Source organism: Oxyura jamaicensis, chromosome 10 (assembly GCF_011077185.1).
Source record: "Oxyura jamaicensis isolate SHBP4307 breed ruddy duck chromosome 10, BPBGC_Ojam_1.0, whole genome shotgun sequence".
NCBI lineage: Eukaryota > Metazoa > Chordata > Aves > Anseriformes > Anatidae > Oxyura > Oxyura jamaicensis.
This window is the reverse complement of record NC_048902.1, coordinates 10,951,750-11,021,560: the sequence shown is the minus strand read 5'-3', so window position 1 is coordinate 11,021,560 and position 69,811 is coordinate 10,951,750. Positions and strand designations below refer to the sequence as shown.

The 69,811-nt window shown below is 50.4% G+C and overlaps 2 protein-coding genes across 4 annotated transcripts in view; one reads left to right on the top strand and one right to left on the bottom strand.

Moving 5' to 3' along the window:
* Window positions 1–33,494, bottom strand: part of ALPK3 (alpha kinase 3) — a 33,970-nt gene extending 476 nt beyond the window's left edge. Inside the window, 16 exon segments of the mRNA XM_035336057.1 lie at window positions 1–1,144; window positions 1,309–1,357; window positions 1,558–1,775; window positions 2,008–2,096; window positions 2,436–2,710; window positions 2,818–2,853; window positions 3,125–3,252; window positions 4,678–4,825; window positions 5,749–7,129; window positions 7,217–7,744; window positions 10,811–11,837; window positions 13,085–13,202; window positions 20,220–20,341; window positions 23,504–23,542; window positions 33,255–33,460; window positions 33,462–33,494. The exon segment at window positions 1–1,144 is cut by the window's left edge and continues 476 nt beyond it. Of these exon segments, the coding sequence (XP_035191948.1) occupies window positions 823–1,144; window positions 1,309–1,357; window positions 1,558–1,775; window positions 2,008–2,096; window positions 2,436–2,710; window positions 2,818–2,853; window positions 3,125–3,252; window positions 4,678–4,825; window positions 5,749–7,129; window positions 7,217–7,744; window positions 10,811–11,837; window positions 13,085–13,202; window positions 20,220–20,341; window positions 23,504–23,542; window positions 33,255–33,460; window positions 33,462–33,494 (4,719 nt within the window). The 3' untranslated portion in view covers window positions 1–822.
* A 6,265-nt stretch (window positions 33,495–39,759) lies between these two features.
* Window positions 39,760–67,539, top strand: LOC118172245 (mucosa-associated lymphoid tissue lymphoma translocation protein 1-like). 3 transcript variants are annotated; one of them, XM_035336020.1, is made up of 16 exons: window positions 39,760–39,895; window positions 40,645–40,733; window positions 40,896–40,999; window positions 41,484–41,602; window positions 41,947–42,100; window positions 42,752–42,930; window positions 44,396–44,492; window positions 46,744–46,770; window positions 47,586–47,789; window positions 52,637–52,814; window positions 56,373–56,447; window positions 57,052–57,179; window positions 57,451–57,582; window positions 57,710–57,861; window positions 63,589–63,714; window positions 65,264–67,539. In XM_035336020.1, the coding sequence occupies exons 3-16, from the start codon at window positions 40,990–40,992 to the stop codon at window positions 65,588–65,590; spliced, it is 1,908 nt and encodes a 635-aa protein (XP_035191911.1). In that variant the 5' UTR covers window positions 39,760–39,895; window positions 40,645–40,733; window positions 40,896–40,989; the 3' UTR covers window positions 65,591–67,539. The 3 variants fall into 3 exon arrangements, with proteins under 3 accessions (XP_035191911.1, XP_035191912.1, XP_035191909.1); XM_035336018.1 differs by lacking the exon at window positions 39,760–39,895 and adding an exon at window positions 40,455–40,513; XM_035336021.1 differs by lacking the exon at window positions 40,645–40,733 and having other exon boundaries at window positions 39,767–39,895.
* Window positions 67,540–69,811: the final 2,272 nt, after the last annotated feature.

The following is a 69,811-nucleotide window of genomic DNA, read 5'->3' as shown; positions in this document are numbered from 1 at the left end:
ATGCCCGCTCCTGGGCGCCCCATGTGAGGTAGAGCATCCTTACCTGTAGCAGCACCACCGCCCTCAGCATCCACCCGGCCAGGGAGGCCAGGAGAGGGGTGCAACTCCTGCCCCATGCAGCTGCTGGCACTGACACCAGCACCCTGCCACGGGGCTGGCCGCACCCCGGAGTCCCAAGCAATAGCAGCAGGCAAGCACAAGTGCTGCAGCTCACCGCTAAACCCCGCTGCAGCAACACAATTTAAATCAGCATGCAAAGGACGAGGTGGGCTCTGGTTTGCTTCACACCCCTGACACTGAGCACTGTCTGGGATTTACAGAGGACATGAAGAGGGACAGGGGTGGTGACACGTGCTGGGGGAGCAGAAAGGAGCTGGGAGCCAGGAGGAGAGCCCATATTCCTGGTCAGCTCAGGGGAGCGCTGGGGCACCGCCAGGAATGGGGCACAGTATAGGCAAAGCCTGAGGGAGCTGGTCTGACAGCCCATGTCCTGAATGCACCAGTTCAAGCAAGCCAAATGGAAAGAGGCAGGAGTGGAAAGCAAGTCCCGGCGCAGGAGCGTGCAGGGCCCCACGGGCCCCACGCAGCTCCTGTAGAGAGGTCTGTGAGAGGGGGCCCACGGGTGGGTGCCGCAATGCCCACAGCTGTGCCGGCCCTGCTGCGAAGCCAGTGAGTGGCTTGCGCTAGCACACACCACACAACACAAATGTGACGAGTTGGGGCAGGAGCAAAGGGATGAGAGCTGCAGCACACAGTCGCACGCTGCCCTCCGGCTGCTTGGGCTGGTGGGAGGAGCGGGGGTCCCCACGGCCGCAGCTCCGACTACTGCGGGCAACTAGACCCGCTGCCCTCTCCAGACCTGAGTTTGGAGGCTGCTTGGGCCTCCCCTGCTTCCACTGCTCTCCGAGAGCTCCTGGGGCTCACAGTAGCCTTCCGGGTGCCCTGGGGACTCGCCATCCCCTTCTTCGGAAGCTGGGGGCTGGACTGGGTTGATTTCCTGCCTGTGGAGGGGCTCTTGGGGCCCTTGGGTTTGGCCGGCTCCAGAGTCTTCAGGCCCAGGATGCTGCAGTAATGGTTGCACTGGTGTGTGGTTGCAAATTGCTCCAACAGGGAGGGGAAGCAGCTTTCCTTCAGCCCCTGGTACCTGCCAACACAGCCACATTCAGCCTCGCCTCATGCTTGGAGACATCCCACCAGATGGCGAGGATGGAGCCCAGCCGCATTTACTATCGTGCCCCATGCCACACAAGCAGTGGCGCTGGGGACAGCCTGAGGCTACCCCACGCCACCATCTGGAGGGTCACTCACCCTTTAAGGTTGGTAGCTATCCGCACGTTGGTCATCTTCCAGCCCACTCCTGCAATGAAAGGGAGGACAACCAGTCCCTGCCCAGGCAAGGATGGGCACTGGAGCCAAGGGCAGCTCATCACCCTTGAAGCAGGGCTCCAAGGCACATAGGGAAACAGTCAGGAGGGCAAGGCTGGGGCTAGCTCCCCTCCTTTTGCAAGCCCATGAGTTGTGAAGGGCCACGGAAATTGGGTGGGAATATCCCTTTACCTTCCATATCAGTCACAAGGATGTTTCCATTCGTCCACTGGTATACCCAGTGCTGGAAGGCACAGCATTTGAGCACAATCTCCGAGGTGCCTCGTGCCACCAAGCTGCCATCTCTCTCAGTGACACAGTACTGCTCACAGGGCCCACCCAGGTCCTCCTCCAGTGTGGCGTAAGGGATGTTGTTGGCCGGTCGGTAAATCAGGTACAGAGGAATTATCCTGTGTGGTAGCACACAGCTGGGGTAAGCACCAGCTTTCCCAGCTCAGCAAATGGAGATCCACACATCAGTCTCTGGCTTTTGCCTTCCCCCCACATCTCTCCTGCTTGAGAGTAGGAGAAGAAGTTGCTGCCCTCTGGTACATCCCCAGTGCCCCAGGGAGAACCCTCCCACCATCTCCCAGGAAGCTCTGCCCCACTGTCAAGCCCAAGGGGCTGCAGCACCCTACTTACTCAGGCACTGCTCCAAAATCAGGGACGGCTCGTGCCTCAGCAGCAAAGATCTTGCAGTACTCACGGCTAGAGTTCTGGATTTTACATTCCTGGAGATTCAAGCAGGAGAGTCAGGGCCCTGTCCCTCCTTGTGCCAACCAGCCTGCAACAAAGCCCTGGGACCCTCCTCCTGGGAAAGCATCCTTTGAGCCAACTCCCAGTTGTTCCCCTGTCCCAGCAGTCAAAGGACAAGTGACGGGAAAGCTCTGAGCAGCTCTGCGTTGCTCAGAGAGAAGGGCTGAAGCCCACAGGGATATGGCTTGACCCATCCAAAGCATTCAAAAACTGGAAGGAAATAAAGAAAGCAGGCATAGAGCTGGGGACCGTGGTGCCAACAGATGGGGAAAAAGTGGGGTCTCCCCATAAGAGTGTCAACCTGCAGTGCCCACCTGTATGGTGATATCATAGTTCTTCTCAATGAGGCTGTTCTCATTCTTGGTCCCAAAGACAATAAAATTGTGCACTTTGATGATGCAGGTGTGGCCGGACTCGAAGATGGGTTCTAGTCCGTAGATGGCTCTGGCACGGCAGGCTTTGCGCAGGAAGCCAGCACCCACCTCCATGTCCTCACTCACCACACGCCCGAAGAACTTATCCCCCCAGTAGCCTGCGTCTGCCAAGCCCTTCGCGAACACCATGGGCGTCATCTCGATCTCCTCTCCAACTGGTGGAGGGAAGAGCTGGTGAGAAGGGACAATGCGGGCACGTCCTGCCCACACCACAGCAAGGTGGGGTGGTGGGGGCAGCAGCTTGTCAGCACATCACCCTTACCTTCGATCTCTTCCCGCAAGATAAATCCTGACAGCACTGGAAGAGACACAAAGCATGAGAGGAGTCAGGGTTCAGCCAGGATCCCATCCTGCCTCAGGGCCCACGCACTTCCACACGGAGGGATGGCAAGAAGGAAGGCACAAATTGCTCACAAAGCAGCGCGTGGAGGCAGATGCACCTTGCCAAGGTGGCTTGCAGGGCTCCTGCTCCGCAGCCCAGCACCAAACCCTCCCTGTGGCTCACTGTGCCACCCCACCACACATCCCGGCAGCTGTAAGAGCCCTCCAGGCTGCTGAAGGCTCCTCACCTTCTGAGCTGAGCAGGAAATCAGTGGAGTCAGTGCCGTACTCATTGCTGATCACACAGCGGTAGACCCCGCAGTCCTTCTGGGATGCCTGCACGATGGCCAAGGCTGCCTGGCCCTCATCGCCAGTGCTGGAAGGAATCAGAGCACAGTGTCAGCCCCACGCAGCGCATGGGGACACTTGTAGCCCCGTCACCAGCCAGGGCGCTGCGGTGGGCACCGTGCTGACTTTGGAGGGTGGGCAGAGGGCTGGAAAGGAAGCCAGCCTGTGGACATGCAGGAAGGCAGGAGCATCCTAGCTGCTCCCCTGGCACCTCATGGCATCAGGAGGTTGGCCCTTCATACTCACGGACGTGCACATCTGCAAGCAAGCCCTGCAAACTCTGGCCAGGGTTGGGCTACTTGCTGATAAAGGTGGTTGCCTCTGAGTCTGGCTTGGTCAGCGCTGTAGCTGGCTAATAAATGCTTGTCTGGATGAGATAGCTGGAAGCCAAACACAGAGGTGTCCAGCTTCCTGCTACGTTTTCAGCCATTCAGTAGTGAGGTCAGACACTACTCCTCATCCTGCAGCCTCTCCCTTTCCAAGGAACCAATAAAACATGAACCTGCAGAACCAAGCTTTGGGCTGGCCTCCCCTTGCCAAGGTGGCAGCACGCCAGGCAGACTGGTCCCCACAAGAACCAAAAGCCCATTTCTGCCTTGCATGGCCAGCGTGAACTGGCAGGGGATGACGGGTTGTAGAGCAAGGAGGTGAGACCTTCATCCCAAGACCCATGGCTGAGGAAGGAAATGGACACTCCTAGTCCATCTGCCTCAGCTCAAGTATCTGCCGCAAGTATCAGCTCAAGCATCTCTTTCTGCCTGCCCATTTCAAAGGATCCTCTCTCACAAGACTCTTAGAAGCACCAGGCATATCTCATCCAATGTGGATGATGTTCCCACACAAGCTAGAGCTCACCTGGGCTTGAGCACAAGCTGTTCTCCGTAACACACCCAAAGGAGCATCCCAGATACAAGCCACACACAGGTTTTTTCCTGTACAAGGGCAGTGCGAAGGGGTAGAGAGAGCACAACCAGAGCTACTTTTTTCTCCTTTGGTGCTTGCCATTGTTGGTTGCATGGAAGTGCAGTGTGCAGGCCCTCTCCCAGTACAGCTACCAGACCTCCCCTGTATTACTTGGGGTCCCAGTTCTGTAGTTTGCTCCCAGCTTTCAAGCTCTGAGATGGGCACAACATTTTCCCTGCTCTCTCCAAGGTCTGGATCAGCCCCTGCCCTCCCCTGGGCTCCGTGAATCAAAGCATCAGCCCTTGAGCCAGACTCTAGATGAAGCATCAGTAGGACAAGTAGGGCAGCAATTCCCTGTCTGAGCAATCCTCCCTCCCAGGGCACTGAGCAAATAAAGTTCACAGCGTACCATGCCATGCAATGAGCTTCCCATGCAGCCTTAAGAAAAGGGGCACCTTTACCGCAGTAAACACAATGGCCAGAGCTGGATTTAACACATGAACCCAGGGCTATGCACAAGGACTACAATGAAGTGGAGCTGGCAGGTTACCTCCTTTGTGCTTCTGCTACAGGGATCTCGTCCTTGTACCACATCAGCTTAGAATCACTCAAAATATTGAAGAACTGGCACCAAAGTTTCAGGTTTCCTGATGCATCGGAAAATTGTTCAGCCCTGATCTTACGAATCACCTGTGGAGCTAAGGACAGGGTGCAAAGAGATTGATGGTGAGACACACAATGCTGCCTGCAGCTCTGGGGACAGGCCAGCCAACCCCAGTGCTGCTGCATCAACGTTGCCTTCCCAGAGAAGGTCTCAGAGCTCTAAATACGATGGGATGTAAAAAGTTCTCAACGGCACAGCACTGCAATGCCTAGTGGGGCTCGGCCAGAGGCAAAGCAGAACACTAGGCAATGCAGGAGGAAACATTTATCTGCTGAGCTAGGCATTCAGTAAGGTTACCCTTACTTTTGCAAGAGCTGGACTTTATGATTTTAGAGGTCTTTTCAACCTAAATAACTCTATGATCCTAAGAGTGCTGATTTCAGTGAGGCTACCACCTGGCTCCTGCAAGCACCTCAGCACCAGGATTAAGCCTTTCCTAAGTCATTGTCACCAGGGAACACATCAGCATTGACCACAGAGGTGGAAAAGGCATGTGCGCCCTGCTTACACCCGCTGGAGCCCTGACCAGCACGAGGCACCATGCGGAACAGGGCATGCTGGCCAGGAACACGAGAGTTTGTTCTGTCATTCCCTTGGGTTGGGAAGTCCAGGCTGTGGAGACAGCCAGTCTCAGCGCTCCTATCTCTGACCTTCCTCTGCCTCTGTGCTAACCGCGGCAGGAAACGGTGGACTCTAGCAGTTTATGTACAGCAGATGTGCTTGTGCATCTCTTGTGCTCAGGCAGATGAGCATCTGGCCCATCTTACCCAGCTACATCTGACTTTGCAAATACTTGGAGCACACTTTGGGCTTTCACGCAGACAAAAGACAATGTTGAAAATGCTGCAAAAGCACAAAACTCACATGGCCCCAGCTGGCTCTCACCAGCTTGGTTGGCCAGGCTCCCTTCGTACGCAACAGGGAAATGTGCTTCACGGGCATTACCTCTTTCCTTACCTTTAAATGGGTTATTTGCTTTCTTGGATTCTGCTGGCTGCCCTTCTAGCTTAGCATCTTCAGGGACTTCAGGATCATTGCTGCTGTCACCTGTGGGTTCATCATACAGCTTAGGAACCTCCAACGTGGCCATCTTCCTCATGAGGGTTGGTGAGCGTTGCTCTGCTGGAGGGGATGGAGCCAGGGCAGGTGTCTGCAACAGGGCTGCGCTCTTTCTGGATTGCCGTGGTGAAACATTAGGGCTTCTTGCATGCCCTTGGCTCTCCGGGGTTGCCTCCTCTTCCTCCCCAGCTTGCTTCGTTTTCGGCAGGTATATTTTACGACGGGCCCCAGAAGCAAGCTCCTCTGGGGTGGCACAAGGTAGCGCAGCCAAAGGGTCACTAGGGCTCTCTTTCTCAGGGCTCGCTGGAGGCAAATTGGGAGCATTATTAGGATGCTGTCCCACTCCTGCTGCTGGCACGCTGCCCACCACGATGGATGGCACAGAGAGCTGGGATGACCCCTCTGCTTCGGGAGCCACCTTTGTACGTCTCTTTGGTGGCACAGGCCTGCAAGCCAGCATCTCTTTGCTGGTGACAAATTCCTCATGAATCAGGCCTGTGATCCGCCTGGTTGTCCTGGGTGTCAGAGGCAAATTCTCTGCTGTCTGGAAGAGCTGGTTGTTTTGTACCTTTTCCAAAACTCTCCTTGAGGTGCGGGGGCTCAGGCCTGCAATGCCTATCTCTGGGAGTGCAGCTTCCTCTGCAGTGGGCTGCTCCTCATCCCTGGGCTCAGCATCTTCTTTTGTGTCACTGTTGCTGCTATCTGACATTTTTAAAAGCAGCAGTAGGTAGCTCTTCAAGGAGGAAACAAGGTTTTTGTGCTGCATCTTCTCCTCCAAGGTCATTTCCTGAGGTTTCTCGGGGTTTGGCAGGACCAGTGGTGCTTGTGGCTGAATCTCAGTGCCTCTTTCAAAAGTGCCCAAAGGTGCTGCTGGCTCCTGGTTTGGAGCTGCAGCTGTTTGCTCTACTCCTTCCTTCCTCTGAGGTACTACAGGCACCTGCTTGGCACTCTCCTCCCCTGAAGCACTGGCTGGAAACTCCTCCTCGGGGGCAGATCCATCTGCCTTTTTGGTTTCCGTGGCTTTGCTCGCAGGAGGCAGCAGCTGGGCTCCAGACAGGGCCTCCCCTGCAGCAGACTCCTTCCCTTGAGCTGCAGGCAGTGCCTCCTGTGCCACCAATGTCCCTGCTGCAAGAGTGGGGATTGGCTCTTCTTCGGCCACTCGTCCTGAAGTAGGAGCTGGTGTTTCAGCCTCCCGAAGCCCCAAAGGTGTCCCTCCCACCACAGGGGACGACTCTTCCTTGGCCACTCGTACTGAAGTAGGAGCTGGTGTTTCAGTCTCCTGAAGCCCCAGAGATTTCCCTCCTACCACAGGGGACAACTCTTCCTTGGCCACTTGTACTGAACTAGGAGCTGGTGTTTCAGTCACCTGAAGCCCCAGATGTGTCCCTCCCACCACAGGGGATAATGACTCTGCTACACTGCTCCCTCTTGCCTCTGCACAGGGCTCACTCCCGGATGGCTCTAAGCCTGCCTCTTTGCTCTTCCCATCCTTCACCATTGTCTGATGTGCATTTTGCTCAGGAGTATTTTCTCCAGGCTCTGGAGGACTCAGTTTCTTTGGCAATGGCTCTTTATTTCCTTGGCTCTTGACACCTTGATTTGACAGTCCTTGCTGGGTCTCTCTGCCCTCAAGAGTATGGGAATGTCCTTCTGACTGTTTCCTAGAGGGAGGATGCTCCTTGTTGGGCTGTGTGTGGTCTGGTGGTGGTGGCTTTGGTGGCTCCTGAGGCCTCAGTCTGGGGTTCATCCTTTTTCCAGACCCCCTGGGCTCCCGGCAAACCGGAGTCTCCTTCTTGGGCTCCTCTACCTTGCTGGCTTGCTGACCGGGATCTACTGTTGGGCCAGACACTGGATGTTTTAGGTCACTAGCAGACCGTCCCACTGCTCCTGCAACCTATTCAAAGAAGAAAATGGGAAACATTATTTCACTGTCTGGGTCTGCTCAGTGGTGCTTATGGTCCATCCGTACCATGCAGCACTGCCCAGCCTCTGCTTGAATCCTGAATCTTAACTGTGCAAACCTGGTATTGCTGATACACATCCATGGCCTTGCTGCTTCGCCATCATCCCAGGGTAGTGAGTCCCACAGCACCCTGCCACACTGCACGAAGTGGTTTTTCATTGTCAGCTCCAACTCTGCCGCCTTTCAATACGCAGCAGTACAACCAAGAGGCAGGAGATTTCCTTCTCTAAGACACTCAGTGGCTTTAAATACAAGCTCCTCCAACACAGCCCTTTTCCAAGGAGCAATGCTTTCCTGTTTTCAACAGCCACTGCTAAGACCTTGTATAAAATTCATGCTCTTTTTTAAGAGTCAGTACTCCCCTGACACTATGTCTGCAATCTCCACTCTGAGATGGGGCGATTGGCATGTCACACAGTATCTGGATGAGGCTGCCTACATGATTTATAGCGAAATTGTACACCCTGACGTTATCTGTGCTATTTGACCATCCTGTTTCTTTGACATTCGGGAAGCTCAAATGTTTCCGACTGCAGCTGCACACTAGCAGACATTTCAGCAAGCTGCCGACTGCGATGGCTGAGCTTTTTCCTGAGGAGATCTGGTGAAATCTTCCAGCCAAGGGACACTACCTGCTTCTGTAGGATAAGGTTCAGGGGAGGTAGCAATACCACCGATACATGCTGTGCCTGTTTGGTGCTCAGCTAGCAGCATCAGGACAACTGCATGGGAACGGGGCAGCCACACAACAGCTTCCCCTTCCCCTATACAAGAGGGGCTGCAGGCAGAACATCCCAGAGGATTTGCTGCTCAAGTTTTTCTCCTGAAGGAGTTTTAAGCCTCCAAAACGAGTTTCATGGGTAAAGAGGGTTGTGCCACGTCATACTTAGGACTGCAGTTTTTGGTACACAGTGGCACAGAAAGGGATGGGGATGGTCACTGCACAGCCCCCATCCATCTGTTCAGCTGCAAAGAGTGTGAAGGACCACGGCACACAGAGGAAGCTTGGGGAAAACAAGGTTTACAGATGGACGCTCAGAGCGAGCTCTATGCCACAGTGCTGCCAAGGGAGGCATCTCTTTGGCTGAAGAGGAGTTGGGGCTTGGGGGCACAGGAACTAAAACTCATTCAGAAGAGCTTTCTGGGGGCTTTTTAGAAAAGAACCTCTCCTAAAGTAACTGTGAAACACCTAAACTAGGGGCATGTAAAAGAAATACGATAAAAACACCGTTTTCAAAATTATACAAGAACTACTGCAAGGGTGATTTTCATTCAAACCCCATTTTAGCTCTGCCCTTGTGCGTGTGGATGTAACCAGGCGTGAGCCTGGCTAGTGGCTGGCGTTTTATAAAGTTCTGCTACAGATAAATCCAGCTTAAAGAGAAGTCCTGAGCACAAGGACCAGATAGGTCCCAAGACCAGGAAAACACTGCTAAGGCCCTGTCTGGCTTGCAGGAAAGAATCAAAAAATAAAATAAAAAGCAATCTTTGTCCTGGAGAGCATAAATATTCTCAAACACACTTGGAGTCAGCTTCAAAGGGTTTTAAAATGGCTTATTTGGTCACACAAAAGCCTCAGTACTTCCCCCAGCAACACTAACTAGCTGAAGCATTCAAATTCAAATCAAAAGCTTTTTGTCTGCTCAAAAAGCACAGGAGCTGTCAAGTTACAGGTTTCCTCTGTGAGTGGGTTTTTGAAGAGGAAAATACCTTGATGTATTGTCAGAAGCTGAGGGGTGACATCCCGGCTGCCATACACAAAGTTCCACCCTCCTTAAGAGCAAGGGGCAGAATAATGCAGGAGAGAAAAAGAATTGCTTTTCCATGGGCTTACACACAGAGCAATAATTAATGCAGCAATAGGTGATGCTGACGGGTTAAAGTGGGCTTCACTGCTTTGAGTCCAGGACCCAGACACTCAATTCACTGCATAAAGCAGCGTATTTCTGGGAATAAAGAGCGCTCCTATCTATGGTTAAAGAAATCTAGAAGAGAAAGAAAGGATTTTTTTTTACTAGAGCAGCTCGCAGTCCCACTTTCTGTATCATGGATGTCCCCACATCCAGACGTATTGCATTACCCACTGAGGGAGACGTGCTACCCCCGGAGTCATCGTCCGATAGCCTTGGCCTGTACTGAGAGTGTGCACCCACCCTTGCTCAAATGCCAGATCTTGACGGCATCTGCCAATTGGACTCAGAGAACCCTTTACCACAGAAGGCTTCATCAAATTTAAAAATGAACACAAAACAAACAAACAAAAAACTGGTAGCCTCCAGTCTAATATTTTCATGGAAAATGCTTCAGGTTAAGTGGTTAAGTGACAAAAATAGAAGTTGACTAAAAGATGTAGTGAGGGTCAGGAGCAGGTGCGGTGCTCTGGCTCTGCATGGCCACCACAATGAGCCTTGCAAGAGAGTTTTTCCAACAGGGGAGAGCCAAAAAATAGCCCAGATCTACTGTATACATGTTGCACTGTAAACAAAATTCAACGCCCTGCCCGGCACAGCTCACGTGGCATACCTGGCACGCTGCGCTCATTTGCATGGGGGGCTCATTAAACACCGGCTGAAGCTCAGGCTCAATTGCTAAACTGAACAGATGTCATCAGTCTCACGTACACACAAGGCATCCACCCCCAGCTATAAATAGCCATTCACAGCTCCCTGCTTAACTGATTTGGAAGCATTCTGCATGAGGTCAGGCTGCCGATTAAACCGGAGAGCTCGCAGCACGCCCCGGGCCGCTCGCCGACCAGCTGTCCAGCCGCAGGGCCTGACGTACATCTCTCCTCGCCACCTCGTCTGACATTTATTCGGAGATGGGGTGCTCAGCTGGAAGCTCTGCCACTTAGGCACAGAAAGCCCAGACAGTTTCCTGGGTGTTTTTGCTGGAGGAGACCTGCGAAGCTGCAGCAGCAGCTCCCTTGGGGTGCACACAGCTTCCCAGGGCTGGTGCTGCACCACAGCCACGTTGGCTGAGATCTGTTCTAGTTACCTCTGGACCGACGGCTTTATGTCCCTCTGACTTCTGTGCTGTGTGCTGGCTCTTCCTTCCCTCAGGTGGCGCAGGTCCTGCCTTTGACACCTCTAGGGATGATGAAGCACCCTCCGTCTGCCTGCTGACACCCGCGGGCTGCAGGGCAGCCTCTTTCACAGCCTCTTCCTTGGCTCCTGCCTCCTCCTTCTCTGCTGCTGCTTTCACTTGATTATCAAAATACATCTCTTTCAAAGAGAAGTGCACATCACCATTAATTTTAGCGTCCTGGTTTACAGCTTTCCCAGACTCTTTGATCTTTGGAATATTTTCCGCTTCTTGATCACTTGCCACCCTCAGATGTGCGTTCCTGCGTAAGGGAACGGGAGGGGCAAACCTTGGATTTGCTGAGGGTTTTGTCCTGTCTCTCCCACTTTCCTCTCGCTTTGAAACTTCCTGCTTTGCTGCTGGAGCATCCTCCACTTTCTTTTTCTTTTTAGCTGCAGAGTCTTTGGCCATTGGCTTAGCCACTAGGTCTTCCACTGTCTCGTAGATGTACGCGAGAAAGCCATTCCCATTCTCTTCTGCAGTTTCCAAACATGCATCTCCATTGGTGGTCACCTCTGCTTTCAAAGGTGCTACCAGTTTGTTTGGTAAGCCAGTCATCGTGTTTACTGACTGTTCCTTCAACTCAGCCTCGTGGAATCTGGACTGAGAATCACCGACATGCACTTTTGCTGCATCCTCTTTCTCCCATAGAGAGGCTCCTGACCGGAGATTCAGATCCCTGGCCAGCCTCCGCTTTCTCTGGAGCCGATCGGGGCTCATTCCCTGCACATTCTCCACCTCCACATTCTCTTTCCCTCGTTTCTTGCTCTGTTCTATCTCTCGCAGTTTTTCTTCAGCTTTTCTCTTAATTTTGGCAAACCACTTCTGATGGATTTTGAACTCCGTCATGGTTCCCACTTCCAGCACACCTGAGCAGGACACGATGCCTTTGGTATTTCTAGCTGAGGCCTGGTAAATGCCTGCATCTTCCTCTCGGCACCTGGAAACCAAAAGCTCTGCATGAGACCTGCCCGTCCTCCCCAAGCACTACAGCTGCGTACACACACGTGCCCTCTCCCACTTTTTGCCATAGAGGGGCCAGAAGATGCAGATGTTGGCCCAAGGCGCCTGCGGTAAGTCTGGAGGCTTGGGGCTGGCCTCCACCCCCAGGCCCTGCCTGCTCTCAGCACTAACAGATAAGCAACCTGGATGTAAACCAGTGCCCAGTTCCCTTTGGGCTGTGACTGATAACAGAGGGCTGAGATGAAGGAGGAACGGCCAGTCCCACGCTTTCTGACTGTTCTCAGCCACATTCTTCCACAAGATCTTCTCCTCTCAGCTTTTCACAGACTAACTTTTCTTCTTACATTCCTGCTCTTCCTCTATCCTGCTGCCTTCCCACCTGACATCGCAGGCACAAGTACACGCACACCTCTGCCTTCATCCCCTGGAACTCCTGGCCCACGGAGCTCCCCGCTCCTGCAAGAACTGAGCCACGTGGAAACCTGGAGCGGCAGAAAAGCCCACACTGGAATCACAAGGATCACAGGACTATCAGCAATACAGGTCTCTCTGTCTGACATCCCAAATCCAGGACTCAAGCTGCAACAGGTCTCTGCTTGCTGAGGACTTGATGTCCCTGGCTCTCCAGAAACACAGTCCTTGTCTAAAGTTAAAGGAAGCTGGTAGCCTGGGCTGAATAAAGGAGGCCCTTGACTCTTTCAGTACAGTGCCAAAGCAGCCCTTCCCTTCCCTGACCTCTCAGTGGAAGCTAGGAAAGGCCCTCCTGGGGCAGGGCTACAGCCCTTTTCCCTCTTTTGTCCTTGCTCAGGACACTTGTATGAACTGCTTCCATCCTTATCCTGCCTATCCCTGAACCATCATCATCATCCTGGATGTAGCCAGTGCTTTCCCTTCGCTCACCTGGGGTTAGTCCTGACACTCTACTCCCGTCTCTTGCAGCAACAGCACACACTGTTACAGCACTGGAAGGCTCCAGGGAGAGGAATTTCTCCCGACCTTCCTCTTGCTTCCAGCATGGCTGCTGACCCTGGATGCAGTAACGGATCTCATCCTGATGTGATCTGGGAGTCATCAGAGTGAAGAGCTGACTGGGAAGGGCTGGCTGGGAACACTGCAACGGGGAGCACTGGCACTGGGGGGATCACTGCTGACAGCCAGCTTCTCCAAGTCACGAAAACATGCTCCCACCAGCAAATCCAACTACTCTCCAGCTTCCTTACTCACTTGTACAGCTGCAGGGTGTGGCGATTTCCATGGCAGAAAATCTCATACTTAGGTAAGCCGCAGTAGCGGTCCATCTCTTCATCATCCTTGTACCAGGTCACCTCTGGCTGCGGGTACCCTGCGGAGGAGACAGATGGACATCAGCATGAGGAACACTGCAACCAGCTGCACAGCAAGTCTGCTCTTGCAGGGACAAGGAATCATCAGCAAAACAAAGCGCACTGGCAGAACAGGATATGTGTTATTCTGGGCTCATCGCATTCTTTAAATCACACAGCAGAAAAAGTATTGTGAGTGGAAAACAGATGGGCTTATCCAAGTCTTTTATCACTCCTAGGAATAGGTCTATTTTTGAGAAAAAAATCCCAACACTTCATTCCTGAGCAGAGGAGAGTGAATCACATGGCCATCTCCTGTAACACTGGCTGGGAGCAGAAGGTGAGCGCACTCTCACTTTCAGGGGAAGAGGCATGTTTTGATGAGATTAAGGCTAAGGTTAGAAAACAGGCATTTGTCCCTCCATGAAGCCCTCAACATTTTGCGAAGTGTCACAGCCTGTAAACTGATCCAAAAGTTTCCATTGAACAGAAGCAACCTTGATTGCATCACAGCCAGCTCGGTGTCCTACAAATGTCACTTGACAACAGATGTCACCTGCCTTTTCCGTAGAATGACATCATGACGTGTGTGACTGGCTGGCCAGCGAGCTGGGCGCTCAGCCACCTTCCCTGCCACACTCAGTGGTGGTGGATCAGCACACACAGACCAGAGCTGGCCACAGCCATCACCTCCCACCCACCGCAGCGCTAGCTCGGAATAGGAGCAGCACATTTTTCAGGGGAAAACTGCTTGAGCAAGCGGCCACCATTCATTCCTGGACACTTCCCAATGGCTAGCCACAGATTTCAGGGCTGGCCAAGACCTTTTTTATCTCCAGGGTGAGGAGCCTCCTGTTCACACCAGCCAGAAGAGCCATGAACCTGCAGCAATGGCTGAGCCCAGCTTAGGTCTGTTCCCATAAAGAAGGTCCCGTAGCAGGAGCAAAAAGCGGGAGCGAAGACTCATCAGCATGAATTGGCTCTGGTGTTGGCTGATTCAAAATGCCTTTGAACAGACAGATCTAAATCAGGACGTACCAAATCTCCTCCCCATTTATCATTTGTTTTCCCCACCATCCGCTTTGCAGCACACTCCCTGTTCCCATCCCCTCGCTCATCAGGGCTCTCCACTGTCTTCTGGCCTTTCCAAGGACTCATCTGGCTCTGACCAGAACAAGGCTGGGGAAATACTCTCAGACGAGTTTTCCTTTCCAGCTCTGCTATCGGATGAGAACAACAGCCATCCCCGTGACCCAGTCATTCCCACAGCCCAGATTTTACTCTGTTCTCTTCCCTTCCTCACTGAGATCTCTCACCCTGCACTGCCTCTGGCATCCCTTTCCACCCTTGCTGCCCTGATATCTCTCACATCCTTCACTGCCTCATCCACCGTCCATTCTGCCATCAGCAGCTCTCGTTTTCATTTGGTTAGTGCTGGTGAGTGCTCCCTCCTCTTCTGCAGGGAGCCAAGTCAGGACCCTCTCCCCAAAGCCCTTCCAAAGCTCTCCCCTAGACCCTCATGTACGTGTGGCTGAAGTGAATGAACCCTAAACTGCCAACCGCAGGAAGCCACAAGAGTATCCTAGCAAAGGAATCACCATGGATTGACCCTGCTGCTTTTATTTTCCATAAATATTAGCTACTGACTACACTTGGCAGCAGGGCCATGGACTGAATGAGCCCATGGTGGTTTCTTTCCTTTCTGTTCCAGGAACAAGGAACAAAATAGTTTTCGTACACAGCTCACACTTCATCCGAGGCAATCCTACCCTTCCCAAGGGCTGTCTTGCACAGACTTTCAGGGGGCCCCCATGGCTATTAGCACAGCTAGCTGGCAGGTAGATTTTCCTAATATTGTGTGAACAGCCACCACAGCACTTCATTCTGGGAACTGCAAGCATATCATTTCCAAGAAGTCCTGTGATGTCCCCCCGTGGCCTCTGCATCTGATTCCCATTCCCAGCTGACATCTGCCGGAAAGAACTGTAATTTCTATAGCTGCACAGTGCCGCGATGAAAGGCTTTTCCTTCTGTTAAGCCTGAACTCTCTCTGGCTCATTGCACTTGTATACACAAGGCTACCTGCTCCCCACCAGGAGCTACTGCCGTGCCAGCCCACAAAGTGAGGGACCAGCCCCCGCTGAACACCCCAGCTGGCAGCAAAATGGAGCTGCAGGCAAGCACCGGTTGGAAACCCGCCGGCTGAAAGGGTTCCCAACCCCACACGCAGCCCAGTTCCCAGCATTTGGGAACAGCAGAGCCCGGCTGCCTGCCTGCGACTGCCACCGTCCCTCCCCAGGGGCTGTAACAGGAGTCGAGCAGGGGATGGTGAGATGGGCACGCCGGGGAGCTTAATCCTGCCTGGGGAGGGGAGCTGCTGCTGGCATTGCAGGCACAGGCATCCATCTTCAGTCTGACAAGCTAATAAATTCAGGGTAGGCTTTGCCCCCAGTAGGTGCTTTGCACCACTGGTCATGCCGGCAGCTGCAGCATCCACCCACGGCGCAGCGGCGGCTGCAAACGGCCCATTTCACGACAGGGCAGCCATTCACAAACCAGGCACTCTCCCTCCCCAAGCCTGTCCCTCTCGCAGCCCCCCTGCAGCTGGTGCTCAGAGGGATTTGCCAGCAGCTGCTCTGCTGCGTTCACCAGCGAGCGCCCGCATTTACAGACAGAAAGGTGCCACACATTCCTGGGGAGGAGGGCAGGCTCCCGCTGCGTTCCCTGGGTGTCTTCAGGACCAGCAGAAGCTTTTGGGAAGTGTGTCTTCCGGTGGCATTGCTGCAGCGTGACAGCCAGGCACTGCACTGCACGGCCTGGAAGACCTTCTAAGCAGGGATTTTTCATGGAGAAATTGCCAAGTTTAGATCAAATACTCCTTTTTCCTGAAGCTGTTAAAGTCTGGGAAGCCTTCAAAGCTTTTGTGACCTTACCCAGAACAGCTCTTGGATCAGCCATCCAAAATCACTCAGAGAGTATGTTTAAAGCAATTTTTACTATTATTTTACAGGGCAGAGGAGGGGGAAGTTAAGCTTCTGAAAGCTGGGAAGGTGAAAAGAGTTTGGAAACAATTGCACATAATCTTGGTTTTCTGTTTCTGCTCCACACAAGCTATCTGGGGGCTTCAGGCAGTTTGCAGAGGAAAAGTCACAGTAAGATCTGGTCCTTCCTGGCTTCATGAATTTAAAGATCCCCATCACCTCCCAAGGCTAGGAGACTTCCAGTAATGCTGACAGGGGGACAGACGCTCACCAAGAGAAGCACCTCTCCATGCCCCTGGCCTGCGAGAGCCACTTGCTCCCCATTCTTCCCTCTTGCTGGCTATCCCACACCCAGGCTTTGCATCTCCCACCTCTGCTCATCACCTGCCCCTTCCCCAGACCCACCCATTCACCCCTCTTCACAGCCCCCATGTCTCTCCACGCATTCTTGATCCAAGCACTTTACTCTCATGAGACAGACGTTTCCCTAGGAGGGCTCCCCCAGATGCAGCAAGTTGAAATCCTTGATGCTCGTTACATCCCTCATCCACGGCACTGCCTGCTCGCCCCACCTCCAGCCCTCCTCCCCAGGCTGCAGGCAGGGCACTTTCCTCCCCATAGCTCTGGGCTGAAACCATGCTGATTCTGGGCACTTTGCTTTGTTCCCAGCCCCTCCGGGGATGGGCCACCCTGCACAAGTGCCTCAGCGCAGATGCCAGCGTTGATCTAGTGTCTGCAGAGCGTGGGAGAATTACCAGGCCAGGTACTTGTTCAGCACAGCACTGACCCACAGAACACGTCATGGGAATGAGCTCCTGAGCCATGGATTTGGGCAGCGAGGTCAGAGGGGTTGAACCTGCTAAAGGAAGGCTGAAATGGTGCTGCAAGTGAACAGCACTGCCTGTAAGCTGGCACTCCCTGGTACTGACGTAACGGCCTTGGCTGGAGGCAGTCCCTGCCTCGCTCCCTAACAAGCAGTTACAGACCCAGCCCCCCTCATCCAAGCCCCTACACTTCATCAGCACCCATCGCCCTTCCTTATACGGAGTATAACTGAAGAGTTGTAAAATCCTTGTAGCACTACCTTCAGTAAAGGGTGCTCTCTAAAGAGAAGAGCCCAATGGCTCCTGATAGGAAAGGATCTGCAGGATGAGACCCCTGAGGTCTTGAAGCCCAGCCAGACCCACCAAGGGAACCACTTGGTGCAGAGAAGCAGAGTGCGCTCTGCTCTGTAAGAAATCACACCACAAAAGGAAGCGTTGCTGTTCCCTTTATTCTCAGAGAATAAAGGCTGAACTCATTTTGTCTAAAAAAATGAGAATATGTCATAACTGATGCATGATTTGACCCAAAACAATCAAGTCAGACTTATTAGATGCTCTGGTAGCAGGCAGAACAGTGCTGGAGAACCAGACAGCAGGAGGAAAGGAGGGGTTGTGTGACCACCCAAGAGCATCAAAAAGTCTGCCTCAGACTTATTTTCTTGCTTGCAGCTCCCAGCAAATTTGGAGGTTGATTCTTCAAACACTGCCTTCCTAGGACGTGATCAGCAAGTCTCTGGTATTCGCAGATGTGGGACTGCCCTGGAACTCGTTATCAGTTGAGAAGCAGCAAAAAATATTAAGATGTTATTGTAGGTCATGTATCTGTGTATGGGGCTTGAGAGTCACAACGGGAGCAGCTGACAGTCTGCCCTTTGCTTCCTGTAAGGCTATGAACCAAAGTGTCCCTGGACTCCAGCCACAGCAGGGGGACTGAGCTGTTTCCACACTGGTCACTGGCCAGGGATGCAATCGCCACTTCCTTTCTCCCTGTAGTATCTCCCTGTTGAATGTAAACATCATGGCAGGGGAGATATCTGAACTACTCATTAGACTTTACAACGGGAGTTTGATTTCCAACGCATGCCCCTCTGTCCCAAAGAGATCCCAAGATGAACAGCCCACATGCAAGACATTCAAAGTGGAACAGGTGGCCCAAGCTGCTTAAGGGCTATTCTGTGAAAAGTCCTAACTTGGGAAGGGCGTCTCTTCATTTAAATGCATAAAGATGCTCCCCAGTCCAATTCACTAGGTGTAAAAATATTGCAATAGGTTACATGCGGAAGATGTTCGTTTGATGCTTTCCTTCACTTTATTAGGAAGTGAGACAAGTATCAGGTCAAGTTTTCAACTTGGTGTAACACGTCAGGTTGTGTTACACAGCACCAGCAGGTCAGCCAAAGCAGGAAGGCAGCCTCCTGCCCACAGAGAGCAAGGGCAGACCACAGGAAAGGCTATAGACAGGAGAAAGACCACATCTGCCTGTAGATGTACTGCCATTTGGTACAAGCAGGTGCAGTCATTCCTTGGCAGCATGTCTCCTGCACAGTGAAGGGTTTCTCCAGCTATTCCAGGAGAGATGCTGGAAAGCATATGGATGTGGCCTTTAGAAGGCTGACCAAAGTATCTCTCCCCTCTCCTCCTAAAATCACACCCAGATTGTTGGCCTCAAATGCACGGTGCACTTCCTACCCTGACAGCTGACTTCCAGTATAACTAGAACCGAATGAGAGCTCAGCTACACACATGCACCTCTCACCTTGGCAGGGCCCACATGGAGCTGAAGGTATCATCTGGACTTCAGAAGAGACAAGGCTTGTTAGAGGCAACTGTCCACCCAAAATGCAGCTGGTGGAGACTTAAGCCCGGACTAGCCTGGGCATTTTGAAAGGGACAAGAAATCCTGAAAAGTAAAGCAGTGCTATTGCATGTCCCTGCAGGAAGCAGGCATGCCCTGGGTTCGCACACCTCCCCACTTTCAGGCAAGGAGGAGGAGAGGACTGTATCTGCTATTACTCAGGATTTCATAACGCATCCAAACATCACTCAGCTTTTGACCTGTGATACTCTTGGCTTGCAAAATGGAGAGTTACATGCCACTGCACAAGATGTAAAGCTTCTCCTTTTAAATAACTTCAGTCGGAAAGCCCTTCTAATGAAGCACTGAAGGGCATGGCTTGGAGGCATCCCTAGCAGCCCGGTTTTACCACAGAAGCAGGAAGTGGTCTGCTGAAGTTAAGCATTAATTAAGTAAATATACCAGTTGTAGCCTTGCAAGTTCAGAAAGTCAGACCTGTAAAACAAGTGTATCATATGAGGAGAGCCAAGAATTCAAAGCAGGCATCTTTCAGAAAAGTGCTTCAGTATGCTCTTCTTTGTATACAGCTTATTTACAGCATCTTTATAATGGCAAACGAGATGCCCTAAATCTTAAACAAGTTGTGGTACTTGTGACTAAGAGGCTCACTGAAGATAACCTCCTTCCAGAACTTGCAAGCTTGTTCTCTCACTGAGTAACCTGTCTGAATAAGTAACATATGCAATACCAGGAAGGACCAGCGTCATGAACAGATAAATACTACAGAAAAAAAAGAGGTTTTAGCATCTCTATGTTTAAAAGACAAAAGCTCAGCAGTAAAGGAGTTGCGTGCCTTTATACCAGTGCGTTGCCATGCCCCATCACCATAATACCCTCTTTTTTCAGTCTCCCCCTTTTCCCCTCTTATTGGCCTAAACCATTCCTGCTCAGGGTTAGATTTTAGCTCACTGGGTAGAAACTGGTCTTTATTTCAGACATTGACAGATAAACATGTTTGTTGCTGATGCAAATTTACAGCCAGCAACCAGAGCCGAAGTTGGCTCCAGTATAACAGATTTAGTCTTTAGAACTGCACATTCCTAAATTATGGACTCCAGGATTAGGAAAGAAGCAGAGATTAGGGCGATAAAATGTCAGTGGCCCAAGAAGTAATCATCATATTCCATCTTCTGGTCTTTAATCTGCTCTGCTTGCGATGTCAGGGTATGCCTTTGCTTCTTTACAATCTCAAGTGTTTCCCCACCTTCCCCCCTTAAATTAAAGCTGAAGTCATCATGCAATTGCTGAATCTTTACTTGGCAGCCTGACAACATTGGGCTTGTTATGTGCTGCCTTGTTATCACTTGCTCTAGAGTTTAACTAGCACAAGTCCAGCAAGTGAGGCAGGACCAGGTTACTCACTGAAGACACTGTTACCTGTCACTATGCACGTGAATTTAGCATCAGAGTCCTCGGACACAGAACGGGATTTGATAGTGGTTTCAAATAGTGGCTGGGTTTCCTCCGTCAGCTGAGAAATGATTGCGCAGAAGGTGCTCCTGGAAGATTCAAGAAGCATTTCTTAGAGATCAAAGTACTAGAAAGAAATCAAAGGGTCCCCTTCCTATCTCATCTCAGAAATATGTCTGTGCTGTGTTCTTGCTATAAATGCCCTCCTTCCCTCCCATCATTCCTACAGTAGGCTTTTTAAAAGTCAAGTCAAGAGGCATGGTATTTGACTGTTTTTTCACTCCTAAGATGATTCTGTCAATTTAAAGTGTCATTTGGGAGACAACCCCTTTGTACATGAAGCTATCAGGGTAATGAATGTCAAGAATCATTTTAGTTCTGGATTACACTTGAGCATTTCTTTGATCAGCCAGCAGGCTCAAACTAAGACACTAACAAAGTTAGCTTCACAATCCTGATACTGCACTATCAGCGTTTCAAGCGTTGTGCTCTTTACTGGGATTTTATTTCATTTGTGAAGATTTTACATTGCAGTTTCAGGCCAAGTGTGAATTGAACGTGGCCCTGAACATGTGGCACTTGAACCTGGCTTGCATCCTTCTGAGCTCAGGAATTATATCCAAAGCTGACACCTGCTGCTGCAGGTAGGCACTCATGCTACGTACTCCGTGAGTCCATGCACTGACCCCAAAGTTCAGGCTGGGACAACCAAGTAGCCAGAACCATCCAAATAGCCGTCTGTAATAATAACCGCCTGTGAAGCTCATGAAAATGAATCATAGATTCTCTAGTCACTTAAATACTATTTGGGGGGTGGCACTAAATCAACGTATTCCTACAGCCAACCCTGTTGGAGCGTCACCAAGAGAGGCTCCAGAAGATTTGGACTTCCTTAAAAAAAGGGAAAGAATTTAATTCCAACTTGGATTTTCATTTGGATAGTAATCTGGCTCTCTTGGAAGGGAAGAACTTCTTTCCTCCTCTGCAATTAACACACTGCATGTTTACACTGGAAGAGAGGACCCCAAGTTCTCAAGCACCAGGACCTTAGGAGAAACAGCACGTATTGCAACGTAACTGGTACCCAGCAGTTCTACTTACATCATTTTCAGCAGTGGAAGACACAATCCTTAAACAAATGATCAGCTTCTAAAGACATGCAAGAGGTTGAACAAACCCCCAGATCATTCCTGACACAGCTCCACCACGAGCAGAAGGGCTCTCAGCACGTAGTGAGGGCTCCATGAGGAAGACCCCAGCCTCGCAAGCAGCCCCCAGCTCGCAGGCAGGATGCTGGCACTGTTGCTACTCATGCTCTACCTGCTGAGGAAGCAGTGTGCTTCAGGAGAAAACAAAATCCACACTTAGCATGAACCCAGCAAGGGCAGGTGCGCTGACAGGCACTGCAGCATGGAATGAGCTGCACGCATGGCTGAAGGTGCCAGGAGAGCTCCAGCCACAGCAACTGCTTGTTTCATCCATCCAGAAAACTTACCTGGAGGTTGCACTGCTGCAATTTTCACTCTGGCTTCCTACCAGCATCAGTTTCTGAGATGCAGGGAGATGAATCCCCGAGCAGCAAACAGCTGGTGTGCCACGAGAGCCTCACCCAGCTTCCAGGCGCTTTGTGTTGGGCAGGGGGAAGGGAAGGGGGCAGCAGCTAGGGCTGTTGCAAACTTGCCTCATCTATTAAGCAAGAGTTATGAGCATTGGCTATATCCAAACACACTTGTGGGACCGAGGGTAGAAAGCCAATGCCACAGCTGGGAGTCCTTTCCGCAGAAATCAATGGTCCCCAAGGACTGGTCCTGGCAAGCAATTCTACCCAACCACGTGGCAGCAAAAGGGCTGTGGATGCCAAAGCAGAGAAACCTTTCCATACCCCAAACCCAGGAGAAAAGTAATTCCCATTTCCAAAGAGCAAGGCAGAAAATCCAGTGCCAAGGCAGTTACTGTTGGGGTTTGATGGCCTTTTCATTAAGGATCCCTATCCCTAGACCAGTAAATGCCTTTTAGATCCACATAGTGAAGTTAGAATGTCCCAAGCACCAACGACCATTTCATACCCCAGCAAGAGAGCAACAGGATCAGCATCTTAAAAAATAAAAGGTGATGTGCACACACATAGTGACACGCTCAGGACCAAGTTTAATCCCAGTACCACTGCAGCACTGCGAGTAAGCCTGGTCCTTTCAGTGCAAATCCCAGAGTCAGGAGAAATACAGCAAAGGCTACTGAATGCTCTAGGAAAGCAGCATCACCAGAAGCTGGGGACTCCACAGGCACAGCAGATGAATCAGACGTGACTTGCCCAATGCTCACTTGGCAGAGAGCCCTGGAAAGTCTCTTTAATCTTTCAAAGAAACCATTGTATTAGTCACAGGCAGATTTTAGAGACTGCAGCACTGTGGGGCTCTCAGCTGACTCATTCCAGCTGCAACGAGACTTGTCCAATTCAAATTGCTTTCTAAACCAGTAATTCAGAGCATTCAAGAAATCTGATACAAGGCAGCAGCCACTCTTCCTCCGAGCCTTCCTGAAGCGGCATCTTTGCTGCAGAAAAAGCCTGTAGACTAGGAACAGGACACCAGCAATTCAGTAGCCTTTTTACATTAAAGAGGGATTTCCATACAAAAGTAGTCTGCAGGAAAACAAGATCTGAGAGGTGTTTTCTTCTTCATCACAATTTTCTTTTCCTGACCTTTTGGTTAACAATCCCACAGCTACAGGGGTGTTCTGGAGCCTTTCCACCCACAGTCAATCCTCTACCTGCTTCTGCAGCAAACCAGGAATGCCCCCTGACTTCCAGATGTGCTCTTTTGCCAAAGTCCAGCTGTACAAGTGCGTTTCATGGCAGAGTCCAAATGAAAAAGGATCCTCATGATAAGGCAGAGGGTGATGGGGGAAGAAGAAAATTCCTTCTTTGAAAGTGTCAGGGCAGGAACATCTAATTTTTAATGTCTCTGTATGGAAGTCTCACTTTAATATCAAGAAGTAGGTGAACAAACTGTACACCCATCTTTTGGCTAGGGAATGTGAATATTTCTTGCACCTTACCACAGGAATTACAGCGAACATTCACTTTGCTGTCTGCAGTTCAGGCAAGTATTAGGGATGCATTCATGCAGAATAAGACTGTTAGACCACTCCAGGGCTCTCTTTAATTAGTACTAAAGCATTACAGATTAATCGTGTGCAGCCAGATTCAGCAAAGTGTTTGGTCAGAGAAGTTTAATGCAATGTAGTTTTACCTTCCTAAACTGGAGAGAGAGAATCTGCTGCTTGATAAGCTAAGCAAAAAACAGCATAAAAACCATTAGATAAAAAAGCATGGAAAGGAGCTAAAATAAACCGTTACAGAGACGTATTAATGTGAGTTGTTTTGCACAGGTCATAGTTCCTATTAAAAGAAGGTACAGCTGCCTTACTCAGGCTGACTGCCAGGACGAGCAAGCCACATTGTAAATTGAAATCAAAGGCTGTAAAAATGAAACATTCATTAACTGCAGAGAATAAGTGTAAGGACATTTATACAAGTAGGTTTCCAAGAAGCAGCACCTGAGCCTTCCATGCACCATCTGCAGCACTGTGCTCGAAGCAGGCAACTCCACCCAGGAGATATTCAGTTAAATGGCCCTCCAGAGTCCAGCCTGCTGCAAACCCACTTGTCTGCCCGCAAGCAGGTGGCCTGAGCTGGTCACCTCTGTGCTTCCAAGGACAGAGGTACCAGAGTTTTGGAGAAGCTGAAAATGCTCCGGTCACTATACACTGCTTTCTGGTTTGTCAGCCAAATCACCAAAGGCTGGCCAAAAAAAAAACCAACAACAAACCAACAACAGCAAATAAATAAATAAAATAAAATGCAGACTTTTCAGGAATCTACAGGTTTTGTTTTCTTTGCAGGAACATTGTATAAAATCATCCGTTTCGGGGAACAAAATCCAACACCAAACCCTACACAAGAGACACCCAGGTGTGTTACTTACCAACAGCCACCAGCTCTCCCAGAGGAGTGTCTTCAGGGGCTCACATCTGCAGCCAAACACTCACACTGTCATTTGGTGGCAGCAGCAGCCCTTGTGGGCTGTAGGAAATCAACTCAGCACAGACCCGCAGCAGCCAGGAGGGGTTCATCAGACTGTGCCCTGACCTCATCTACGTAAGAATCAGAAGTCTAAAACTAGGTACCAGCCAGTCTGCAGCACGCAAGCTCACTGACTTAATCACACTGAAATATACGATCATTGTGTCTACTACAACCTTGCCACATGGCCTCAGAGGTGACTGGAGTGTGGACATGCCCTTTGGGCAGTATGGCATCACATTCCCACACTGGTACATGCAGATGCATCAGACCTTACCAGCCTGGGACACTGTGGAGCACTACTGAACACCCAGACTGCTGTGCTTTGCGATGGTGCTACAATGGACAGCATGAAGAGCTACAGAAGGTGAACACCTCCAGGTCTCCTACCCAAATTACCACATCTGGGCTCTGCACAAGTCCCAATTGCACAGAAGTCAGCAGAACTCGGAGTCCTGTCCTAAAAATGACTACAGAGGGCCTCTGAGAACTGCTACTACCAACCCTGCAGCACTTCCACCTGTGGATGAAGAACTTCCATGCAAATAACAACTAAAAAAGTAGTTCAGCTTAAAGGCCCTGCACTTTAATTGCATGTATAGAGACTTTTACTAGAAGAAAAACAGCCTTCTTAAGAGCTCACTGACTCCTTTTGCTCAGATCTGGGGAGCAAGGACAGATCAGATGGAAGAAGTTTCAGGCAGCCACTCAGGAGCGGCTCTAACCCAACAAACACGGGTGGCACTTGCCCTTTCAGCAGCAGCTTCACCCTCTCCACCCCCAGCCGCATGATCCTGATCCCTTCCCAGTGCCAATACGGCTGTTCATGCCACCAGCGGATGAGTGGATCAGGAGCTATCTGGCTGGAAAAGCACCAAACACTAACCAAAACAGGTCAACGATCAGCTGCCTGATCCATCTTGCATGCAGTGGGTCGGTCTGTGGAGGAAGTCCAAGGAACTTCATTCAGCCTTTGGCTCTTCCAGCTGAGCCCCAGCACCTGGGGCGTCCCCTTGGGCTCCAAGCCCTTTCCAGCACTGCAAGGCATGCCCTGGCATTACCTGCCTTACTGACCAGCACGTCGCTTTGCCTTCACCGCTCCTACCCAGCCCAACGCTTCAGGAGAGCTCCATTTCCTCTTTGAGCTGCTTTCCAGCAGTAAAGGAACCCAAAAACATTTTGCATACCCACTAAAAGGGGTATCTCCTTTTGGCCTCCAGAAATATGAAGGACACAGGCATTGCTTGAGGAGCTAGGAGGAAAGATCCTAAACTGCCTGCTGGAGAGTCCAACCAAAGCAGAAGCAGTGTTTCAGTCATGCTTTCTTGCACAAGACAAATGAGGAGGTGTCTTGTCTCCAGCGTAAAGCAAATCATTCAAAAGGCAAGAGTCAGAACGAAGGGTGCCTGTGACACAACCCCCTTCTGCTCACGTACGTGATCAAGCAGTGAACACCGTCAGCACTTTCAATTCCCAGCGTACAGCACACAGCCCAGGCTTTATTCACTGCATGTCCTGAAACGTTATGCTAAATATTGGACGGATGGTCTCTTGAGGAGCCCTGATACTATCAAAAAAAAGAAAGACGCCACCATTAAGAGCACAGGCATTAACTGAAGTTTAACCTCAATACGCCAAGGAACTAAGCAAATTTTTCTTTTTTTAACAGACTAGAGATTTAAGCCCAGAGAGAGTAAGATCAAATTCTAAAAGCTCCAGCTACAACAGCCCTGCCTGCAGGCAGCTGGCGTTTCACTTCATTTTAATTAAGTTTACAGCATACCCACACAGAGCCGCACCAGCATAACTACATAAGAGTCTAAACCAAACCCATTAACTTGGAAATGCGGGACTCCTGTGCAAGGCACGACAGATGCCCCAGCACGCCCAGCTTGATATGCCTTGGGATTGGGCTGTCCGTATATCCTCAGCTCTCCAGAGACTTGTTAGTGTACACAGTGCAGAATTCTGCTAATTAAATGCAGCTACAGCGGATGTGTCTCCTCTGAGCAAGCTTGAGGGATGGAGGATGAAGGCAGCAGCTTAGCTTATCCTGAGTCTAAAGCAGATGAATCAAGGTCTAAAGGCGCTGGTTTCTCTCCACTGGAGAAAGGGGGCTCTGGATGCTTAGGTTGGAGAGGTCTGCTCCATGCATGCCCAACACTGGTGGGAGGAAAGTCTCTGCAGGCATCTCATCTATGAAGTAAGGGACAGCTTGGGAAAAGCTAGCCCCGAAAGTACAGGTTTGGTTATTAACCTATTGGTTATTGCACTAGCCCATGAGAATTACACCCCGCTGCTCAGCCTCAGCTCTTCTTAAATTCCCTTTCATCAGATGCTTTCAAACTTCTTTGGACATTTGTCATCCTCATATAGGTTTTAGCCCTTCACCTGATTGTAATTTCCTTCAGAAATGAAGACAGTCTCCCCCATTTTTCATGCACTTGCCAAATTTCAGTCCTGCTGCAAGGGCAGGAGGTAGAACTGTCAACACCGCTCACTTTCTAATCACTAAAAATATTGCTCAAATTGATGGCCTAGCCTGGTACATCACCCCACTGGGAAGGATAAGTTAATTGCTTTAAAAACAGACTTTAAATCCAGTATCTTTTCTAATTCCTCTCATACAGTCACTGCACAAAATCCTCATTTCTCTATTTCTTTCTCTGGGGGTGAAGAAAGCATTCTCCTTCCAGCTCAGGTCCTCACATGGAAGTCAACAGGAGCTCATGAGACGCTGCAATATGCCTTGCAGTAGCTCCATCCTCACACGGACACGGGCTCGATCTGCAACAGTCGTTAATACATTTCAGTGCTCTTCCCCAGCACGAAGGTCGAGCTGCACTAGCTGTCCAGTGCAACACGTAAACAGAGAAATGCATCAACGACAGCAAGCCCAAGACCTCCGAGTTACGTGTTGAAGGAAATAGCATTGCAGAAATCTCTGCAGAAGAACCCGCGGAGAACGGGGCAGAACACCCCCAGGATGGAGGGACTGCCCTGACAGTCCTGTGCAGATGCTCCCTCCCACTGCCACTCTGCCCCGTGATATTATTGGGCATGTTTTGCACATGCAGTCTCCTAAGGATAAGATTTCACATGAACTTCTCTGCCTCCAAGGTTAATACTACTTGAGACAAACACAAGCCACTCTGAGCATTTTCTCAGCTGTCAGTAGCCAAGCATTTTTGATTTCTGAAAGACAACAATGAAGCTTTCATGTACATGTGGCTATGCTTAAGGCTTCTTTCCTGCCATGTGTCCCGCTTCTTATCAAGCACTTCATGCACACACGGAAAAAGTGTGTTTGTGTTTCATATACTGTGGCAGGAATTATCAGCTATCTTGTGATAAACTAGCTGTGAGAGCTGTGGAGTTGTACAAGACACGTTGTTATTTTACAGACTGGAAAATGGATGTATTGAGTCTTTACTTGTCAAGGTCACAGAACAAATCGATGTTAGAGCGGGAGAAATATGGTATTTTTCTGCAAGTAATTTACTCCGAGACAAATGAACATGGACTGGAATGTTACAATTCAGAGCTAGATTTCATTAACAGGGAAGGTGGAAAACAATAAATTGAGTTACATGTTCCTGTATCAACCGCTGTAACACTCAGGAGATGCTTCAGATCTGTGTATTTTAACTCCAAAGTATCACTGCCTTTATTATCCAAATTAACTAATAGCAAGAAGACATCAAGAAACAAGAAAGGACAAAAAGCTCTTCTATCTCCTCCTTCTCAGACCAGCTGATACTATAAGACGTGAGAGACAGACAGTGTGAAATAATAGCCTCATTCATCCGAGCCCTTCCTCCCCTAGCTGAGACATGGCAAGGATGGAGCAGATTTTAATGTCTTCTCCTGGAATCTGCCTCTGTTTTGAAGGAGGATAGGCAGCCCCTCTACGCAGTGAAAGGGGATTGCAGGTCTGGGAAATGTCTCCATTTACAAGGTTTCTGGAGAAGAGCGACGTTCATACCTGTGATATATTTTAAATTTGAGCAGTGCTCCTGACGGACACTGTTCAGCTCCACATCTTGATCCTTCAGCTTAGGTTATCGCCTTATCAGTCTCCACACCCAGCTTACCTAACTTTCTAGCAGATGAGGACAGGACACCTTAGAAAGGACTGAAGAAAACACAGCTTTGGATTATTATTCATAGCATACAGCTGCCAAGGAGCCCACTCAAACCAGGCATGGCTGCACATACAGTCGCACCTCTAGGAAAAAAGAGGCCTCTACCCTCAGGAGCCTACAGACTGGAGATCGGCCCATTAATGCCTTCATTTTTGTCTTTTCAGCAAGTATCGGATGAGCTTCCTTCAAAATTTGGGACACTTCCATTAGACAAGAGATGCACCAAATTCTCTCCGAGGCCACAGTTGGTTTCCTATCAGGAATTTATGCAGAGCATTGCCAAGAGTGAGGTCTCACAAGAAGTTACAGATGCCCCAGCTGCTGAAGAGGGAATTCCTTGAAACTAAGAAACTCACCATGCTTTTCAGGAGCTCAGCAGCCCTGCATTTTCAGCTCCCTTTATTAGAGTAATAACAAGTTAAAGTGAAAAGAGCTGTTACGTGCAAAGCAAGAGATACAAGATAGGGAACTGTTCTTAGCCAGAAAAGCTGCGTGCACAGAAAAATGATGGCAAGGCACTCTCTTAAACTCAACTGCCACCACAGCCAGAAACGGCTGTCCAAGAAGAGATCAGAGGGAATGTCACTATACTCTATAAATATCTGCGTATGACAAAGCTATGACAGCAGAAAGATATTTAAGCAAGGAGGCAATGCTTTAACAAGACCTAGTAGCAGACATCTGCACTAGATGAGAGGTACTGATCGTTTCCAACAGAAGAGCTGGCCTAGCACTCAAATGAAGCCTTTGTCCTAAGTTCTTACAAAAAAAAAAGTCTCTCTCCGCACTAGATGTCTTCCCAAGTCAGCTAGTTCTTACAAAAAGGACACTAACAGAGACTCCTTGAAGTTATGGCCCATGAATGCAGCTGAGGCAGATCCTGGACAGGACTGGCAGCTTTTTCTCTTACTTTGTAAAGTAGTTATAGTCCAGTGCTTTAAGACATAAGAGTTTAAAAAACGACAAAAACAAAACCACTTGGTGGCTGCGAGGGCAAGGTAAGTCACCATACCTGCTGCTCCTCATTGTCCGTTATCAGATAAGTTAAAAGAAGACAGAGGAGAGTCAGTAATTTATGGTCTCTGAACTGTCTGTTCAAAGGGAAAGACTCCTCTTAAAGACCAGTTCTCAAGTGCACAAAAGGCAAATATCCTGGATACCCTCTTTAATAAAGGGAGGATATTCTTTACCATGGGGTGCATGAGGCACAGCACTGCTGCTCGGTCAAGGGCAGTGATTTCCTTGCTCTGCGCTGGCGCGGCCTCACCTTGAGAACCATGTCACAAAATCAGAGAGTGCCCAAGAGAGCGGAACAAAGATGGTGAGGGACTGGAGGGCAAGATGTACAAGGAGAAGCTGAAGTCACTTGGTTTGTTCAGCCTGCAGCTTCCTCACGAGGGGAGCGCAAGGGCAGGCGCTGAGCTCTGCTCTCTGGGGACAGCGACAGGACCTGAGGGAACGGCATGGAGCTGGGACAGGGGACGGTCAGGCTGGGTGTCAGGAAGAGGTTCTTCACAGAGAGGGTGGTCAGGCACTGGAACAGGCTCCCCAGGGCAGTGGTCAAGGCATTGAGTATGCTGGAGTTCAAGAAGCATTTGGACAACACTCAGACATGTGGTCTGATTTTTGGGTGGTCCTGTGTGGAGCCAGGAGTTACTCAATGATCCTTGTGGGTCTCTTCCAGCTCAGACAGCCCATGAATATACAGGCATTCTCAACACCTCAGTTCTTCTGAGTTCTATGGAATCACCCCAACGAGTTCTACGTTAATAAAATGGGAAAAGCACGTACCAGATTCCAACTAGGAAGTCTTCAATTTACACATCTCTTTCCTACTATGGGCTTGGGGAGGCCAACTAAGACCATCCAGACTATTCTCTACGTGGCTCATTAATGTAAGTATGCTGGTGAAACTTTTTCATGAGTTGTCCCAAAGTAAGGGTTCCTAACCTCAGTTTTTCACAAAGATTTCCTCATCTGTTGGTACCTTTGTCATGTCACTGTTCTCTCTAGTCTTTTCCTTTGGGAATTGGTGATGAGAGCAGGCAAGCTAAGCACTCTACGAATACATACAGAGACAGCAATAGAGAAGCCTGAAAAAAAACACAATTTCTTTGGATCATTGTATCCATTTTTTGCTTTCCAACCACCAAAACAGCCTCCCACTGCAATTCTGTGTCTGTATCACTTGTCCCATGCTTGTCACCTTCAACCTCACCAAATTCAAATACATTCTGCATTAAAGAAAACTGCTGAATGTTATCTGCTGTTCTGCATGTCACTCATCTTGCTTTTCAAGTTCTCCCAGGCAAGCTCTCCAGATGTTCCTGCATTTAATTAAATTCATAATTGCTTTCTGAAAGCCTCCTCGCTACATCATTCCCACTCACTCACTTTCCAGAATTGTTATGATACATTATTTAATTACAGGACAAAAAGCCCCACTTCATTCAAACCCTTGCCCTGCATCACAGACAGCGATGCAGTTTCACAGCAAGTTTCCACACAGCCTGGCTCAAATCTTCTGCACTTGTAGACATACTCTAGGCTGTGCAGGGGGCAAGACTTTTATATTACTCTTCCCCTATTCATTAGAGAAACTGGAAGATGTCACAAATACAGGGAAAGGTCACTTTTGCTATTTAGCAAATGTCTATTCACTGCTTCTTACACCAGAAGGGACAGCCACTGAAGTTAAATGGCAAAACGAAATTACCTTGCCATAGGCTTTGATGACCAAGTACTTGAATGGTTTGAAAAAGGAATTGGACAATTTGTGGAAAACGAATCCACTGCCAATTTAATCTTTGCAGTACAGTGCCACTTTTTCTGTAAAAGCATAAGGCTCCTACATATGGAAACAGGGGTGCAGCCAACACACAGTGCTAGCATGGCAAGGTCAAGGTGTTCAGGGCTGGGGACTGCAGTCATGGAGCAGAACTGCTGTGCTTGAGCAGCAGTCAACACATCCAGGAGATGCCAGGCTCACCCACAGCACATCACTCTGCATCTTCCTCAGTGGCCTCGAGCAAAATTTCTGGGATCTGGGGAAGCCAGCTGGGAACACTGGAAGTATTAGTTGAGGACTGCTGAACCCTCCCTTACAGCTAAACAGATTAAAGCTGCAATTTGAACATACTGGGGGGACGGTGGGGGGGGAATAGAGAATCAAGCTCTAGGCAATCAAAAGGCCTCAACATCTTATTAAAGACTCTATGTTTAATCTGTAGAATGGAGGTACTGGACTCAATTACACATTTCCTTTGCTGCATTAAGCATGGTCTGAGGTCACAGGTTGGTTGTGAATGCTGCACGTGTATGTCTTGGTACTGAAGATGCTCGGGTACACAGCCAGACTGCAATTAGATTGCACACTACAATACAAGCACAAAGGAACTGAATTAAGGCAACTTAACTTAGGCATTACCCCAGCTTTAACATCTGACTGCCAGGCAGCATGTTTCCATCTCTTTTGGTGCTGTATTTATTTTCACAAATCGCAGATTATTTGAGGCATCAACCCCTGACATGCTGGAAATGGATTATTTATAAATCGTCAATAAAGAAGATGCACACTCAATTCAAGAGCTTACGGGTTGAAGAGTACTCATAGCAAATTCAAAGCAATTTACAGGCTTTATTTTGAACAGCTAATGCTGTAACCAACACCTTCGCCTTCACTGGCATGTTGCCGTGCATTCAATAACCTCAACCAGTCTGAGTTAACAACATGTTTATCATACCTTCTCCCCTGAGAACAAAGCCTCATTCCTACCACAGACCTCCTGCCTGAGGCCATTTCTAACCCAGGAATGTAGTTCTCCTCACTGCTCAGCCCGTATCTACATAGTAGAAATGCCTTTTTGGCAATAAGATAAGGCACCCGCACAGCGGGCCCCTTGCATGGAGTCTGGTGTAGATAACACAAGCAGTTTCACTACTATGAAGCCAGAAAGGGCAGGGCAGTATCCTGTAGCCAAGTTTAACCTCGAATATTCTAAGGTTTGAAAAAAAAAGGGGGAAGAAGAAGAAAGAAACTTGTGTCTGTCAGGATTTCACAGCACGAAAGCGACTCAGCCCTGTTATAAAAAGATGCACGATGCTGGCAATCCCTGCCCCAGCAACAGCCACAGAAATACAGCCCCATCTCCAGGGAAGCGAGGAGCCAGCCCTCCTGCAGCCAACACACACCGCATCGCTTTTGCGAACCCAAGCGCATCCCATCGATCCAGCTCGCCTCTGCTGCTCTGCTCTAACCCTGGAAAGGTCCCCAGGGGCAGGCAGACACGGCGCTCCCAGTTCTGTGCGCTGCCTTCGCCTTCAGGAGCGCCAAGCGGCCTCCAGCCGCTCACCACCCGGCCGTGCCCCGAGGTGCGGCCCTGGCTCCGGGCTGGACGGCCGCCCGCTGCCCGGGACACCAGCCCGGCCTTCTGTGCCTGGTACAGCGCTGGCGGCAGCCCTTCTGCCCTCCCTTTTAACACAGCTTGATTTCACCTCCCCAGCTCCCGCGTCTCTTTATTCAGTCATTTTGGTTCTCCACCATCCTTGGAAGTTTGTCCGTAGGCAGCACCGCCCTGCCCAGCGCTTAGGGGGCAAACACGAGAGGTGCCAGCCCCGGGCTTGCCACCAACACCGCACTCGTCCCCGTCGCCACCCCGGGTGCTCCCTGGCTTCGGGTGGCAGCGAGGCCAGGACGAACGGCCCCGGCCGGTGCCAGCAGAGCTCCTCAGCTCCCTGCGGCACCCCCGGCTCGCCGCCCCCGCCCGCCCTCACCTGTTCTGGGGCCGGATGCTGAGCAGATAGCTGCGCCGGTTGGGCCGGGAGGCCCAGGCCGCGCTTTCCGCCTCCTCCGCGCCCTCGACGCTGCCCGGCCGAAGCGGCGGCGACAGCCTCCCGTTGCCCGCGTACGAGTTGCCGAGGGCCCGGCGCGGCGAGCCCATGGCGGCGGCCGGGCTGCGGCTGCCCCTGCCCGCCGCCGCCGCCGCTGGCGGCCCTGTCAATCACGGGCGGCATTTATAGCCGCCCCGCACATGCCGCTGTCAGTCGGGCGGCGGAGCCGTGACGCGGCCCCGGGCCTGCGGGGCCTCCCCCCGCCAGCCCCGGGTCCCTCGGCGTGAGGCGGCCTGGCCCTGCCACCCCTCCGCTCCTCGTCCCCCCTTGGGACCGAAACGCACGACGTTCAAGTGTTTTTCAGTCATAATTCCCTCCCTGTCCGCAACACGTTGGGCAGTTCGGGGGTTTGGGGTTTCTCAAAGGTAGCTCGGGATCGGCTGCTAAATTCCTTGTTGCTTCAAAGGCACGATCTCTGTGCCTTGGCTGGCAGCGTTATGCACTGCGATCGTTGCAGTCATGTCCTGGTGTCGGTCCCAGGAGCGTGTCGCGCTTTGGCAGCTGTTTTTCTCCTGGGTTCCCGAGGTGCTGCTATTTATTCGGTCTCCCTGAAGAGGACAGCGTGAAACAGGGCTGTAAGAGGTGGGTACACGTCACAAAAGATTAGTGAGAGTGATTTAATACCAGATGAAAACATAACCCATAATAGAATTGAATTTCCTCTTGTTCCACCTTCATCTTGCCTGTCAAGCTGTTGTACTGAGCGCCGCAGGCACGTCGCTGGTGACACCGCATCTCTGCGAAGCGGGACTGACGGATGGAACAGCTTCGCTGTGCATCGGCGCTCTGCCCATGTGTGCCTGGAGCCTGCAGGAAGAAAACAACAGCAGGCATTGCTGCAAAAAGAGATGAGATCGTGGCAGAGAGGTCCAGACTGGGAAAGACAACAGGCTTTGAGCTGATCCCTGCCTGGGCAGGAGAGAGAATGAATGTGACAGCAAGCAGCGAGGCAGGTGATGGCTGTGTGGGTCGCTTGGTGCAGGACATCCCCAGCTCCTCATCCCCAGCAAACACTGTGGTTTGGAAGGTGACCTCTGATAGGGACTGGCATGACAGTGTGCATCACCTATACACCCGGATCCCTCCAGGGCCTGAGCTCATGCACGCAGCGTGCCAGGAGCTGGCACCTGCCTGCTCTTTTTCCCATTGCGTCCCACTGAGACATGCACACACACAAGCAGGTCTCTGATACAGGTACCTACAGTTCATCTGGGCATCACAGACACACAAGTCCTCGTTACCCAGAGTGTGGCTTGTTATTGGCACTCAGTCCCCTGTATGCACACATCCACACAGAACAGAGAGCCCCTCAGCCAGATGAATAGTTACAAAATGAGTTTATTTAGAAGCCAGGGTGGACTGCACTGATGAGGCACAGGGCATGGCCAGACAAGCATCCTGACCACTCTGGTTTAGGTGCAAAGAGCCCCTTTTATTCTCTTACTATCCTATGTTTTTCCACGCTTGTGCTTCCCCAGACCACCCTGACTTCCTCCAGGTTTGGTTCCTCCCCCAAGAATCCCACATGAAGTCTTGCACAGTTCCCACATGTTTTTCCCTTGCATTCCCTGATGAGTCTCTTAGCTCTCAGCATGACTGGTGCTACCCCCTGTCCATGGGGTTGGCGACTGTCCTGGGACAGCCCTGGAAGGAACCAGGCTGGGGTCTCCTGGCTGGTTTAGTCAGGCAGAAAAGTTCCTGCTCTGTTATCCTGATCTGGAGTCCCATGGATGGTTTACTTCTCCAGAGGTTTATGGTGGAAACACAGTATCAGTGGGATTGCACATGGAAGGGACAAGTCAACAGGCCCAGATCAGCCAGGAACCCCAGAAAGGACACTAAAAACAGCAAAGGTGCTGGGTGACACCTGGACACAAAGCCACAACACAGATGTGCAGCAACAGCAGGTTGATATAACTCAGTCTGGACCTCAGATGCTTTTTGTCACTGGTATATCAAACCTTGAACCAAGTGGAGAGGGAGGTTACAGCTTGAGCCAGATATGCATGTGGAGAAACTGATGGCCACCAGGGAAGTTATCAAGCCCAGCAGATGCCCAAGCCTGCATAGAAGGGAGGGTGGTGACATCTGTGGGCCAAAGTGGGGGGAGAAGGTTGCAAGGAGTATGTGGGGAATCCAGACATGCAGTCTAGTCGAGCAGCACTTGCAGACAGCAGCAGATCCAAAGCCAGGATCCCTGGGTGAATTTTTCTCTCATATAAGGTTTCTTGGATCCTGTTAACTTGTCAGAGTCAGTGTATACCGGGTCAACATTTTTTTATGCTTACAGAAGTTATAATCTGGTCCTACGCAACCCAGATCTGGATGCATCCAGTTGTTTTATAGTGGCCTGAACAGACTTGCAGTTCTCCACTCAAGTTGTCGTGAAATACATCTCTTAGCTCAGATCTCAGGACAATCGTGCATTTGGGCAGTGTTTTGGAAGGAGCCTTGTGTCATTTCAGGTGTAGGTACTGGAGTTTGCTTTTTGCAGATCAGTGTAGCAGGTGATTGTGCTATCAAGCATGTAAATAGCTGGATGTGTGACACCAGCAAATGCAAAGGAGATGGACCCCATCAGACTTTTGGATTTGTTTCTAGGAAATATGGGGAGAAAGGGTTGTCTGAGAGGGCTGACTGAAGATCTCACCAGGCAGTAAAATAACAGATGAAAGTCCGTGATGACAAAAGTAACATGATTCATAGAGGAAGCAATGACAGGTATTTTCCATAGGCATTGGTGGGGTCTATGGGCTAATGCCACTCAGGAAGAATCCATCTCAGACAGAATATAGCAGACCTGAAAAGAAAAGGAAAAAACACACACACACAATAAAAACAAACAAACAAACAAAATCCAATCCAAACCAAAACCAATAAACCAACTAACCAAACAAAAAACACAACAACTCACAGAAGGGCGGGAAGGATCATCAGAGACCAGAACTGGCTGCCACTTGGAGAATACCTGCATAGACTGGGGCTCCTCATCCTGGAGGGAACCTCTGAGGTGCATATGACAGAGGTACACACAGTCTTGAGGGACAGGGAGAGAGTGTCAATCAAAATAAGACCATGGGCATCAAGCGAAGTTAGCAGGAGGTAAAGTCAGTAAAAGAGAGGTGCTTCCTTATGCACCTTGGCATTAAGCTGCTTCCACACTGCTGTGGCTGCTGGACGTTGGTGGGGGTTAAAAAAAAAAATAGGACAAATCTGTGGGTAGCAAATCTCTTGAGATTTCCTCAGGACAAGGATACTAGCTTTGCTTTAAAAGCTTAAAGAAGTCTTCAGTCTATGAAAGAAGAACATTTGCTGTGTGCGTGCATCAATCTCACACCCCATGCTGTGCTTCAGCTGCTGCCCAATGTGACAGGCAGGATGCTAGGCGGGGAGGCCCAATGTGTCATTCTGTCTCCATTTCTTTTTGTGAAAGGAGGATTTTCAGGTCCCACAGCTTCAGGAAACCTGAACTTAAGTCCCATGATATGAATTACATATGTCATTGTACCATGCCATCACACTGAGCCCTATCTTTCAGGGTGTTGCCCTGATAGAAAAGACACTCATCTTGAGAAGGGTGTGCAGAACAGGTGAGTCTTTGTGTTGGGGCTGAAACTGTGTCCAGTTTCAGACTCTCCAATACAGGAAAGACATTGATATACTGGAGTGAGTCCAGTGAAGACCACCAAGAAAATTAAGGCATCTCAGGCACATGCCATACAAGGAGAGCCTGAGGGAACTAGGCTTACATCTTAATCAGAGGTCTAAATGGAGACCTTCTTGCTGTGTTCAGTACCTCAGGGGTGGGCACAGACCAGACGGAGCCAGGCACTTCCCAGAGGTCCAGAGTGATAGACTGAGAGGCAACAAAGACAAGCTGCAAGGAGGAAAATTGAGATTAGATGTTAAGGAAAAATAAATAAATAAATTGCTCTGTGAGTGGGATCAAACAGTGCAACAGGGGCCAAGAGGTAAGCGATCTCCATCCTTGGAGATAGTTAAATGTGGGTGGGACAAGATGCTGGGTGACAGATACAGGTCCTGCTTGGAGTGAGGGGCTGGAGCAGAGACCTGGAGGTGCTCCTTCTCACCCCAGTTATACTGTGGTTCTGCACCTCTCCCCACTAGCAAACGGAAACCTGGGTGGCAGGGGCAGGTTTAGCACCTACCAACTTAAGTGTGGTGGGATGAATCTTGCTGCAGTGTTTGAACCTTCCCCTAGACACACGGTGAATGTATATTTTTCCGCCCTTTCAGGCTCTGTACGGTTTCTGTGCCAGTTACCCTGCTGAGACAGAGCTTTCTCTTACAGCATTTGCTCTCTAGTCATTCTGTTTGCAGAGTGACAGTGCCCTCTGCTCCTGTCTCCATTTGGAAACTCGCTCTCGCATTTAGTTTTTGAAGTCTAAGCCAGTCAGCCACAAGGCTTCAAGCCTTGTTAGCAAAGCTTTCGTCCTCTGCCTGCAAATCCAGCACTGACTCACAGCAAGTGTCACAGATGTTTTCTCACTCCTCTCACACAGTATATCCTTCCCTTTCCCATCCTGCACACATACACATGGGTTCCTCCCTTTCTAAAATAACAGGCTTCTTCCGGCTTTCCAGCACAATGTCAACAAACTACCACCACTGGCATGCAGAAAAAAAAAAAATATATATATTATTGACCAAATATTCATGCAGAATGTGCCATGGCAGGGCTTTTAATGACCCAAGGACAAGCAGAATAGACTAGGCGTATAATAGGGGATGTTAGCCCTGAAACCCAAAGAAGTGATCTATGGGGAATGCAGCAACCTCTAGCTGATTGAAAAGACACTGCATCAGTCAGAAGTGTCATCTTTAGCTCATGGAAAGTGTTCAGGTTAATTTAATGATCACTTTTATTAGCTACCTGTGCTGTATTTATGTTGACTCTGCATGAGAGATGTGACAGAGCTACTGGAACACGTTCAGACAGAACCTTCATTTGCAATACATTAATATGTGTATTTTAAACATGTAGGGTATATTTCTAAATATATGCGGAGGGAGAACATCCTTCTTCCATACACCAATTCTGTTGGTTTTAGCTTTTTCCTACAAACTGCATCCCCATCCTTTTTAAGAGAAAAGCAGCAGGAAGAGTCACATCCCTGGAGAGGCATGGCTCAGCTCTGTCCCTTCCCCAGGTAAGCACATGGTGGTGGTCCCCCCTTGTGCTCCTTTGCTGCACACCCTCTCTTCATCCCTTTTCTCTCAGCCATAACAGCTTCCCCCTGCCATCCGGACATCCACCTGCACCTTTCCATGCTGCTAGTGAAGGTACTTGTGGCAAGAGCTGAGGGAGAGACCCAGTGGGAATTTGTCTGCTGGTGGGAATTTGTCCACACTGGTCCTGAGCCCTGACCTGTTTCATCCCCCTTGGTTTTGTGTCACATTCCCTGCCTGGTCACATCAGAGAGTAACAACAAGTTTGTTGGGAATTACAGCCACCCCCTCTTCTCCCCGTGTTCTCTCCATTCACAATTGCACAGAGCTCAGGTTCAGCTCCAGCTCCTTTCCACTTGGCCCAGTCTTTTGAAAGGTGATGGGTTTTGGTTTAAAGAGTCTGTTCTTACAGAGGCCACTCCAGACCTCACATGGCCTTCATCACGCTTCATGCACCTTCTCTAACACCACCGCAACATTCTGCAAGGGATAGCAACTAAGCATGTTGTGCCACAGGGCCATGTAGCAAAATTAAATGTAACGAAATATAGCAATGGTGAATCCTTTTTATTTCATTGTTCTGGACACATTTGCAGCCTCACCCAAGATACTGGCGCCAGAGGAGATTCTGCCTTTTGTCCTAACTGTGTAAATAAAAGTCACAGCACAGCGATAACAATCCTTACATTCTGCTTCTCCAAGTACAGCCTGCATCCGAGTGTAATTCATTTCATTAAGCTGTAGCTCTAGAAGGGCTCAAAGGATCTCTCATCCTGCTATAAAGGACTGTTTGCGATAGAAATCCGACAGGCACAAGTGTTCTGGTCTCAGAAGGCCTCTCTGAAATTAACTCCTAAATCAATTGGCTGCTTTATTAATGAATCCTCAGACCCATTTACATGGCCAAGGAGGGAGATTTCAGGAACCAGGGGAGCAATTTCACACTTTTCCTTCACCAAAAAGGTTAAGTTCGGGCTTTGAGTAGAAAATCAAATAACTTGGAGATTATGAGTAGGGCCGGTTCCCAGCCCAGGCTCCAGAGCTCTGCGTGGCTGGGCTGTGGGGCCAGGCTGTTCCCAGTTGTCCCCATCTGTCGGCTTTCTGCCCTGTTCTGAAGGGTCTTATGCAACCTCAGGGCGGGCTGGCCCAGAGACACTTCCCCTAGAGCCCTCGTGATTCCCAGCCCAGGCAGCGGGGGATTTCTTGGCGGAAACAGCCTGGCGGGTTGTCGTCAGCATGGGCTGGGTCTCGCCCCACTTCTCCCGCTGAAGGAGTGGGGACAGCACGGCTGGGGTTCCACCATGAGCCCCCGGACTGTGGCCTTGGGGACAGAGGTGGGGCCAGCCGGCCGTGGGGATGAGGGGAGGGGGGCTGCGAGGACAGTGCTGAGGGTGGTCATGGGGATGGTGCTGAGGGAGGCGGTGGGGATGGGGGTGGAAGCAAGGGTGGGGATGAAGATGAAAGCAAGGGTTGGCATAGGGATGGGTGAAGACACCCATGGGGACAATGGTGAGGACTTGTGCGGGGATGGGGATGAGGACAACCGAGGGGATGCGGTACAGACAGCTGAGGGGTTGGGGATGAGGACACCTGAATGGATGGGGCAAGGACAGCTGAGGGGACAGGGTGAGGACACCCACGGGGATGGGGTGAGGAGACGCGTGGGGACAGGGTGAGGACACCCGTGGGGACAGGGTGAGGAGACCCGTGGGGACAGGGCAGACGCGGGCAGCCCGGGACCCGGCTGGTGGCGCCTCCCGCCGCTGCCCCCGACGGAGCAGCCCCGGCCCGGGCCGAGAGGCAGCCCCAGCCCCGGCCTCGGCCCCGGCCCCGGGCGGAGCCGCTCGGCGCCGTTTCGCTTTCGGAGCGGGGCTGCGGGGCGGGCCTGGCGGCGCGGAAGTGCGGTGCTGGGGCCCGGCAGTGCCTTCCCCGGGCGGCGGGGCCGGCGGCAGGTGAGTCCTGCGGGCACCGGGCCTGCGGCACCGCGGTGTAAGCCCGGAGGGGGAGACACCCGGGTGGCCCCTGGAGGAGCTCGGGGGCCGCGGCGGGGCGAGCCCCGGTGAGCGCCTCCGCCTCTCCGCAGGGCCCGCGGGAGCCCGGCCGGCCCGGGGAGCCTGAGCCCGGCGCTGCCCCCCGAGGACGGCGGCTCCTCGGAGGCCACCATGCCGGCAGGTGAGAGCCCAGCACCGCGGCACGGCCCGGCCCGGCCCGGGGAAGCCGCCGCCGAGGGGAGCGGGGAGAGCGGGCGGCTCGGGCTCCGCCACGCCGCCCGGGGCCGGGCCGGGGGCCGGGGGCCGCCTCACGACCTCGTGCCGCTGCTTCTCCCCTCCGCAGGTGCTCGGCGGGGCGAGGAGCCGCCTGCGAGGCCGGCGGCTGCTGAGGGCGGCCGGGGCAGGTGCGGTGCGGGCGACGAGGCGTCGGTAGAGCGATGCAGACAGGTGAGCGGCGTTGGGCTCGGGGCCCCTCGCGGGTCACCCTCCCAGCTCGGGGTGTTCTGCGGTTCTCAGGCAGCCGCGCCGGCAGGGAGCCAGCAGCACGCTGGCATCAGTGGTGCTGGGGTCGCGGGCTGGCGCTTGGGCAGGCTGGGTGAGCTGCACCCATGAAACGCCTGCGATGCCGCTCATCCAGCTGCGGCACAAAACGTGCACCGCAGGGTGCTGCTGCCTGCGTTTAAGCTCCCAGCAGCCACTTTTAAAGCAGCGTGGCAACCCACGGGAGGTCAAGCATCCTCGTTTTCCAAAACTTCCCTTCTTTGGTAGGATAAGCCCTGTCTGCACTGGGGGCCTCGCTCCTGTAGTGAGTGGTCGGGCACCGTGGGTTATGCTGGAGCGTTTCTCCTCTGAAGGAGAAAGAGTGACCCATGTAATGCCTCCCGGGCTGTGTCCATGCTCCTGTTGCAAGCTCACTCCTGTTTCTCTGTAGCCATTGTGATCACCGAGCAGCCGGTCTCCGTCTCTGTCCCCGTCGGTTATTCCTTCACGCTGCGGTGCAGAGCCGAGGCTCGTACGTCGCTACAGTACCAGTGGTTTTGTCAGCGCCAGGTAATGCTGTGAGCAGAGATTAGCCCAGTTCTTGTGTCGGGCTTGCTCCCTGCCCTGTGGCATGGTGGAGACAGCCCTCTGTGGGCAGACTGGGTGGCAAGCAAGAGGCTAGAAGAGAAAAGAGGAGAGGGAACAGGATGTGGTTACGTGACCATGCTAAGGGCTTTAGCAGGTGCCAGGGAGAGTGCCATAGAAAACATCCTTCTCCCTGTATCCCTGTGGTTGGAGGAGGTGACAAAACCAGGGATTCCTGCTTTTCCTGCTTTTAGCAGGAGCCTGCTGGTTCCTTCTGCTACCAGCAGTGAGTGTCAACTCGCTGCCCACCACCTGTATTTTCCCTTTAGTCTGTCTGCTGCCAGATTCCTGGTGCTACCAAGCAAGACTTGCCCATCACTGCACAGCAGACCCAACTCTACACCTGCAGAATCAATGACCTCTACAGAAACGCCGTCTTTTCTGACTGGGTGAAGGTGGAGGTCCATCCGTGTGTCGCCAGAGGTACTAACATGTCTTGTAGCTTTTCTCTGTTTTCTGCTTTGCACAGATATTGCCAGACATCACTACAGTGGTCCTCTGTGGTTCCTGGGACACTGTGTCCTCCCTGCTTGAAAATCACTGTAGAGAAAGATCGCTCCAGTGATGTGAGCCTGCAGGTCTTAGCCAGACTACTGTGTCCATGCTGTAGATATTTCAGGTCCCAGTTATGATGCCAGTAACCCCAGCTGTATTTACCTGCTCCTGTTGATCACTCGCCATGGGTTTACCAGAGGGAGATTATACTGGGTGTGTGTTGTTTTGCATTGGACAGAGGGACTAGAAGAGGCAATCTGGCAAAAATACCTCTGGGTGTTGCCTGCACCCTTGACAGGAAAGGGTGAGCACCAGCAGGAGTCAGGGCATGTTTGGGACTGGGAAGCAAGAGGCAGTGCTTCGGTGTGTCACCTGCTGTTGTGGGTGTTCTCTCAAGGATTCCCTGCAGAAGGGCGCAGAGGTGATGCTGCAACTACAGCCATACCATGGGATGGCATCTCTTGGTGCAGATGGAAAATGTTCACTTCTCTGGCAATGCACACAGACTGCAGGGTACAAAAATACCATTGTTTTCTCTTGTCATGGATGGGGAACCAATTTTGTGTTCCTGCTTCATAGGACTGCTCCCTCAGCTCTGGCAAGGAGAACCGGTCATCATCCTCAACCCCACTGAGCAGAAGGTGGAAGTTGGGAAGCCACTACTGCTGCAGTGTGCTGCCATGGGGGTCCCAGCCCCCAGCTACCAGTGGTACTGCAATGGGAACGTGCTGGAACACCAGAAGAAAAAAAAGCTCTGGGTAATGTTACCTTGGAATGGTTCAGAAACTTTGGCTACTGGGCTGGGTGATGGGAGAAGCCCAAATGAGTGTGAGAGAGCTTCAGAAGCCTTGGAGAGACTGCTGAAAATTCTATGCTATTGTCATCCTTGATATGACAGGTCACAGTCCTCTTATTTGTGTGTAAAGGCTCAGGCGTGCTTTGATCTGTGTGATCAGGTGAATGCGGTCAGAAAGCAGTCTCTCCTTGCCTCTCCTCCCCCTCTCATCAGCCCTTGAGAAACAACCTCATGCTCAGCCGTGTTTCCCTGCAGTCCACAGATTACTCCTGTTGCTCTGATAGCCCTGACTATGGCTGAAGAGGGGATACATTTTATGGGCTTCTTTCAAAGCTGTGGATGTTTCTGTAAGAAATAAGAGACTGATGCCTTGTGCTGGCATTGAGTGCTCTCAGCAGGCCTCTTGTGCATTTTTGCAGTGGCACAAGAACAGCTATTGTATGTACGTGCAGGGGGCTGCGGGTGTAAAGTGATGGAGCTGCAGGAACTGTGTCTGCCTGCTGGAAAGCTAGAAGGAAAGGTGGTTAGTTACGACAGGAAAGAGTCAGGGAGTCAGAAAAAGGTCTGGTTTTATGGTCAGTCACTGGCTGAATGTGCTGTCTAGTCAGTGCTGTCTTCTGTGCAAGAAAGTTGGATTTCCTCCTGGGGCATCACTTAAAGCATGGTAAAGAGAGCCAGGCTCTTCTTAGGTGGTGTTATGGGGGACAGTGGCCTCAAACAGAACTTCTCCCAGGGAAGTTCAGCATGGGGACTAGGAATAGATTCTTCATTCTGGGGTGGGTGCAGTGGTGGAGCCTGTTCACAGAGAGGCCACAAGATCTCTGTCCTCAGAGGTTTTCAAGATGCGTCTAGACTGAGCCACAGCTGCTTTGACCCACTTGTGCCTTTAGTTCCTCTCTGAGCAAGATGCTACGCTGGGCTGGAGAACTGCAGAGGTCCTTGCCAGCCAGAACTGCTGGCATTCTTGTCCTGCTTCAGGAGGGATGGATATGAATTAGAAACTTGCTAGAAGAGAGCAATGGGTGTGATGGATATCTAGAAAATGCCACCTAAGAGGAAAAATGAGCAACCTTCTGATGTTGGCCATATGCTGTCCTGCTAGTGTGGTTCATGGGGCAGAGTATGGCTATGACACAGCGTTTCAGGGCTGCTGGATAAAGAAAAGAGGGCATCTGGGCAGAGCATTCTTGCTCTCTAGAAGCCAGGGCTTGCAGCAGACCTTAGCATGTGGCCTCACTGAGCTTCTTAGAAAGACAAAAGTCATGGAAAAGATATCTTAGATATCTTTCTGAGGCAATAAATGAGGTTGCAGGAAACAGCAACAAAAATATATTTTATTCCAGAAACAAGGGTTCATTTGGCAGATTCTGTTGAGAGGATGCAAACTGTCATCATAAATAATGTGATTTAACTTTTGATCTGTCTAGATCTCCCACGCCAAAGTCAGTGACTCCGGCACGTACCTCTGCTGTGCCTCCAATAGCCACGGAGAGCACTGGACCAACGCAGTGGACATTCGCATAGGTGAGCAGAGCCAATGCACAACTGCTTTGCTACAAATCATGTTCTAGCTTGAGAAGTAATTAGAGGACTTCATTGCTCTTGGCTGGAAATGCCAGGCTGGTGGACAAGGAGGCCAGTGCCAGGGTGTTACCCTGGGGCTCACTTTGTGCAGGGGAAGCTGGGCTGAGGGGTGTGGGATTAGGAGAGCTTGAACAGACTTTCAGTAACACAAAAAAAGACCACTGGTTTTAAATAACACTTACATGGGGAGCCGAACATAAGACACTTCAGAGTGGAGACACAGCATGGGGCTCTGCAGAAACACTGGAGTGTCCTGGCAGTCCTGGGGCAGCTGTCACAGGAGCAGCCTGCAGAGCACAATTTCACACCCTGGATATACTGGATGATCTCAGCAGAGCTGCGTAAACCCTACTGAGCTGGGAATGCAGGCATTGGCCTGCCCCATGATAAATGGGATTACTTGATAACGGGGTTCAGATTTGGCGAGGGAAGTGGCAACTGTAAAAGAAAAAAAAAAAACAGCGTTCCGTCTGCCTGGCCATACTGTGGCTTGGGATGCTGCTGGGTCCAGCAGATGGAAGGGAAACAGCCACATTAGGCTGCACTCTCAGATGCTCACTGCAGTTTTTCTTGCCCTGCTGAGGTGCTGGTTTAGTAGATCCCTCAACAAATTGCAACGGGGTCCTTCATTAAAACTAATTCACAGCTTTGCCAAGATGAAGTGATGTGCTCAGACGCATGGAGCTGGAGAGGATGGTGTTTATTTCAGGAAGGTTCAGGCCCATGCGGTTGGTAGCCCGGGGCTGATGCAGCGCTTGCTGTGTGACCTGATGGATCCTGGGGAAGAAGATGGATCCCCGGAGCCTCGGGCATGCTCCACCTCCAGTGTGATGGCTGCTTTGGCCTTCTGCCTTTGCAGTGAGACAGGAATAGCTTTGTGGGCTCTTTACTCCATCTAGAGATTTTTCTATGCTATAAACTTCTCATCTGGCCTTACAGTCTATTTTTAAAACCTCTCCGGGGAGCAAACTTTTCCTGTATAATCAGAGAGTGTTGTGCTCTCCCTGCCTTCTTGCATCTGGCAAAACAGCACCCAGGAGTAACAGTCAGCATGCAAGGGACATCAGACTGGGCTGGGTTCAAAATGCTATGGCTGAGTAGCTTTAAAATGCAACAGGTGGCTCTGTCAGAGGCAGAAAAGGACAAATAGGCTTGTTCTGATGCATGTCCAGGCATCCCTGGAGCTCTACCAGCACCATCATCACTGTGTGTTTGGGTACTAAAGGTCTTCCAGACTCGTAAGATTTATGCAATTAAAAATATGCCCTTTCTTCATTTAGAGCCTGTCAAGTTTCAGGCTTTTCTCCTGTGCTGGACTTTTTTTTTTTTTTTTTTTTTTAAATAGGGAAATCTGGAGCTGTCAGGGTAACAATGGTTTTCAGAGGCTGCATGCTGTGAGCGCTGCGGGGTGGGATTCCTGCATGGATGTCCCACAGGCACACCAGCACCCACAAAGTGCAGTGCTTGGACAGGGGAGCTGATGAAGCTCGTGAGTCATGTTTTGGGGCGGTCTTCCTGAGCTGGAACTGCTGAAAGGCAGGAAAAGACAAACCAGGGTGTTGAAGGTGCTGGGAATATTATCACCATCAAGAGCAAACAGCCAGCTTCCTTCCCACTTGTGGGGAACAGCTCTCACTTCTGAAGCTTATGTTGACCGAGTTTCTTCCTGGAATCATTCTGTTTCCTTTGCTTGTGCTGCAGTGAGGGAGCAGCACCGGCATCTTGGGAAGCACAGCAGTCCAGGCAGGGCTAAGCCAAGCAGCACAGATGTCCGGATAGGCACCAGCTCCTCCACGCTGGCTCTCCTGCCTGTTCCTTCTCTCAGCTTTGCTTCCTGGCTATTCACACACAGGCCCCCTCCTTTCCTGCATGCCTTACCTTTCAACTCCAACCACTTGCTGTTCCCGCTTGCTGCTGACATGGGGTTTCAGGTACCTCCCAAAGGCCAGCTCAGGCAGGCTCCTGAAATCAGCAGACAAGTGTCTTTAAGGTTACCAAGCAGGCAGCAAAAAACTTGCCCAAGGAGCAGCCTGTTTTACTTCTACAGATGCGAATGAGATGCAGATGCACCGCGTGATCCAGCTTTGCATTGCCAGGGGCCACAGGAACAGGTTTCAGACCTGTTATGGGGGCTGGCACTGGGATGCTGAGTGCTGAGCACTGGCTTATCATTCCCCTCTTTCTTTTCCAGGTTCCTGTCGTTCAGAGAAGTTTTTTGGTGAGTACTGTTGTCATTTCTTCCTGAACAATTATTCCCTTAATTAAAAGGAAAGCTGCAGGGTGCATGGGAGGGCAGGGCATAGGGGCGCCTTTCTTGCAGAGGCCATTTCAAGCCTTTATGGCCACATCGTCACAGGCTCCACTGGCTCTGTGCTTTCTGGATCAGAGCTGTGAGGCACAGGATGAGAGTCCTTTTCCCTGCCAAGACCTGATCAGTCTCAGCCAGTGGAGTAAGATTATTCCTAATGAGTAACCTAATCTCAACCTCCACACTTGCCAAATGACTTTATGAAGTCTGGGTCACACAATGCCTTTTCCCTTCTTTGAAATACCTCCTTGGACCAGAGCAAAGCTCCTTGCTCCCACAGCTGCTGAAAGCCAATCTGATTTTCCTACAGGAGAAGCTGAGGGCTCAAAGCAAGAGCCTTGGCTTTCTCTCCTTCAGCCCTGTGGGGGGAAAGGACCTGTGGCTCAGAGCTTCCCCCTCCCAGGGGCCGCCAGCACGCGAAACAGTCACAGTAGGGCCAGTGCCAAATAACCTCAGTAGTGCAGATCCTCCTCCACTCCTGCGGTTTTGCTTTCCACGTGGAAACTTTCCAGGTCTTTCTTTCAAAATGATGCCTTGCGTGTTTTGTCAAAGTGCTCAGAAAGCTGAGGGCTTTCTAGAGGGCTCTCCAGGGTTGTGACAGGGTAAGGTCTAACCTTCCTGCCTAAAAGTGAGAAAGATTTCCCCTGTCCTCACACCAACCGAAGGAAGTGAGACCTTGCCACCTGCTGTGTGCTTACAGCTTTTTCACTTGGTGTTTCTGTTAGCTACAGGCAAGATAGCACTTTTAGTGGGCAACAACCGCTACCAGCATCATCCAAACCTGATGGCTCCCGTCACAGATGTGTTTGAGCTGAGTGTTCTTCTGAAGCAGCTGGGCTTCCAAGTTGTCTCTCTTCTGGACCTGAACAAGGCTGAGATGGTGACAGCAGTCAGTCGGTTCCTGCAGCTCCTGGGAAAAGGAGTCTATGGTAAGGCATCAGTTTATGTACATGTAGCAGTGGTTGATACAAGGGAGGAGCAAAAACGTAATAAATTTTTTTAAAAAAATACCTTTTCTCTTCAGGTAAACATTTTATCTAGGTTACAGGCAAGCAGAACAGGTTTTTCACTGTCACGTGGCTACCTGTGGCTCAATTAGCATGGTTTTTGGGTGATGTTTTGGGGAGCCAGTGCTTCCGATTGTGAATGGGAGAGGGTGTTTTAAAATTCAGGAAATTGTTGATTGCTCCTGTTGATCTGTCATGGCTACAGCTGGCCACAATTTGCTTGTTTCTCATTCCTCATGGTCCAGCTTGAGCCCCTGACAGCCTTTTTGCAGAAGCGCATATTCCCAGCTGCAGATGGCTTTGGGGCTGGGCTTCAATGGGAAGTGTCCCTTAAACATAAAACCAAAGAGCAGATCTTGTGGGTCTTAAAGCAGATGTTCAGATTTTGGTGGTGGAAGTAGCTTCCTTGAGGTTTCTAAGGGTCTTCCAGCCTGATGGATACCCCCAAAACACCTGGCAGATGCGTTTGTTTCTTTTTCTTTGAAACCTCATCACGAGGCACAGCCTGCTTTGGAAAGTGCTTATCATCACCACCCTCTCAGCTGCATGGCGAACCAGGGTATTGAGACAGCAAAAGTCAACACAGGCCAATTCCAGCGCTCGGTGTGAGGTTGGGAGGTTGTGCAATGGATAGGGACAAGGCCACAGATGGAAACATTGCAAAGCTACCTTGTTCCGGGAGGCACTGACTCACTCAGGGAGGCTGAGCTGGCAGGGAAAGGCATCATGCAGTTGTTGCTGCTCCAGCCGTGTGTCATCTGATGACAGTGTATTCCTATGACTTCACCTGCAGCTTCCTTTTGTGGTTGCTGTCTGAAATCCCCTTGCATCTCAGGCTTTGCCTCTCCTGGGCCAGCGTCCTCCCTGGGGAGGTGCTGTGCTTTTTCCACGTCTGTGTAAGGCACTGCCATGCCCACCTGATATCTATAGCACACGAGGACCAAAAGGCATTTTTTTCCATGGCAATTCCCCGGTTTTCATAAGCAATGGAGAAGAAAAAGATTTGGAAATGGCAAACCTTTCATGCTGTCATGCCTTATTTAAACTTCCAGTGCTTTTCTGCATTTGTCGCCATTGATCCTTCCTGGCAAAATTGATTTTGTGCACTGGCAAGGAAAGCATTAACAGCTGAGTTACTGAACCTTGATAATCCTCAAGTGTTTCCTAGGCACATAGCCTGCTTCAAACAGTAGTTTTCTTTACAGCTTTCTAAGCTGAGTGGTCTACTATTATTGTGAGGCAGTGAACCTTGGCACAGGCTGGTCCCAGCACTGTGTTTGAGTGGAAGACTCTTGCAGTAATTGGGTGGCATCCAGGCTTAGGGTGGGGTGTTGGGTCAGTCTGCCTGCAGAGTGCCCCAGGGCTACTCCACCTGAACTGTGCTGCATCTCGCTGTGATGCGTTTTCCAGTAGTTTTTCAGCTGTTTTCTTGCATGAGATTAAAAAAACAAGTGAAGCACAAATCCTTTAAATTAACTTATCTTGTTAATGCATATTTACAAGGAAGCCAACAACTCCTCCTAAACCCTATATGCCCATTTTTCAAGGTACTAGCTCCAGGATAAACACCTAGAACTGATTGAGAAATTCAGGTTTCACGCAACTCGTACATGCTGGATGATGGTGGTGAGGCTGCAGTTCCAATCACAATCTAGGTAGCCTGTTAAAACTTCAAAGATCCCAGGGGTGCCCACGTGGGAACCAGTCCTGTACATCCACATGGGTGTGTTGGACGTTCACCTGCACAGAGACATCTCAGTGCCTCCACCTGTGGGTGTTTTCTTTTTTGGAGACTCCCAAGCATGGAGCCCCCCACTTCTCCACCTGCCCGTTTCAGGGCAGACTTCCTCCTGGGAAGTCTTTCCTGACCCTCTGGAGCTGAGGTTACCCTGTATGGTCCATACCGATGAGGAGAGCTGGGCTTTGCTGTCTCTTTAATTGCTCCTACAGTAGCTGCAGGCTCTTGTTAGACCTTCCCTTCACCTCCACATCACCATCCCAACCCATCTCTCCCTGCTTTCTTCCCAGGCCCTGGACCCCAGCATCTCAGTAGCTCCCACTGTCCTTTTTCTAGTTTCTCCACCTTCTTGAACTGAAGTCCCTAAAACTGGACACAGGACCTAAGTGGGGTCTCCTTAGGGCCAAGGAGAGTGCCGAGAACTTCCCTTGCCCTGCTGGTCCTGCATCTCCTAACATAGCTCTGTTCCCAGGTGCTGGCTCATCGTTAGCAGGGTGTCTGCCATGACCCCAGGTCCTTATCTCCAGGGTCATGGTTCGATCAGCGCTCAGCCCCGGACAAAGCAGTGCCTGGGGTTACCTGCCCGAGTGCTGGACTTTGTGCTTTTTTGTTATTGAGCCTTATCTGAGATTTCTTCATCCCAGAACAAAACCAGGCTTCATTGTTAGGCACAGAGGTATCATATGTCTGGATATTTGAGGTGATTCAAAGGCTTCTCTAATTTACTGCATGGAGGTGGTGGCTCATCTGGCTGCTTTTCCTCCAGACCTCCTCTTAGAAGTGATGATTTTGAAGGCCCCAGACATCCCCTGAATAGTCTAATTATATAGTCCTCAGATAAACAAGGAATCTCCCTAGTGATTATTTCAAGCGTCCTAAAAAGTCCTGAGTCAAAAAAATAATGTCGGAAATGCAATAAGAGCAGAAAGTTACGAGTGAAATACTAGGAATAAGCTGTAATGCGTTAATTAAGCAGCATGCTGACATTTCCTGTATTATTAGCGGTGCCTGGAGCTTCCCCTTTTTAATTTGGTACTCGGAAGCTTGTCTCGATCAGCAGTTTTGACTCACAAGATGTGGGAAGAGCACTGAAATGTAACTCGGGGAAAAAACAAAACAAAACAACAAACAACCAAACAAATGAAAAAATACCTTTTCACCCTCTAGGCAAAATGTTGATGTTCCTGTTCAGGAAGAGAGGTTAAGTCTAGGAAAGGCTTGCAGCAAAGTTGTTCAGCTGATGTAAAGAACCTGTCTTTCTGTTTGAACTCAAGTCTTTGTGGTTTATATAGCACAGGGAGCATACAACAGTGTATTCAGGGTGCAAAACAGGACCCCCAAAGTTAGGGGATTTCATGATTTAATGATCCCTTATGGGCTTTTCTGTAATACTTCAGGTCTTTCCAAGTGTCAGTGACACTGTCAGGTAAAGGATGTCATCACCTCCATGTTATTTACAGAAATGGAGGCAGACAAAAGCCAGAAGTGCTTGACTACTTCAGAGTCAAAGCCTGAAATGCCTGCATCTGATTTCTCCAGAATGCTTCCCATTTTATTCTCTTTTTTGGAGTAGGCTTTTGTGACTTTGATTTGTGAGTTATGAAAGTTTAAAACTTCTGCAAGTCAGAGCCCTCTGTCTCTGGCTGGCAATCCATAAGAAGAGGAACCCAAACCCTGTGGGCACCTGTGAAAACATCTGTTTGAGTAACTTTCCATTGTACCCTGAGAATGGAAACCCCTGCTGACTTTAGGCCTCCTTTACTGTGAGGTCATGGTTTCAGTCCTCCATACGATGAGATCATGCTTTCAGTCCTTCAGCTCCTGCCCCACTCATTGCATCCCTTCTAGCATCAGAGATCAAAGTGAATTTCCTGCGAACTGCAGGGGCAGGAAGAGAGAAAGGAAAATAGAGGAGAGGTTACTTAATGAAGCGTGGGCTTTGGCAGGGAATCTGACCTACGAATTTCTCTTACTTTTGCCTCTTAGCTGCTTGTTCCCATTTCTGACATCTCATTCTTCACTGTCCCTCAATTACGGTAGTGCAACTCTTTGCGTCACCTCATGGAGCTATTTTTAGCAGATTTCAGTTCCCCAGGCTGTCTTTCGACAGCATCCCACAAGCAGTTTTATCAGTGCTGGGAAGGGGTAGAGAGCCACTGCGCAGCTTCCTTTTGGGAAGCTACAGCCCACCTGGGGGTCCCTGGGCAGCAGGAGAGCCCATCCCTGAGCACGTGTGCAGGGGCTGGAGAAGCACCAGCTTTGGCTGTGTCACGTTCCTCAGTGCTGGCTTTCCAACCTGGATGTTCCCATGTTGCTGTCTCTTGTAAAGGTAGAAATCGTTACATTTCATATGCTCAAGAGTAAAGCTCAAAGCCAAAATTCACATTGGATGTTGGACTTCCCACCAATGTCCGGATGAGTCCTGACTCCTCTCCCACCTTACAGGGCTGGTATCTGGTTTGGGATTGTTGAGGCACGTGGTTCACACGATCCAGACATATGTAGAACTCATCTCTCTCTGTCTTTCTAAATCTCATTTTTCACTGGCTCATAGTTGTATAAATACAGGCAGATTTTTGAAACCAGAGGAGTGTTTCCCACCACCTAAGCTGTTGATAGTCTCTCCTCCAAAACTAGGAAGCTGAGGTGTTTCTTATTTAAAAGGTTGTTAATGTGTCGTAGCACAAATAATTACAGTTTAGCATCCAAGCCTGGATGTTGTAGCACAAATGATTACAGTTTAGCTAATGTATACCCAGTGACTCTGGTGTCTCCTGGAGAACTGCTGGAAACCACAAGTACAGGAGAGCTTCTTAGGGCTGCTGTCAGCTCTGCCGAAGGGAATGGATTTGAAAAAATTTGAAACTGTGAGGTCAACATGGCTTAGGTTTTCTGTCTGTAAGTGCTCCTGGCATAAGTCTGTCCCATGCCAGTATCCCTTCAGTGCAGGAGATGGAAGATGGCCATGGGAAGCTGGTCACAGGCCTACAGGTTTGCATTGTGACTCATCCTCTCCTCTCCTCGTTTCCAGCCATATTCTACTACGCCGGGCATGGCTATGAACATCTGGGGAGGAACTACATGGTCCCGATTGATGCTCCACAGCCGTATGCCCCTGAGAACTGCATCAGCGTGCAGAGGATCCTCCAGAAGATGCAGCAGCAGCAGACGGCCCTGAACCTCATCCTGCTGGACACCTGCAGGAAATGGTAGGGTGCTCTTCCCCCTTCCTCAGTGGGACAGGCAGATTGTGGCATCTCGAGGGCTTGGGGAAACAGCTGCCAGCCTCACCCCCATTCAGCAATGGGCTCCTGCACAGCCACGTGAGATGTTTGTCCTCTGTTGCACTGCTGAGGCCTCTGTGAAAGGTTATCCGTCTGTGTCATAAAATCAGTAAGGCTGTCAGGTCTTGCAGGGTCTCCTGGGAAGCAGTCAGTCACGTGCTAGATGCGGTTTTGTAAGCATCAGATCCTGCCTGAGATGTGCTGGAGAGAAGGGGGATGAAAAAGCCTGACAAATACAGGCTATTCAGGCAAGTCAGCTGCAGTCTGCAAAGGGCTGGCTCTACTTTGGCATAAAGCGCTAGCTGAAACTCAGCGTAGCTATGGTACAGATTGGCCTTTTATGTCTCAGCCACCTGCACTGACCCACCCGACCAGGCAGGCTGTAGCAGTGTCCCCGTGTCATCTCACTGAGTTGCCCCGCATGCTCAGCCTGGGGCCATTTAGCTCGTCTCTTTCTCTCGGCTGTGTTTTTGTTAACCTCTCAGAAAGAAGAGTGCAACACAATGTGGAAAATATTTTAAGCCATGCCACTTGGTTTCACTGGCCTTAAAGGCTTCTGAAGTTGTCATGTGAAGTGGGACCAAGGCTGCTGCTGAGGTCGGGGAATCAGCTTTTTTCTTCTCGGTGTAGAAAACCTATCATCCTGCCTTGGCCTGCAGATCTCCATCATGCATCTTGTGGGCTGCAGAAAGTTACTACTTGCCCATTTCCAACAGAGGTAGTTAGGCTCAGCCAGTAGAAGCTGTGATTGTTTCATCTATCTGGGGCTCCTGAGGTGGATTTACAGGACAGGAAGGACCTGGAGGTCAAAGGCAGAAAATTCTTTTCCTTCTGTGGTTCCTGCACTGAGCAATGGAAAGACAGTAAAGATTTTGATAGCACTGTCCTGAAAGAACCGCTAGCCCCTGGAAAGACATTAGATCTTTGACATCTTTTAGCTGCAGAGGTGGGAACACTTGCTTTGAATAGTTCGCAAGCTGGTTGCACTGGGACTTACCCTGCATTTTGCAGCTCTGAGTTGCCAACATTGATAGAGCTTGCTGTCCCTGGATACATGCCCCAAAAGCCCCATAGCGAAGCATCCCTCTTCTCCTGTTGTCTCACTGCTACTGCCAGCACACAGCGGGAGCAGAGCGCCTTGATTCCCTGCCCTGTGCTGCTGAGAGCCCTTGCTGAGGGGCACTGCTGAATCATCAGCGCAGCTCCTGCCAAATCCGAGGGCGGAGGTTAGGCCAGGGACTCACCCAAATGTCAAATGCTCCACCTGGAAAGAGCAGGGCAGTACTGCACTGGGATTTCTAACACAAACAGTGACAATCCATGAAGTGGCTTTAGAGCTGATACCTCCGTCCTTGGTGCCACTGGCTGTTTATGTGCTCCGTGAATTCTTACGGCGCTTTGGGAAAAGGATGCGATGTGAGATCTGCTGTGATGTTTAGGCGTGGCTATGTGGCTGTTTTTCTCTCTTCCTCCCCCAATCTCACACTTCTTTTCTACCCTTTCCCACAGCAAGTGCAGCACTTAGTGCAGAAGGTGTTATCCCTGAGCTCACAGGGGATTGCTGCAGAAGCTCTCTGCTGGGCTTGTTTTTCTTAAGAAGTCACTGCTTCAGCTCAGCAAAGCATCTGGATTTCATAGATGCATGTGTTTATACCACTCAATAAAACAGGGCTCCCAGGGCCTCCTTTCCCAACACCCTTTTGGTTAAACCGATGTTGTGAATTGCAGATAGCTGTTGTCTTTTGGTGGCTTGCCCAGCTGTCCGTGAAGCAGGAGGAGCTGTGTGTGTGCTAAGAGGGATCTCACGCGGAGTATCTCTTCGCCCCATATGTCGGCATCAGAAATGCCAAGGCGATGAGAAATACACGTTCCTTTGCCAAGTGGTGGCGGATGTTCAGCTTCAGCACAGGACGAACCAGGAACAAGGAGCCTATGTGTAACCTAGTACATTTATGTGTTCATTTTGGGTGGATGCGATTGCCTCTTCCAGTAATTCCCTGATTTATGGAGGTTTCTAGAGTGTGCTGCTTAGGACAGGAGGAGGACACCGCCTTCTGTCTGGGGTGCAGATCAGAACTGGGCTGTATGAGAAGTGCTGTATGAATGAGCTTCTACTGGGGCCCAAGGCAGGAGGGAGCTCTGCCACCTTCTCTGATGTCAGACATCTTTCTGTGCTTAGTCATGGTCTGGAAAAACTTTGTCTTCCCGTGGGGCAGGGAACCATGGCCAGAACTTCTGCTGCATGCACCAGCTGCATCTGGAGCTGTGATGCCTGCTGATGCCATCACAAAAGGTTTGCATCAACTTTTGTCTGTGCAGCCTCAGGTGGATGTCCCCAGCATGTGGACAACAGGCTTATTTTGGGATGTGATGTCTCATTTCCTCTTGGACCTGGCACCCCAGATTTCTATATTCATCTAGGAGCACCTGGGAGGCAGATAAATCTCTCCATTCAGTGTTCATATTTAGAAGTGTATCTCCTTTTCAACATTTTCTCTTTTGATCATCTTTAGAAAAGTTATACAAGCCAGATGAATACTGCCATTGAACATCTACAGACTGTGCCACCAGCAGTAGGTAACTCACTGGCTGCTGGCAATGCAACGATCCCTTCTGCTCTCCTTAGCGTGCCAGCTTCAGCCCCAGCAAGCTATGCTGGAATTGAATAACACCAAATAATACCATCTCTGTGCCTGGCTTTTATCCCTGTGCAATTGGGAACAGCTCCAAATCACTGGTGTAGACCTCCTACCTCAGAAGCAACCAGTGCTTGTGCAGTGTGTCTTGATTTGGGCGAGCTTCTAGGTCAGGCTTGCCAAGAGTGCTACCAGGACATCTATTCTGGTGGAAACCAGGACTATCACTTCAGATGTAAATGATTTTGAAAATAACAGGCATGTGCTCACCCTGGTGTCAGAACCCATACTGGGCTTCCAGCTGTACTGATCCCATCTCTCAGTGAGACCTGGCCATGTATTAGCTTTGTTTTTTGGGGGCAGAAGGTATGTGTGTGGGCTGGAAGAGAGCTGTGGAGCACCCCTGAACCCTGAGACAGGCAGTCAAGCCATAGCCACAAGCTCTGCTTAAGCGCACACCTCCAAGTCCTTCAGAGACAGCAGTCCCTTGCGCCACGGTAAACCCACACATTCTCTGCAGCTTGCTGCTGCTTGAATTTGTGAAAAACTAGCCTCAGAAGGGAGGAGGCATGGTTGCACCACAGCTCTAGGCTCACTTGCAGGATAGAGAGCAGTTACCAGTATATAGGTCGGAGGTGGCCCTATCTGCTCATTTCCCCATGGTTTGGGTTCTTAGGACTCCTAGCTTTAGTTTCAGTTGCTGCCCAAGTAACATGAGTACATTTTACATGGGTGTTAATATTATTGCCATCCACAGGAGGTGGATTTTATGGAGCACGCTGTCCCTCCCCTCCAGGCACACACTGTTGCTCTCAGTACTGACTGGAATTTTCATCTCCTCTTACAGGTACAACCTAGAGTGTGCTCTCTCCCAGGTACAGCCGCTGGAGCCCTGGGGCAATATTGTTTATGGCTACGCCACGTAAGTATATTTTGCTGTGCCCACACTGTGACACAGGACCAAATGCTGGCAGGAGCTGGCACCATCCCAGCTGTTTTCATACCTTCATGCCTGGGGGCTTTGGAGGCTTGAGACTGCTTTTCTCATGCTTTCTCTGGCTCTTACCCTTATCTCTAAGATTTCTCATTTGAACACTTCTTCTCTTCCTCCTGACATTGCTAGTGGTAGCCTGTTTATCAGTTACAGGTTACTTGTGAAGGTGGCATCAGCTCCTGTCATCTATCCTTCTAGACCTGAGCCTGATTCCCAAAGCATGTGTGCCATGAGCAGGTCACCAGAAGCCTCCCAAGATGAAGATGAGCATTGCTTACTGTTCCAGTGCTAGCCTTAGAGGCTGCTCAGCTGCTGCCACCCAGCTAGGCTGACAAAAGAAGTTGTGCTCTTTTCTCTTGTCCCCTTTCACTACTTTTTCCCATCCCATGCCCTTCTCATCCTCTCTGGGGCTCTCATCAAGCACTTGGCAGCATTGCTTGAGGAGCTAACTCAGACTCAGCCAACAAACCCTGATTCACCCCAGGATTTCCTCCCCGTTGCAGAAAGTTAAGATGAATCATTACCCCTGCAGGAGTGAAGATGCGGAAGCCTATGAGTTGCAGGATGGGGAGTTCAGCTCTGGGATCTTCATGAAATATTTGAAGAAACATATTTTGCAGGAGAAGAAGGTTACACACATGCTGGAGGATGTGTTAGAAGGTAAAGGAGTGCTTTTAACCCGAGTTAGAAACCATTCATTTCAGCAGCAGGGATGAGAAGAGATACCAGCAGAAGCCAAGTCCCAGCAAGGGGGACAGTGAGGATGAACACCCACACTCCCCCTGCCCCCAAAATCAGGTTGCGGGCCATGCCCCATGGAAGGTTTTAGTAACCTGGCAGCGGGACCAGGATGCTAATGTAGGGTCTGAAAGGCAGGGTGGCAAATAAGGAACCTGGAGTGACCCTTGTGCCTCTAAATTGTCTCCTCCAGACATCGGCCGGGATCCCTTGGTCACTGGGAAGCAGGTGATGGAGATCAAACACACTCTGAAGGAAGCCCGCTCCCTGACAGACCCCATCTGCCCCTTGGGAGCAGCTGTGGAGCGCTGGGGATGTGACCATGGTGAGCTGTGCAGGGATGGAGGGAGCAGGGGGGTCGCTGTGCCCCTCAGAGGCACCTCTCTGCAGGGAGGTGGCAGTGGGATCGCTGGAGGAACTGAATGCTGACCCCACTCTGCTTCCCCTTGCAGAGCCACCGAGAGAAACAGTGATGTTCCCCTGTGGGGCGCGGGCAGAGCTCCGCTTCCAACACCTTTTCTCCAATGTGATGTCTGTCTGCGCCAAGCTGCAGGACCCCCCGGCCCACATCACTGATGCCCACCTCATGCTCCGCCAGCCCACCGTGAGTCTTGAATGGGGAGATGCTGGTCCCGTTCCCCTCGATTCCCACTGGGGCAGGAGAGGGAGGGGGGTTTATGGCGAGCCTGAGGAGTCCCGAGGGCTGGAAAAGGCTGAACCCATGTGAAACAGGATCCCCTCCACTGTCACTGCTGACACCACCTCCTTGCAAGAGCTTTGTGCTCTTTAAATGCTCCTTCCACACATCAGCAGTTGGCAGACTGCCTGCCTTGCTCCTAATGCATTGTGAAAAGGATTTAGTGCCAGTTTCAATGCCTGTAACCAGTTACTCCTCAGACTGATTTCTGGCCTGCCTGATTAAATTATTGCATTTAATCTGATTGAGATGAAGAGCCTGTCTGTTTTCTGTGTCTGAAAGCAGGTCTGGCTTTCTGAATGATCCCGTCTTAACCCGCTGTGCTAAAATATCTCAACGCAATATATTCTCATGGGCTTGTTCCCTGTTGAGCTATACCAGCTTCCTCATACCCCTTCTTACTCTTTTCCTAACAGACCATGCTCATAGCGTGGTCTTTTCCAATGGCCTCCACGCTATTGCTAAGGATTTAATTCTCTTGCCGATCTTTTTGCTAACAGTCTTCCTCATTTTTCTGTAGTCCCTTTGCTGAAGCGTAGCATGACTGTGGTGGATCTTTTGGCCCTTGCTGCTCATGGAGGGATGCTGCCCCTAAGTACGTTGTGGTCACTGATGCGGAGCAGTGCGTCCAGCGGGAGGTTTGGAGCCTGATCCTGCCCCTTACAAGACCAGATCATCATTTCCCCTTGTGAACTCCCAAAACACACCTGAAAATTTAGTGTATGGGTGTGTGTATCCATGCCACAGCAGCACCTGTGGGAAAAGGGAGACCCATCTGCTTGCCCCCGTGTCCCAGACTAGCACAAGAGGGATTAGGGCGACAAAAAAGGGACCCAGGAAAGCTGGAGCGGTAGGATCCCGTGTCCCTGAGCTGCTCCATGGCGGTGCTAGCCTACACTGACCTCCAGTGGTGTCTGCTGACATGGCAGCACATCCCCACACGGTTGCCGGCCGTCGGGCACGCTAGCCGGACACCGTGAGGCCACCCACACTCACCCTTGGGAACAACCCAGAGATTCTGGGGTGTCCGTAGGAGGGCAGCTGGCTCCTTCGGGGATCTGGGCGCTCTGGCTGCATCCTTGCTTGCCAGGGACACTGAGAGGAGCCAGAGGACTGAGCCACACTGCTGAGGTGCAGGAGCTGGAGGCTGAAGGCAGGCAAACGCAGGCGTGATGTGAGGTGTATGTTTTAAGCCCTAGGAAATGAGTCCAGGGAGCCGCTTGGCTGAGGAAATGGCAGTCTGTATAACATTTGCCATATTCTGACTATCAAAGTGACTTCAGCAGAGAGCCTGGGCTTGATGCAGGGCTTGTCAGAGACAATTATGATGGGCTTTTCTAGCATTGTTTCATTTTCTTTAATTGTCCAGTGGTAGTGTTCATTCCTGCCCCTTGTCTTGCATTTTCACTGCCCTCAGAAGGAGAAGCTGTTTTAGGACATAGGTGTAAGTGAGTGATGCTGAGAGCTAAGGCATTCAATTTTTCTCCCTCTATACTGTTTAAATGCCTACTTTTTTAAACTTTTGTGTTGAATCTCCATATTTTCAAATCAAGTAACTTGATCTGGAGCTGTTTGACCTAATGGTCTCCGCATTCACCTTCTCCCCGTATTATTTAGAGTATCTGAGTCTCTGGGCCCACCGAAACTCTGGCCTTGCCAATTCCGGGGCATCATCCTCATTAAATAATACATTCCATCATGGGGAAACATTTGTCAGTAATTACGAATGGAATATAAATATTAATTCAGAAAAGCCTTTTCTCCATTTCCTGACTCCTACCCAGCCAGAAATGATAAAGGAGACTAATGGAAGGAAATACTTGCCTGTGTGCATTGTAATTAGATTGTGGAAGTCATTGGCGTGGGAGGCTACAGAGGCTGGGAATTTAGCAGAGTGCATATACTTGCGGATAACAAGTTGCTGTCGGCAGAGAAGCTCTGAGTCTCGTATGTCAAGGCTTTAATTGATCCCTTGAGATTAGGTCACTCCTTGCCCAGATGAATGTCTTGAAGGTCACCGGGCTCAAGAGCTATTTTCTGTGAGACACAGTCCTGGAGAGATGAGAGGTCCAGCAGAGCTGTTTTATTTTTATTTTTATTTTATTTTTTTCTCCCCTCCTCTGAGCTCAGGAATCCCGATGAGCAGGCAAAGGCAGCAGGAAGCCTGCATGGATGGGCCAGGGGCTCCTAACTGAGCTCAGACACGACAGGCAGGAATGCGAGAGGTAGAAGGAAGGGCAGATGGCACCGGAGGGCTGTAGAGACATTGATTCAGGGATGGGGTTAGGAAAGCCAAAGCCTGACTGGAATTGAATCTGGTGGCAACAAGAAAGGATTCTACACCAGCAAAAGAAGGCAAGTAAAATACAGCTCCCCTGCTAAATGGGGCACAGACCCTGGTGACGCAGGACATGGTAAAGGACAAGGTACTTGGTACCTTCTTTGCCTCAGTCTTTACTGTTCAGAGTGGCCTTCAGGACTCCCAGACACCAGAGGGGAACTCTGGGGCAAGGAGAACTTTCTCCTGGTGGAGGAAAATCAGATCATGGAGCTCTTAAAGAAACTAGGACATAAACCATGCCACAAGTGCTAAAGGAGTTGGCAGATGTCACTGTGAGGCCACTGTCAGCTCGTGCTGGTCAATGGAAGTTCCTGAGGCTTGGAAGAAAGCCAGTGTCCCTCCTGTCTTTTAGAAGGGCAAGAGTAAAGATCTGGGAAGGAGCAAATAATCCTGGAAGCCATTTCCAAACACAGTAAGGACAAGGCATTCAACTGGAATCAGCCAGTGTGGACTACCAAGGGGAAGCCCTGCCTGATAACCTGATAGCCTTTGTCGAAAGGCTTGTAACAGCCTCCCACATAACTTCCTCACAGACATGCTGAGATAATGCTGATGAGATAGCAGACTAGATAAGTGGATGGTGAAGTAGATTGAAAACAGGCTCAATTGCCAGGTTCAACAGGTTGTGATCAGTGGCGTGAACTCCAACTGGAGGCCAGTCACTAGTGGTGTACCCCAGGGATCAGCACTGGTGCCAGCCCTGTTTAACATATTAATGATCTGGGTGATGGGTCGGTGTATATTGTCAGCAAGCTTGCTGATGACACAAAACCAGGAGAAGTGGCTGGTGCACCATCCAGGGGAACCTGGGCAGGCTGGAGAGGTGGGCTGGCAGGAACCTGATGAGGTTCACCAAGGAGAATTGCAAAGTTCTGCCCCTGGGAAGTAAAAGCCCAGCCCAGGGACATGCTGTGGACACCCAGCTGGGAAGCAGCCTGGCGGAGAAGGCCCTAGGGATGCAAGGCGAGCAGGAGCCAGCAGGAGGAGGGAGGGGATCCTGCCCCTCTGCTCAGCACTGGGGAGGCCACAACAGGAGCGCTGGGTCCGGTGCTGGGCTCCTCACCAGAAGAAAGCAACAGGCGTACTTCAGGGAGTCCAGGGAAGGACACGGGGAAGCTGAAGGGCCTGGAGCATCTCTGCTGTGCCAGAGAGAAACAGCACATCTGATCTGGATGTACGATGCTAAGGAATGGCTTTGTCCCATTCAGGGAGGCTGCGTGGTTCTCCCCATCCCAGATTCCTGGTGCTGCTTGGCTTTTCACGCACCAAGTTTTAACTTGCATTGGAGTGTTGTATTCCTGCTAGTCACATCTGCAATATTTGTTTTTTTCTTAGGTTGAAAAAAAGGGTAGCCCAGCCACAAGGGGCTTGAAATTGCAGAACAATAGATGTTCAGGAGAAGAGTCCTGTACATTAGAACAGATCCGAGCATCCCTGCCCTGCTAGCATGAACCAAACTGTGATGTTAATCGCCAAAGATTCACGGTGTCCACAAAGGCTGGTAATGCAATTGCAAAAGTAGGCACTTAGAAGTCATCTGATCCACAGCACATGCATGGCTGCAAGGAGAAAGAAGAGAGCATGGCCCAACCCCAGCTCCCGCAGGCTGATGGATCCCAGAGGAGGCACTCTGGGACAGAGGCTGTGGATGTGGGGATGCACTGGGGAAGGCAGGGCTGCAGAAGTCAAAAACCGCTTGTGGAAACAACACTGAGGCAGCTGTGGAGAAGGCTGGAGGAGAACGATACATCAGAGACCACGTATGGGGAAGAGAGGAGACTAGTGGAGGGTGACTGAGGAGGAATTCTGGCCATGACCCGGCTTATTTTTCTCTTAGTTATTAGGATGTTGTAGATATTACGAAGTCTAGCAAGGTTCAAAGTTAACTTTGGCACCTTCATAACAGTCCAGAGATGCTACTGAAAGCACAGGCACAACCTTATCTCGAAAAGTTGGTGGTTTTCCCAAGAAAACATGCCCAAGGCAGGGCTGACTGCATGCTTGCCCTGTTCTTCCATTGCAGCGCAATGTCAGCATCATCAGGTGAGGTGAAGCTGGCTGGGTGTGGTAGGAGCACTCTGCTCCTTTTTGCGGCCCTCCTGCTGAAGCCCTGCATTGGCGGCTTCCAGGCTGATCTGCTTGGTCCCTCTGTTTGGTCTCCAGGTTTAGTTTAACCCGGCTGCTGAGAGCAGCACAGCAGTGGCTGAGTTGAGGGAGCTTGGAGCAGGTACCTGATGCGATGAGCCAAAGGAGGAGAGGGCAGGAGAGGGCAGTGTTCATTTGCAGAAGGTGCTGTGCATTGCAGTCTGTCTTCTGTTTCGGACTCAGCTCATGCTGGCCGAAGGAACCATGACAAGGCTCCCTGAGCAGGAGAGCTGTTCCATCCTCCTTTGAGCTGTGTCCTCCCTTTGTTAGCACAGCCATCCCCCCTTTCTGCCACTCCATTTGCTGCCCTGATCTCTCCTAAACACCCTCCAGTTTCTCTTTATCTTTCCAGTAATGAGTAGCCAAGTGCAGAGATGGGATTTGGCTTTCCTTTGTCCAGAGATAAATGCTATTTTTTCAGCCTGCCACTGGTCGACCTGCTGGATCAGCAACAGACAGATGATGGACAGTTTACTCCTGTTCTGCCAGCCTTGCAGGCAAAGGTGACTCTGATGCCTGTAGATACCAGCCAGCATTTGGGATCCAACATTTTAGCTTCCGCCCCAAGTATTCTGTCCAGAAACAAATTGCCTTGGGCTTTTGCAGGCAGCGGTTCAGGGGAGGCTCCAAGAGACGATGGTTATTGGAGAGGATCTCATAGAGAAGGAGCTGTTCTGGAAAAGTTCGAGTAATTAGGCAAGAATTGACAGTTCTGCAGATGGCAGGGGCTAGCTCAGCACCCAGCACAGCTCAGAGCTTCCTCCAGCTCTGCCTTCAGAAAACTCCTTCCTCCCTCCTCGACACACCGCTTAGACTACAGGTGGTTGTGATACGGGCTGTCGCTGCTGTCTGTACTGCTGGAAATCCCATTACACCACAGATTTCCTGTTGCTGCCCTCAGGGAATGTTTGGCTAGGCTTTCCCATTGATATACACGAGGCAAGTGTGTAAAATCTCTATTTCTGCTCTTTGCACTCTGTAGTACTTCCATTAGGGTACGCAGCATTGCCAGTAGCCCAGGTGGCAAGGACACAGGCCAGCCCCGGTCCCTGCTGTGTAGAGAAGCAGCATGTTTGATGGGCGGTTGTTCTTCCAGGCCTAAGCTGACATGGAAATTTCCTTACATTTCCTTTGTCTTTCTGACCCAGGAGGTGGATGATGTGGCCAACCTGGAGGAGAGCCGCCCGGACCAAGTGGAATCTCTGCTCGCATCTGTTTGCAAGCAGGAGGAGCAGGACTGCATCTTCCAGCTCTGTGGACTGCAGAAAATTCAGGTAGAGGGCTGCCATGTGCAAATCTTTGCTGTTCCCTTGCCCCCTCACACAACTGGTACTCCCCATCACCACTGGCTGTGCCCCTCTGACCTCTTGACTCCATGCAGAAAGTGGCCAGCATCTGGGCTGAGACCCTCCTGTGTTGCAGTGTAATGCCCATAGTGGTGCTGGAGGAGCTTGTGGGTCTCCAGGGCACAAAAGCTGACTTTCTCTTCATTTATCCTGTCCTGTGCTGTCTGGCCAGAGAGGCTGTTCCTTGCCCGTAGCAACCTCAGAGAGGTCGGGACTAGCCCAAATGTTTTGGATGAAGGATATCTCACTAAGCGTGCTTGCCCGAGAGATGGGCACATAGGCTGGCCAGGAACTCGAGCAGCAGGAGAGTTTATTCCCTGCTGTCAGAGTGATACTACCAAACCTGAGCCAAACTCTGCCTCTTTGGCACACTTCAAAAGACTCTCAAACTATTTAAAGACCATGAGAAGGCAGAATTGCTAGTTGCCTGCCTTGTCTCTTCCAACAGATTCTCTCTTTGCAAATAGCAGTATGCACCTGGTTTCTCCCTTATTTTTTTCTCCCTCTATCACCCAGCCAGTGGATCTTGCCAGGTGCTTATCTGCTCTGCTCCATGCAGGCTCACCCTGAACATTGCTCTCGAGCTGCTGTGTGGATCTGCCTATAGCGAGCTCCATTTGCTGAGTACAGTACGTGCCTCGGCATATGGCAGCTCTTTCAGCCCTTGATTGTTCCTGGAGCTCTTTTCTTGAACCCTTCCCAAGCTGTTAAATGCAGACATGAGAGCTGGACCCTGTGTTGCCTGCCAGGCACACAGGGAAAATCTCCTTGCTGCATGATACATTTCCCTGCTTTGTACGGCCAGGCATCTCAAGCACGGCCCCACGCTAGGGTTTCACGTTCAGGGATTTGGCTGCCATGAATCTGCTATTTTTCTTTTTCTTTTTCTTTTTCTTTTTCTTTTTTTTTCTTTTTTTTTCTTTTTTTTTTTTTCACCCTGTTTTATAGAGATATAAAGTAGTGCTAGACTGCAAATGGATCCCTGCAGAGCATTGCTGTTTTAAACTCTCATTTTTTACTCTGTGATGTGTTTTATATGTGATCCATATCCCTGCCCTTGCATGCCTCCCTCTGTGTGTGCAGTGCTGTACTGTGGCCAGGACAGACACCACGACCAGGACAGATGTCGTGGCCTTCCATGCGTGGGTGCAGTTTGCCTGGGCGCAGTCCCTGTCCCCTCCTGCTCCCCTGCACCAGCACCCTGGGGTGACACTGTCCTGCACTGATAAGGTCTTAAGTGAGGTGGCCTGATCTCAGGAGAAGTCCTGAAATCCAGAAACCATGGCTCAGGCCCTTGAATGCCACAAGCGTATGTAACATCTCCTCTTCTGTGGCAGCAGCATTGCTCCAGCACACCACAGCATGGGGCTGTGAGCCTGCAGAACAGCCAGCAGAGTCTGTCTGGATTTTTGACTGAGCAAAAAAGCTCTGTTTCAAGTCTTAAATTCACCTTGTGTCCTTTGCTCTCCCCTTCTAGGTGGATGTGGTCCTGCAGTTGGATTTGCATTACACCCAGCTGAGCACAAAGAAAAGGACTTGTGAAAGCCTTCAGAAAATCCTCCCAAAATCTCTGCTGGGACAGTTTTTCAGCCAGAGGAACTATGCCCAGCCAAGGTACCAGAACACTTCTGCCTGGGCAGACCCGAAGGGGCAGCAGGCATCCTTGAGGACAGGTGCTGGCCACAGCTTGCCCAGCAGCAACCCCTCCAACTCCAGCAGCGAGCCAGAGGAGAACGATGAGAGCAGCCTGAGCAAGCTCTGCTCGGCCCTGCTGCGGGCTGGCCCCGGGCAGGACCATCCGTGACCCTGCAGGCTGGTGTGCGCAGCTGAGGGGTGGCTGCCTTGTAGAGGCAGCAGTTATTCAAGTGCTAAACAAGGCAGAATTTATCTGCTTCCAGCCTCAGCAATCGTCCTGTCCAAATGAGGCCAAGGCTGCTTTTATGGAAAGGTTTCTCCCATCTGGTCCTGCTGGAAACGACCCCTGTCCCACATGAGGCTGTCGGCATCACCAAGGAGTCACTGTCACGTCTGGCGGAGAACCCAGCCACCGACAAGTCATAACATTGCCAGACAGAACCCAGCAGTGCTCACAGTCAAGGACACGGGATGATGTTTTCTGCGAATCAGAGTTTACGAAGCAAGTGCCTGAAAGCAAGCGCTGCAGCATTAATTGTGTTGAGAAGCCCACAAACACTACAGTCCTGCGCTACAGCAGAGGCGCCATCTCAAAGCCCACAGCTGCTGTTACTGCTTGTGCAAAGGACACAAGGAATGACCAAGGGACCCAGATAAAACTGTGTGAATGTGTAAGCTTTCCCCGGGGGTTGCACTGGGGGTTTCCTTCCTTCCAAGTCCTGCTTGTGTCCAAGCAGGTTTTAAATTATGTGTTTATATATTTCTACATAATGTATTTATACTTGAGGCAAGAAAAGTGCTTGCTAGGAAAAGGAGGCTCAGCCGTCCTGTCGGGTGCATGTTTACAGTGGAGGCTGGTTTTCCATCAGTAGTAGCCCCTGGGCAGGTAAATTTCTGCATGCCCCTCGTAGCATGTTACATTGGGGCATAAAAGGGTGTTAAATTCTGCATGGTCCTGAGTTCCTCTCAGATGCAGAATCTCTACATGTGGGAGATGGAAAAGACAGGATGGAGGAGGAAGAACCTCAAAAATAGTTGTTACTGCAACTGTTGTTTGTTTGTTTCTGTTTTGTTTTGTTTCAAAGTGCCTGTCTCAGTGTGCATGCACTGTGGGCAGCCTGAAGCACTACTTTCTGTGGAGAACCAGCCGTCCAGGGAGGAACACAGGTGAGGAGGCCCAGCCGGAGTGGTTGCAGTCTCCTCCCTGCCTGCTTCTCTAATTTTTCTTTAATAAGGGCCTGGGAGGACAATCAAATGGAGACCAGTGACCCCAGTGAGGTGTGGGATCTCCATCCCTGGAGACAGTCCACTCCGGACTGGAGGAGGTGCTGGTGAACTGATGGAAGTTGGCCTTGCTTGGAGCAGGGAGCTCTACCAGAGAGCTCCAGACAACCCTTCTGGCAATTGTGATCCTGTGGCAGAAGGAATTTGGAGCTCAAAGACTTCTTGAGAAGTCAAGGATGGTGGGGTGGGATGGGGAGAGTGCCCGAGCTCTCTCCACTGTCTTGTTCTAAAAGAGGGGTGGGGAGAACATTTTCTGAGTTTTGGTTCTTCTTCGGCAGACAAGATCATATCAGTGTACAGTGGGGACTGCCTATTGCAGCATGGAAAAATATGAAGTGCTTCTTCCAGATAAACCATCCTACAAATGCTGGAAGCCTGTCCAAAGAGAACAGAGGAGGCTTTTATTCTCCTCACAGTGAATAGAGCCAAGGGAAAGAAGAGAGGCCCCATCTGGCTGAAGACTAGAAAGTCTACTAGGAAAAAAATGTAAAGCTCCGAAAAAAATAAATTACAGGATGCAGTTTAAATAAGAAGGACTGATAGAGAAACTAAACCAGAAAATAGTAAACTAATTGAGGGGAGAACCAAAGATTAAATCAACACCAGCAGAAATTTAAGACAGGTCAGTGGGTGGCTACGGAGCCATTTAGGAGGTGTGCAGTACTCAAAAGGAGGGATTATACACAGCCTTCTATACCGGTGGGGCAAAGTGTGTCTCTGGCTCGTGTAATTATGGCAGATGTCATCTCATGTGAATGTTAATCTCATTCAAAGCAAGGCTGTTTTTTTTTTTTTTTTTTTTCCTAAATAAAACACTTGGTGTTTTTGAAAGCATAGTTTCATGTGGCTCTAAGTTAATGGTCTTTGTTTTTCCCTCTAAGTGCCAGGGTGTGACGTGTGATTTAATATTGCCCTAATGCTTTTTATGCTTTGAACTGTGTCTTCCAGGATTTTATGCATGAGGACTGCTTCCTTTAGGTAACTGTAAACTGAAGTGTGGATTTAGCAAGTGGGTCAAATGCCATTAGATAGGATGAAATAATATCAGATGAAATGTAGAGATAAAATAATGTCAGCATTCATCGTGAATTATCCACCTCCTTTGTGAAGGGTGGCCCTCAGGTGGCAGGGCCAGGCTTAGCACGCCTCCTGTCCTGGTGCCAACTGTAGCACGGGGACTTGTCTCTCTCAGCAACTCTCCTGCTGCTTCCAGGAGACCCTGCAGCCAAGCCCAGCCCTACCACCATGTCTCCATGTGTCTCAGTTGACAGTGTGTCACTGCAAGCACTTGCAAGGCTGAATTGCAGAGGTGGAGTTTGCATCCTGGACCTCTGACTGTGACAGCCTGCTCCCCTGCCACCAGCTGTGCCAGTGACCAGCCTCTGCAACTGGAAGATCCTTCCCATCTGCTCGTTTTTGTCTACAATGTGAGCTGAACTGAACCTAATTATTAGCCTGTTCTTCAGTCTTGCCAGCACTCTGCATTCACCCTCGAGGAGGTCCTGCATCTGCTTCAGCCAGAGGTCAGGGTCATCCCCAGCCAGCTTGATGGTCACTCCCATGTGGGCCTGGATTTATTGCAGGAAAAGGTGAAGCTGTGTCTGTATTCCTACCGTACCGTACCCTACCATACACACAAAATGCTGTGGTGGGATAAATGTGTAGTGCCAATAAGTTTTCCCTTCAATCTGTGCTTTCGTCACTGTCATCCTCTGCTTATCCTGATCCTGGCCCAGCACTGACCCCGTGGCTTGTGACCACTCCTCTTACTGCATCCGTTTCTCACCTGACAGCACATGTCCCACCCATCTTTCTGTGTCATTTCAGGTTATCCCTCCATCCCCATCAATTTTGAATAGATTTCCTTGCCAGTTTGTATATTTTCTGAATTAGCTGGTGATACCTCCAAGCTTAGAGACCTGGAAATGTGACGCTATCCCACTGCATTTCTTTATGGGATCAAAGCTTGGGCAGATCCTATGGTTGAGCAGTACAGGTGGGCTCACCTGTCTATCTAATTCATGCTACCTTTACTGAGAAAACCACCCCAATTCTTAGTCTGTTTCTCTGAGAAGGACTACGAGACCCACTGAAGGCTGGACTCCATTAGCTGCACAGCAACAGGCAAGGTGGGACCCCGAGTCAGCTCCAATTACATTCCCTCTCTGCCTCCATACCTCCTTATAACCATGGCCACCACCCTCTGCCTGGGGCTGTTTCTGGGCCAGTCTGTGCCCAGGGGCTGCGAACAACAACTTGAGCATAGCATTTTGAAGCATTTAAGTAGGTAATAAAGCTGCCTTCCCTTTGCCAAAGTCCGCTACGCTTTCTTTAACAAGCTAACTGAAGCTTAACAGTCATTAAACTCTGATGAAAATAGCATCATCTAAATGTTCAGTAATTTGGGGGCTAATTTTCACTTTTTTTCCTCTCTCTTCATGCAATTGTGTTGAAGGGTCGACCTTGGTCAACAGCCTGATGGGCTCGTCCTGTGCTACGATTTGTCTGGGATCAGTTCTCAGGTTTTTTTCTGCTGATGTTTGGCAGTTCCTGACAAAACAAGGCAGATGCACCCAAACAGAGTGAGAAAACAAGGCAGTAAAAATCAGGGAAATGCCATTTTGTCTGTTTTATTTAGTTGCTGGAAAATCACTGGCCCAGCACGCAGTTGAGAATTGCGTTTTGTGTGGGCTGGCATATATACCCGAACCTGGCGTGCTTCCATAGGCAGCAGATTCTTCAAGGTTTGGTCTCAGCTGGCTTTTTTGTGAATGAAGCAATGAAAGGGTAGATTTGTCCCAGATCAGCCACTCTCCAGACTCAGCCAGAGACATTAGTGTAAGGCAGCTCTCTCTGCACCTGATCATGCCTGTAAACTCCCAAGTTAGGGATGAGAAGAGAGCAGAAGCAATGAGTTCGTGTCTTGGGACAGGCAGGGACACCAGCTATTCTTGTCTGGTGGCGCAAGCTGCTGCTGCCATGTGTTGGCAATGGGAGCTGCCTCTGAAAAGCTGCATCTGATCACCAGCTCTCTTCATCCAGATGAACATATCATGCCTGGTAGCTTTGGGCCTTCCATATCAGCAGCTCTATGGAGCGTGTCCCC

What these genes read in the sequence shown, in the direction of transcription:
- LOC118172245 (XM_035336020.1), top strand. An exon ending in AGAAGAAAAAAAAGCTCTGG is followed by an intron (nt 42,931 to 44,395) that starts GTAATGTTACCT and finishes TGATCTGTCTAG; the next exon opens with ATCTCCCACGCCAAAGTCAG. An exon ending in GCTGGAGGATGTGTTAGAAG is followed by an intron (nt 57,180 to 57,450) that starts GTAAAGGAGTGC and finishes TGTCTCCTCCAG; the next exon opens with ACATCGGCCGGGATCCCTTG.